The sequence below is a fragment of the Lepisosteus platostomus genome, chromosome 5, assembly GCF_059453375.1.
Source record: "Lepisosteus platostomus isolate fLepPlt1 chromosome 5, fLepPlt1.hap1, whole genome shotgun sequence".
Lineage (NCBI taxonomy): Eukaryota > Metazoa > Chordata > Actinopteri > Semionotiformes > Lepisosteidae > Lepisosteus > Lepisosteus platostomus.
In genome coordinates, this window is record NC_142615.1 from 11673915 (window position 1) to 11745286 (window position 71372).

The following is a 71372-nucleotide window of genomic DNA, read 5'->3' on the forward strand; positions in this document are numbered from 1 at the left end:
AATATGTTTTCTACACTTTTGTCTGTTTAAAAATATGAAGACAAAGGGTTTGTGTGTGGGGCTAAAATTCTGCTTCATTTTGAATGCAAATAAAAACAATTTTCTTCCAATAAATCATACATTTTGTTCCATCCTTCTTACTATACTTCTCTCTTGTAGTAGTAAAACATTTTGATTGAAACCGAACAATACATTAAAGTTTTCATCTATATACTTATGCTGCTACACGTCCAGACCCCCGCTGAACGATCACCAATCAATAACATTTGAACTCTGCGATATAGGCTCCTGCGCTCCGGATCATGTGTGAGAGAAGACACTGAAATAGTCGTGTTGAAGTGGATTTTGCACCTGCGCCAATGCTGTAGTGGTATCATACAGACGCCCATACAAATCCACCACATGTTGGAAGCTCTGGAAGGCAACGTAAAATATTACAAGTAATAGGTTTATTCCATGCTGAAAAAAAGAAGAAGAAAGAGAACACAACGTTTCGGCCGTGGAGCCTTCTTCAGGTGTGAGAGAGACAGGGCAGTAGGCAAAGAGAGAGACAGGGCAGTTTTGCCTACTGCCCTGTCTCTCTCACACCTGAAGAAGGCTCCACGGCCGAAACGTTGAGTTCTCTTTCTTCTTCTTTTTTTCAGCATGGAATAAACCTATTACTTGTTCCTTTGCAGCCTACGCATGCTGACGCAGCTACCCACCTGAACTACAACGTAAAATATTGTTCTGCCCGTTGGTTGATGAGGTATGCACGCTATATTTCAATTTAAATATACATTGAACCTATCAAAAAATCGATTTTGAGTCAATGTAAAAACTGATAAAGGTAATGCTTTTTTCAGGGCTATAGCTACTGTTTTTAAGAAGTCTATCGCGATTATGAAAATTAGATAAGGTGTACCAGAGGGTCTTCATATCGCCAGCTTCAGTCTTGCCTGTAGCTTGCCTGTAGCTGCGAGAAGGTTAGAAGCGCACGTGTGAGCTGTCTTTCGTCAAAATAATTGCTGGAGCAGCAGGACGTAGAGCACCATCCAGCAGCTGTAGACGGTGCTCGTGGAAGAGCTAATTCCGTTTTCAGCACAGGGAGTGAGAATGAGCTCAGTTCGGCTCCCAGCAGAATCCGTTCTGGTTTGGTCACTGTCAGACTGTTTGGATCGCAATGTGAAAAAACAATCGTTCTCATCGTGTGACTTCAACTAGAGGAAGGGAAGATCTCATGTTTAAAAAAAATCAGGACTGAAGATAACGGGAACTGAATCCGGGGCTTCACACTTATCAAATTATAAAATAATAATTATTAAAATATCAGGTTGTTTTATGCGGCATTTTGTGCAAAGTACGTCGTATTTATCTAACAAAAGAACAACAGCCTACCTCAAGGAGGGCTTTACACACAGTCTGGGGTATTTTCCCCTTTTACATTTATGCGATTTTATATCGAACCTGTTATACTCCCAAAAGTGCACAGTAGCTTGTACTGTGTGTCCTGTTTGCCTTTGCAAGCATTTGTTTAAAAAATAAGTTCACAATACGATAAAAATAGAGAAAGCACAAACTTAATAATATAACGATTCAAAATCAAAACCAAATCATAAAGTCAATTAAGTACCTAACTTTTGAAAACACTTTTTATCTACAAAAAACTTGACATTTGCATCTATTTTTGAATTACAAAGCAGACAGAGCAGTCCCTGAATTCAAAGAACAGATTTGTTAAAATCCTTTGTACCACTTTAGATTGATCTCAGTCAGAACAAGACCATCAGACGTGAGGGGAATTCGGAACAGGAGCCTCTGCTTCGTCGTTTATTGAGCTTCTGATCAACGTCTGAGTGAACATTATTTATTGTCTTTGATTAAAGTACACAAAAGGCACCTTCCTACAAGCCGGAGTCAAACCAGCAACCTAAGGATTCAACACTGTTTCCACAACAGTTCTCCGCTCTATCAACTGAGCTATCGAAGGGATGACAGGAGTTGTTTCCTCACACATACTGCCCAATGTAGTGTTATGTTCCGGGTGATTTAAATCCCACTTTAACATCAAGTTTCCAACTTGTTTCCTTAGTCTTGTTTACCTTGAATTTAAGACACGAACCAGGATTCTACTGTATAAACGTCCAGGAATATTACACAATGTTTGATGGGGCATCAATCACTCCAGCCGGAAATTGACTTATTTTTTTCAAAAGGGATCATATTAAACCTTTCATTTGGATCGAGAAGAGGATCACCATGAGACACAAAACATACCTGTCTTTTTTCAAAATCGAAGAATTCTTGAATTTAAGACTACAACGAACTCAGCCCGCAGCTCCTTAATTAACCTGTTCTTAACTTCAAGGAACCCAATCCTGCGCCCTCTAGAGGTTACTGAAATAGAGGACTGACTGAAATGAAGAAATTCAGAAGCAAACTAAGCGGAACACTGGATCAAATTAGAATATTACCCTTTATAGTGGGAATAAAACTGTCATGACATAATTAATTTACGCATCAGTTGCTTGGAATATCATATTTAATATTGTAATATTTTCCTGTCACACCACTTTTATTAATTATGAAGTTTATCAATACACATTTATTTAAAACAATGTCATTTATTATTAATACAGTTTCATTCCGTCTTTATTAGAAGCTGTATCACAGATAATGTACGTAAAGCCTTCAGTATGCGATTGTGAGTTCAGTTATCCCAGGGAGTGAAGAGAACTGAAATTAAGTAAAATGACATTTAAATAGAGTGTAAATCTTCAAAGTTATCTCTCACTTCAAAATACTTACAAGACCCGATCAGGAGTGGGGCTTGAACCCACGTGAAGATTTGTCCATTGGATCTTGTCCAACGCCTTAACTACTCGGCCATCCTGGTCAGCACCTTTGTCTCCGTTGTTTAACATTTCAATATGATTCAACTATTCTAAAAAATAAACCAGGGCCCTGTAACAAAAACGTACCCCGTTCTGCCGCACAACAAACAGGGGTACTTAGCACTGTTCTAAAGAGGAGCTGTGTTTAATGTCAGCAGACATTTCCTCATTTCGAAATACATTTTCGCCTTCTCTCAGCATTTTAAAGATGCTCATAAATGATCAAGAAGTAATTAATTTCAGTTTGAAGTCTTTTTCTTTTGTCTCCGCTTTTGATGAAGAAAAGCTGTGCGTGGGAGACTCCCTCTCTGAAGAAGATTGCCTTGCTGGTCACATTCCTAGGCTCATGACAGCATTTACAAACACTCACCACTGTGTTGGCAGGGAAATGAACCCGGGTCAACTGCTTGGAAGGAAGCTATACTCACCACTATACCACCCACCGTCACCCTGCAAGAGAGAAGATCCATCATTCACCGAGGCAACCACTGAGGCAATTAACAGTAATTAACGTGAAATGCAAGATGCTTTCTACCTAGGGATTTTATCATTTCTACTTTGTCAGAAGTGGGATTTAAACAAAGGTCTCCAGGAAAAGCTGCAACCTAAACGCAACGCCTTAGACCACCAACCATCCATCCTGTGTTTCTTATATGGAATTATATTTTATTTCTTTCTACTTGTTGAAAAGAAAAAAAAGTGAAATCATGTAACGAGGGAAATGTCTTTTTTCATGGGAAAAACTAGTACGAGCAAATGTAAAGTTTAGAGCAGCGCTCAATAAAAACGATCAGAAACCGAAAGCGCTTCTTATGCGGATCAGTATATTCCGATACCAGTGGTTCTGCAGAAGAAATAAGAATAGCTGGACTTCAAGCACTGTGTTGCCATTACGGCTACTCTGGCTGCAGCTGTTTTAAGATTTACTCAGCGGGCACAGAAAGTTGTAGGGGGTCAGACTGGTTGCGCTCTCTGAATAACAGTATGCGAATTTAAGCTTATTTAAATAAGAGTATTAACAATATAGTACATGCTCCAAAACCGTTAATCCTACAACGGTGGAATTTGTCAGGATGGCCGAGTGGTCTAAGGCACCACATGCAAAGACTCATACTCCCTGTTGCTTGGGTGTTCTGGTCTCTGAATAGAGGTGTGTTTTCAAATCCCACTCCTGACAGCTAATAGCTTTTCTCTGTCTTTCATTTTCCCGTCTTGTTGTGCTCGCTGACAATGACAGGAGAGGAAAACGGATAAACCGGTTTGCTGGCACATGATGGGCAGGGAAATGCTTCGTGAACACTTCAATGTGATTAGCAGAAAGTCAAATAGGCTTTGATTCTGCCTTAAGTTTGGGTTGCCTGTAATCGAGGAAAGATTTACTGCAAAGTATGTATTCAAATGTGAAAGACCGAAATATAAAACCAGAAGAAGATTTATTAAAACATATCTGTTGTCCCTGCGGTTTCTCCTTTATTTAATTAAACGTGGCATTGTGAAATCAACCTGTAGCTCTACGGAATGCAGTCACTCTCCCAGTGACAGCGGCAGGAGCAGAGAGATTATATCAGAGCTCGAACAGAGAGTTCGGAAATCGAGGGAAATTGATTTACAGAACATTTTATAAACTTTCCCATCTGCTAGGCCTTCCTGAAGTATTTTAGCTTTTTTGTCTATTTCTATACTTTACAGTAGAAAACTTAAACTTCTCTGTTTAGCCAGAGAAGAGAGATATAAGCGCTAAACCCCACAGTAACCTTTGATTCCAATAACCTTAACTGAAGCAGGGAGATCAGTTTCTGCTCGAGACAGCCGTTTTCTGAACTGTTAATCTCCAGCAAAGGCTGGGGACGCTGTATGTCCGAGTTCAGCGGTTATACAATTCGCGTGTCCTCCCTCCTTTATTACCTTCATACACTCCTCTTAAACCACAGCAAACTCCAGGAATATTTCGGTGAACAGGTAGTGGGTCTTTCTTTCCGAGATCACAGGCAGAAAAAATAAACACGCTGAAATAAATTTCCTAAAATCCAAAGAAGTCAAGCCACATTCAGGTACGATTCTGATGTATCTCAATAGTTTTGGCACGGATTTGCAATGCTAATCTATTGGGCTCTGCACGCGTGTGTTCGAATCCCAATTCCGTCGGTTTGTGCCTTTGTGTTCTGTTTCTAAGTCGGGTTGGCGGTCTTTTGCTACTGTAGGAGAGCAGCAATATTTCTAGCGTTGGCTGAACATGGCTTAGTAGCTGACAGACAATAGTCTCTTAATATTTTGGCTAAATTTATGTTTTGTACTGCTTTCACCTGATATTAATAGTAGTCCTGATAAACGGTTTTGGGACATGGCGCATCTTGAAAACTGTTCTTGTGAATTTCAGTTTGAAAAAAATGCACTCACCAGAAACCGGAACTGGTCGTGTTTACATAACGCGCAATGCAATAGCAAAGTTTGGGTTTGAAAAAAAAATAATCTTGCTATGAGTCCTTAGCTGTTACAGGAGGCGCTTAAGGACTTTTAGCTCAAAAATTCATCTTACATTTCTACTCCATCAATATTAGTAATGTTATCTTTATCTAGCACTAAATGTAGCTCTAAATAAATGCAAATGTTAAAATACAATTAAAAATAAATGCTATTCCATATATTGTAACTTTGTGGTATTTAGAATTTTTATCTGAGGATGCAGGGGAAAATATTATACAACTGTGAAAGAGGCTCAAATTTTAATACAATTTCGATCAAAAGAAAACCAAAATCAGTAAGATTTTACCGTTAATATCCCTCGATATCGACGTTCAGTTGAAAGATTTGAAGAAACTCTCAAAGAAGCAACTGCAGTATCAGAGAGTCTTGATTTGAACCGATGTTTGCACCTCAATAAGCCATTAGTTCTCGAAAGAAGCAAAGACAGGTGATTTGAGTGTCACCATGATCCTCTTCTCAATACCGGGGTAAAGTTAGCTCGAAGTTCGAAAACGATTTTGGCACGCCTGTAGCGCTTTCACGAAACCTCTTAGAGTTACAAAAACACTTGCTTTGTGTATAAAATACATTGTGGATGATTTCTCAGCCTTTACTTTTTCGGTTTTATGACATTTTTTTGACCAAGCACGAATATTCTTTTGTCCATATCTTCGCAATGGAAGCACAGAACGCCGTCAAACCAAATGCATTTTAAAGACCACGACTTGTGGATATTTCCACACCCTTTTTCCACCTCCGGTTTTTCATCGATGCGTAATTACGCACGAACTGGAACCCGGGGGACCGCTGTGTGCACACGTTCACAACGCGAGAAATACTGTTCAATACGGCTTCATGCGAAAAACCCGTATATGACCATAGGAAGCAGAACAGCGCAGTCTCCCATTACCCAGACTGTAAGCACGGGAATAAAGCTTTGTTTGATTTCTGAAACCCTTCCTTTACATCCTGTTTTCATTCAGGTAAGGGTCAACTATATTCACAATACTACTGACAGCAGGAAGATTAAAATATTCTTTTCTCAGCAGCTTATTAAAAACAGCTCCCATGATGTTCAAACCGACGTTTTACACAGAACACTGACACAGCGAAGTCTGTCGCGATTGTGAAAGTTAGAGAATGTGTTCCAGCGGGTGCCTTCATCTCGTGAGCGTCAGTCTCGCCCGTAGCTGCGAGAAGGTTAAAAGCGCACAAGTGATCTGTCTTTCGTCAAAGTAATTGCCAGAGCAGTAAGACGCAGAGCACCATCCAGCAACTGTAGACGATGTTCGGGGAAGAGCTTATTCTGTTTTTAGCACAGGGAGTGAGAATGAGCTCAGTCCGGCTCCCAGCAGAATCCATCCTGGTTTGGTTACAGTGCGTCTGAGGCTCTTTGGATCGCAACGTAAAAAAAACAATTGCTCACATCGTGTGACTTCCACGACAGGAAGGAAAGATATCACTTAAAAAAATCAGAACTGAAGATTTGGATCCTGGGCCTCAATTTGATCAAATTATTAAAATAATAATTATCAAAATATCAGATTGTGTTTCTGCAACATTTCGTGCACAGTACACCATTTTAATCTAAAAAAGTCACAACGAGGGCTTTACACGCAGTCTGGGGTATTTTCCCCTTTTATATTTTTGCCACTTTATATCGAACCTGTTATACTCCCAGAAGTGCACAGTAGCTTGTACTTAATAAAAATGTACAATTCACCACTGGTATAAACAGATGTGTGCCGTGTTTGCCTTTGTAAGCATTTGTTTAAAAAATAAGTTCACAATACGATATAAACACAGAAAGCACAAACTTTATAATACAACGATACAAAATCAATACCAAATCATTATGCCAATTAAGAACCTATCCTTTGAAAACAGAGAACACCTTTAAATCTACAAAAAAAATTGACATTTGTACAGATGCAGCCATTCAAAATGGGTGAGGTATTTCACGGCATACCGCAACACGCCCACCGGGGTATCACGCGGTATCACGTGTGTCACGTGACTAGCTATCCAGCGTCGCCTTGTAAAACCGCCAGGGGGAGCTTAACCTCTCATGTACAGCATTCGAGCCTTTAATTTTGAACTGTGTATTACAGCATGTTAATCATCAGTCATTCAAATGTTGGTATATTTTATGAAAGCAAGATTGCTCAGTTGGACAAAAGTACACAACCTACCTTTATCAGAAATATTTATGCATCAAAGCCTTTACTGAAGATATTACTAATAGTATTAATAATGGATGACTTTGGACAAGCTGTATACTCAAAGTATAATTTCTTTAGCACATTTGTACAAGCACTTGGAATCTGTCCAAGCCATACTTTGTCAGGCATTTTGTTTTACTTCAACGGGCATAAAAACTTCCTTGCTTTTAACAGGGCGTTTCATAATTTCTAGCTACGAAAATGATTTAAAATGTGACACCTATCATTCAACTAGAGCTTAAAATATCACAAGGAAAAATACACACCGGTATTCCATTTCTCCCTAAACATTGTAAGCTTCGAAGTCTTTAACTAACGTGATACCGGAGTCAACAAGCATACTTTTAGAATTTGATTAAAAGGGAATATAATATGGAATCGCGTATCTAAAGAATTTAATAACGGTATGATTATATCAGTGTACTGCGGCAGAGCTATGTAGGGCTCTTTCGCCTGTCTGTTCATGCGAGCTGTTTTGTAGCCTACTGGTCAAGGTGCGTGACTACCAGCTGGTAGGTTGTGTGTTCGAATCCAGCTGGTGTTGGACTTTTCATTTTTATGTATTTATTTTTTAATCGCGTAACATAAACATATTACCGTATGCAAACTGTACTGTATACAGTATGTATATGTATATTTAATGTCTTAACTGTGCCCGTTTAATTGAATTAAAAAAAATATTTAACACGAACATTAAGCTGCTTACATCTTCCGCCTGAGAACAGTCACCCGTTGCTACCCAACGCAGAATGGTGATTGGCTGACACCATCTGACACCCCTCTGATTGGACAAAAAAGACGTGCTGGTGTGCTATACCAGGAAGAGGATTTCTTTCTATTCAAAACGTGTATTTTAAAAGTTTAAGAAGTAAAAACCTTACAGCGTACACAGATTTCTAAACTGATCAGGATCGTTATCTTTGTCTCATGCATAATAATGTCCACCGCTCTGTCCAGCAAATTAATAATAAACTTTATTTTATATAGCTTTTTAAACGAATAAGTAATTAGATTGCTCATAAACCTAATCACTTGCTTTTTCTTTTTATTTAGGCTCAGATTTCAACTATAGATCGTATTATTAATAACCATAATAACAACCAACCAACAAAAACAACCATATAAACATAATGGTGGTGCTGGACCTTCCAGTTTTATTTATTTATTTTTTAATCGCGTAACATAATTATATTACCGTATGCAAACTGTACTGTATACAATATGTATATGTATATTTAATGTCTTAACTGTGCCCGTTTAAGTATTGAATATTCATATCTAATTTTACCACTGAAGGGAAATCTTAACATAAACATACAGTATATGGCTGGTCTCGGTACTTTAAAGAAAAAAATACACACCGGTATTCCATTTCTCCCTAAACATTGTAAGCTTCGAAGTCTTTAACTAACGTGATACCGGAGTCAACAAGCATACTTTTAGAATTTGATTAAAAGGGAATATAATATGGAATCGCGTATCTCAAGAAATTAATAACGATACAATTATATTCATGTTGCAAAAGAACTGCAACGGACATAAAAACTCCCTTGCATGGTTTCATTACGACCAGAATCGGTCTTGAGATATTTTTAACTTGATTTACAGTATTTGAGAGGTATGTCTTAACACCGATACTACAGTGCTTAAGTACTGCTCACGTATATGTTTCTAGGTTTATATTATGCATTTCATACGGTCAAATTACTTTTGAGCAATAAGAAGCGAGAAACGGTATGCGTTTTACTTTCGTTTTGTGCTGGGACCCGTGGATTGATTAGAGATATCAAGTACATACAAGTCATTTTTTAAATGTTGTAGTTCGTCTTGAAAAAATGTTACGAGTACATCATCTATCAACAATTACACAGGTTCTGTTTCCATATTGCGGATTTTGGTTACGTAATATTATTTTCTAGATTTCACGTTGTGAATATGATGGGATGTCTGATGGGATGTTTCTAAAAATCCACCCTCTGTAAAACGTCTTCTCTAGTTGTCCTGCATATGTATTCGCTAATGAAGCTGTGTGTTCTGAGCCTGGATCTCTACATTTCTGTATGAACCAGCTTAGAGGGCTAAAGACAGCTTGTGTTTAAATTGAGTGTAAGGCAATTTATGCTTCTAAAGTCATGGTCAGCATTTATCTTTGTACTGTGTTGTAAACTTGTTCTGTGCCAAGTCCCATTATTTTATAGCGTTTTTAAAGCGTTATCAAATACGGTGTTACTGTAGTTTACTGAGTCCCATGTCACATGGTCTGTGATTGAAACCTGTAAAACCGGTTTAATTCGTCACAGCCAGCACTCTTCAGGTGTGAGGGTCTTCTGCTCAGAATGAAACGCTAAAATGTTTGTGTATATTCTAATGGTAGTGGGGGCGGGGTGTGTGGAAACAGGTTTGGTTGAAACATTTTCTCTGAAAGCATTTTCTTCTTGTAACCGATCTTGTTACAGCATGTTACAGTTTACTATTATTAACCATATTAATTTTAAGTGCTTAATGTAAAATCTTGTAAAAATATATTTTCATTGTTCAAATATGCATTAAGTCTGACTATCATATAATAAGTTAAATACAAAACTGAAGAAAAAATAGGGTTAAATATAATTCAAAATATTTTGCTCGTGTAAATATTAAACAATGTTAACTGTTTATGAATAATAAAATGTATTAACTAAGGAGTAGGATGGCACAGTTGTTAGTATGTTTTTTGTTTTATTTTAACCCAATCTCCGGGAAACCATTAGTACGATGGTGAATCGGAGATTCTTAACCCTTGCTGCGTACGACTGGAAAAGAATTCGTGATCGGATCAACGAAATGCTTCGTAGGAGGAGGCGGTCTTTTCCTCTTGTCTAACAGTCTGTCCACAAACAAAACATTCCTGTTAGACAAGAGGAATTGAAAAAAAAACAATGTTGTCAATGAAAACCGGTGTGTGTGTCTCTCCCTGCTGGATGTCCCTCTCACAAACTGCTGAATGAATAAAATAATTTTATTGAAAACGAGTTTGCGATTGTCTGGTCTTTAAATTCTGGAGATACGCGATTCCATATTATATTCCCTTTTAATCAAATTCTAAAAGTATGCTTGTTGACTCCGGTATCACGTTAGTTAAAGACTTCGATGCTTAAAATGTTTAGGGAGAAATGGAATACTGGTGTGTATGTTTTCTTTAAAGTACCGAGACCAGCCATATACTGTATGTTTAAGTTCCAAAATTAATATCGTTTATGGGCTTCACACGCGTTGCAGTATGCTCAGGCACTAAGTAAAAGGAGATGCTTCGTATTGCTTGACTAATTTTAAAAACTAAGTTATAAATATAAAAATTGCAGGCGCTGCTCTGGTGCGCCGGCTCCTACACAGTGCCTGTCTGCCGTAAGCGTTACAATATACATACAGTACCCAACACTGCTTGTACCCATCTGTCATGCAAATAAAACACCTTGAATTGAATTGAATTGAATTGAGGGGAGAAGGGGGGGATACTAAAGCCAATACTGGCTCAATGGGCTTTGACGTGCTAATGCGTTGGTTTAACGGTCCGGGTGTGGCAGGCTTCCAATGTCAACTCGACTCGATTAGAAGACAATGAACGTATTTTAGCCCTAAATGAATTAATAGCAAACATGGTTTACATAAAATACATTTTTCCAAGAAAGTTTATAATAATACGATCTATAGTTGAAATCTGAGCCTACTTTAAAAATAAAGGAAAAGCATTTTCAGAGAGCAATCTCGCTGTGTTTATGTAGAAAAAGTGATTAGGTTTATGAGCAATCTAATTACCTATTCGCTTAAAACGCTATATAAAATAAAGTTTTTTTAGAGATGAATGATCAGTGTCGCAGTTTAAGTGAGTCAGGAAACTAACACAGCGCCACCGGATTTAATAACGCAATAAAAACGCTATAAAATACTGTGACACAGTACAGCACAGTACAACAATACTGACCATGACTTTAGAAGCATAAATTACCTTACACTCAATTTAAACACAAGCTGTCTTTCTGTATGAACCTCTAAGCTGGTTCATACAGAAAATGTAGAAATGCATTAGCCTGATCATGATTAAAAAACACATAATTAAACACGCGTTTGCGATTTAAATCAGAACACGATTTAAATCAATATAAATGTTTATATTGTAACGCATACTGTCCAGCCTCCATTTCTCTATAAAAATTTACTGTTGCACACACACACACAATAGAAGCAGGAACCGCTGTCAGAAGGGAAGATATATTCAAAATATCGCAAATATCGATCATGTTGCGATATTTTGAAATATAAAAGTCAATTGATTGTCCATAATATCGCTTACCTATTTTTTCGAAGAAATGTTTGTTAAAAGAAAAGTCCAGCACCAGCTGGATTCAAACACACAACCTGCCAGTTGGTAGTCACGCACCTAGACCAGTAGGCTACAAGACAGCTTGCATGAACAAGCAGGCGAAACAGCCCTACACAGCCCTGTCGCAGTACACGGATATAATCATACTGTTATTAAATTCTTTAGATACGCGATTCCATATTATATTACCTTTTAATCAAATTCTAAAAGTATGCTTGTTGACTCCGGTATCACGTTAGTTAAAGACTTCGAAGCTTACAATGTTTAGGGAGAAATGGAATACCGGTGTGTATTTTTCCTTGTGATATTTTAAGCTCTAGTTGAATGATAGGTGTCGCATTTTAAATCATTTTCGTAGCTAGAAATTATGAAACGCCCTGTTAAAAGCAAGGAAGTTTTTATGCCCCGTTGAAGTAAAACAAAATGCCTGACAAAGTATGGCTTGGACAGATTCCAAGTGCTTGTACAAATGTGCTAAAGAAATTATACTTTGAGTATACAGCTTGTCCAAAGTCATCCATTATCAATACTATTAGTAATATCTTCAGTAAAGGCTTTGATGCATAAATATTTCTGATAAAGGTAGGTTGTGTACTTCTGTCCAACTGAGCAATCTTGCTTTCATAATATATACCAACATTTTAATGACTGATGATTAACATGCTGTAATACACAGTTCAAAATTAAAGGCTCAAATGCTGTACATGAGAGGTTAAACCCTGGCGGTTTTACAAGGCGACGCCGGATAGTTAGTCATGTGACACACGTGACACCGCGTGATACTGCGTGATACCGCGACACGCCCACCGGGGTATGCCGCGAAATACCTCACCCATTTTGAATGGCTGCATCTGTATGATCTGAGATGTTTGTCATGTGATTTGTCACTGCTGGGATCATAGTCAGACAGGTTTCTTATTAATGTCAACTTTGTCAGACTATGTTTGAAGTGCTCCTCAGTGGAAGTTACCTTTACCATTACATACTGTATAGCATCTATCAGTGATATTCAATACATTCACATTGTCATGGACTTGTTATCATACAAATGTTTTATAGAATTGCTATTATGCAGCACAACAATTATTTTGTGGAAAATGATTAATTACATTTTAAACACTCACCTCTAACAGACAGGTCAATAACAGTGTTATCATCCATGACATCAGACAGGACCATACATCTGTACTTTCCGTGATCAGAGCGAGTGATGTTTCTCAGTGTTAAAGACACGTTGCCTCTGGAGAGCTCATTGGAGGAAAGCTTTACCCTTCCCTTGTAGGCTGGGTCTTGTGTGTCAGAGTTACACTTGCGGTTCTGGTACAGACACACTGGGGCTGTATGATCTTCTCTAAACCACCTGATATCAAGGTCCTCTGCGCTGATGCTGGGTAAGAGGTAACAGGGCAGGACAGCATCTTCACCAGGGGACACAACTACAGGAGCAGCTGGACCAACAACCTGTAACACCTCTGAAAGAGAAAGAGCATACAGACTGAGCCTCCCCTTCTACACAGGTGCTCACAGTGTGAGCTGGTACAGCACTGTCTCAGGAGCAGCCTACACTGACCCCAGTAATGGTGAGGATTTAGTGATGTTTTAGTTTTAACTCATTTGGATTGATTGGAAACCCTCCTGTTGTCCTGTCTCATTATGAAGCAAACCTACCAGTCTGGGTTAGCCCTTTGAGTAATGTCACTAAGTTTATATTTAGGGATGTTATCGCTTCATTGGTTTGGCTTTGTTTAAAAGTGTATAAACTGTGTACACTGGAGGTTGCGGCAGTCAGGTATGAATACTAAATTCCTGTCAGTCAAATGTATTAAGTGGTCAGGTTAATAACATTATTATTGTTAGTTGTGAGTCAAAATAAGTATAATTATCATATTAAATAGTAAAATACATGTTATGGTAAATTTGAATCCTTAAACTCTGTGAAGTTGCTCCCTCACAAACAACACAATGAAACCCCCCACATTCATTAGTTCTGCATTTGTACCAGTTTGTGTTGTTGAAGCAGCATTTGTTCGTTCTCAAGATATTGTTTAGCGCCTTGTTTTTTCATGAGTGTGACATCACTCAGCCCCCCTACAGCAGGGCAGGAGAAGCAAACCAGCCTCATTCCTGCTCTCTTTGTGCCAGCTTGTGTGTTGAAAGTAGCTTTCAAGCTGATTTCATTCCCGAGATACAGAGTCTTATTTTTCAAGTCACCTGACTGCCTAGACAACGCCAGCTGTTTGCTTTCTCAGCCTGTCCAGAGGCAGGGGGATGTGAAATGACATCTGTCTGCAGTATCTTAATACACCACAAGAGCTGCCATTTTAGCCTCTTGAGAGGGAACTTTAGCAAACAATTGTACTTTCTAAGAAGAATGTAAGTAGCATGTCCTGATACCTCATAGCTGTGTCGATATTTTTGAAAACTGAAGATGTGAACTAAGGAGCTTCTCATTGTATCCTTATTAAATCATTATTGAATTCAAAAGACCTTTCTGTTAGCTGAGTTTTTAAAACTGAGTTTTTTTTGTCTAGTGCTCACTATTCTATTACTGAGAGACACCACTGAGAGACACAACCTATTCTGCTCTTTGTTAAGAGACCTAAACCAGAATGCTGAATGTAAGGACCGATTCTATAAAACATCTGTAAATGGTTTGCAGTGAATGTTCTTGTAGTGCTATTGGTGATTATGGCTTTAGGGCTGTGAGTGTTCTTGTAGTGCTATTGGTGATTATGGCTTTAGGGCTGTGAGTGTTCTTGTACTGCTATTGACCATTTCTTTTATTTTATTCATATTGGTGAAGGAAATGATCTGAGCACCACAGGCCTAAGCTATCAGCTGTAGACTGGAGTTTAGCCTCTGCCTTAGACGTGTCCACAATCACTGTATCACCAGACTCTGTCCTGGGCTCCTCCAGTCATCTGTCTACAATGTGAGAAGAGCAGGAGGAATGGCTGAGCCTTGAGCAGAGCTAGTGGAGATCAATGTCATTGTGCTGCTCTGCTGGTTGAATCTGACACATTGGGTGGAGCGATGGCTCTGTGGCTCAGGATCTGAGCCTATGGCTGGAAGGTTGCTGGTTTGAATCCTCCGGCTGGCAAAGAAATTCTTCTCTGTATAAATGGCTGACCCTGTGCTCTAACCCCAAACTTCTCTCCCTGTCTGTGTGTTTCATGGAGAGCAAGCTGGGGTACAGTATGTGAAAAGACACATTCCTAATGCAAGAAATTGTATATGGCCAATAAAGTTATCTTACTTTATTGAGGTCTGTCTGTAAGGAAAGAAATAATCCAGAACATAAGCTGTGGTTTAACTCTCATGTTAACAGTTTCCCTACATGTTTTCCCATCATGAGGGGTTAAAACTGAATGATTCTGGTAACACTGCACAAGAATGTTTATTCAGACAGACACTATGTGCTTATTGAACAGTGATGTGTAAATCATACCATCTGTGTTTGGGGTACGTGTGTGTTTAGGTCTCACTGCATGTCTGCAGCACTTAGGAGACTGAATAGGTTTGTTCTCCCTGTGACTCCTTAAAAGTCATAAAGTCTGTTTATGCTGTTAGTTATTGTGAGGATTATCTCACAATGCCAGCACCCATAGCACCCTGCAACTCACAACTCGCAACCCACTGAAGCTCAGCAGGTGTGAGCCTGGTCGGTACCTGAATGAGAGACCTCCTGGGAAAAACTAAGGTTGCTGCTGGAAGAGGTGTTAGTGGGGCCAGCAGGGGGCGCTCACCCTGTGGTCCATGTGGGTCCTAATGCCCCAGTATAGTGATGGGGACACTATACTGTAAATCAAGTGCTGTCCTTTGAATGAGATGTAAAACTGAGGTCCTGACTCTCTGTGGTCATTAGAAACCCGAGGGAATCTCTCAAAAAAAGTAGGGGTGTAACCCCGGCATCCTGGCCAAATTTCTCATTAGCCCTTACCTATCATGGGTACCTAATGATCTCCATCTATGAATTGGTTTCTCTTTCCTCCTCCCCAATGATAGCTGGTGTGTGGGGAGTGTACTGGCGCACTATGGCTGCTGTCGTATCATCCAGGTGGGGCTGCACACTGGTGTGGGTGGAGGGGATCCCCATTACCTGTAAAGCACTTTGAGTGGAGTGTCTAGAAAAGCACTACATAAGTGTAAGCAATTATTACTACCTGTGGACTGTCATCTGTGTGAGCTTAGAGCTTGAAGGGGACAGTGTGGATATTTGAGGCACATGGGAGAGTATTTTGGCTCTATGATCACTGAACAACTGGAGCTAAACCTGCAGACAATCCTGGACATTATCATGAACACAGTGGTTTAAAGAAGGAAACAAGAAGGACATGAGGAAGAAGGGGAGGAGTGTGGCAGAGACTGAAGGGGTTAAAGGGGAAGACATGTCTGATCCCTAAGGAACACCCTTGAACAGCTCCATGCCCATGAGGAATTCCAGTGGGCACACAGGAGGAGAGCCTTACCGAGACATGGTTAAATGTATAAGGAGTGAGAAAAGGCCTTTTAAAAATAAGCTCCAGACTCCCCAGTTTCATCCTGGGTGATTTTAACAATTGTAAGATGAATAAAGACCTGACTTCATATTGTCTGCTTGACCAGGGCACAGAAAACAGCCTCTGTTACAGTAATATAAAAACATGGCTAATGAAATGAGAGAGTCTCTCTTCACTGTACCTGATACTGAAGCAGAGGACTGGAGGAAAAGCAACAGAGTCACAGAGAGCTACTCTGAACTGTCAGACTTCATACTTGCAGTACAGAAACACTGAGATTAGTCAGACAGTATACCTGAAACAATGAAAGACTCTGTCATAATCTCTGATATAAAGAAATAACCTGATTAATCAGAATTCATCTCAGAATTCAGAATTCAGATTAGTCAGAATTCAGGAATTTTCTCTGACTTGTAAGAATAACAATTAATGTTTGGTCACACTTCAACTTAGAAAAACAGAAACTGGAATGGGACTAATCAATTACATTAAAAAATCAGTCAGATATAATCTACAGTAGGAAATAGAAAAAAGTCAAATATCTCAAATTTAGTATTTCAAATAATTAAACAAAAAAACCTTGATGTTGGTTTACATTTAAAAATCAACTCTGATAGGACAATATTCATCTCTAAAATAAACACTGTGGTCAGATTTCGTATCTTAGATAAAGACATATTCTAACTGGCAGCCCTTACCATTAAACTACAGTTGCAACAATTCGAATAGTAAGCTTTCATTGACACAGACACTCATACTGAATGACCCAGCTGTAGTACAACAGTGGGGAGTGTCTCTGCTTCAGTGCTGACCTGACTGTTCACTCACACACTGCTGTAACCAACCTGATCGCACTGTCACTCCAGCACACAGCAGCTTCAGACTTTAAGTTGAATCTTCTTCAGCATATACAGTAGATCAACTCTTGGATCAGTGACTGTGTTGTCTCAGAGCTGGTCTGTAAGTATTATTATGTGCTGTAAGTATTATTATAAGACTTCATTAGGTGAAGTCTTTTATCCTGTTTAATCCTCCATCTTATTTACAGTAACTGCTGTTCACTGCTGCGGGGACCAAGTTCTCTTCCTTCTTTCACTTTACCTGAATATACCTGTTCTTTTAGCACAGACTCACCCAGCCTGCAGAGCAACATTCCCACTGAGCTGAGCCTGTGTCTGAGCAGTGAACAAGGGCAGGAGAGCAGGTGGGAACAGTCAGAGCTTGAATCTTGTTTATTGTTCCATTTCTGTCATTGAGTTTTAATTTGCCCAGAGAGGTATTGATCTATTTAGTATAATTAACGTTGTGTTTTTTATGTAAGTGCAGTTGCAGAAACAGTACAGTGAGCAGGACAGGGACACTCAGAGCTGTGGTCTGAGCTCTTTTCCAGAGACGGTGTGATGAGTCGCAGAGTCTCAGCCGTAATGTTTCCCTCAGACCTTTTCATTTGTGTTGTTTCCTTCTGATGAGACCTGTGTCTTGTGAACAGAGCATGAAGACAGTACAATTATAAGGAGAGAGGGACTGATCAGGGTGGTATTATTCAGTCTAGGTTTGTTGTTTTCATTCTTGACTGAACTCTGTTGATAGTCCTGGATATCTCTCCTGTCTGTCCGGTCAGTTTAAACATTTTTAGATAATGAGACTGAAGAAAAAGGTTTAATTTTACATACCAAAGATATTTTGAATCCAGGTGGGGCTGCATATTGGTGGTGGTGGAGGGGAGTCCCCATTACCTGTAAAGCGCTTTGAGTGGAGTGTCCAGAAAAGCACTATATAAGTGTAAGCAATTGCTGTATTATTATTATATTAATGGTGCTCAATTAATAAACATTGATTTCAAAATTTTTTGCTGGATGTAAGACAAACATGTTTAAGTGGTGAATACTTGCACCTAGACAAATACAGAGTACTCAAGACAACTCTAAATTTATAAAATACAATTCTGAATCATGTTTAAAAAGGGAATGTTTTAAAAACCACATAACCTTCTTACTGGTAAGACCAAGCAGTCATGTCATTTCTGATGAAGTCTGGAGCCAAGAGGATTTTCTTCTTGTCACACCGTGTACAGTCCTGAAGGGTCTCCTGTGTCTCTCTCTTGGACATTTGCATTGTTTTGAAGTTTCACTCTTCCCAAGAGGGTGGCACACTGATCACAGATGGTTTGAAAGCACACCATGACCTGCCCCAGATGGGCTAAATACAGTTCAAAGCCAGAGAAGAAGCACTCATTCATGTCAGTGGGTCAGCAGTGGAGAGAGTCAACAGTTTCACATCACAGACAATCTAACCTGGCCCCACCACACCAACCATGTTGCCAAGACAGCACGGCAGCGCCTATTCTTTCTCCGCAGACTAAAGAAGTTCAGCTTGCTGTCACGCATGCTTTTCAACTTCTACAGGTACACCACTGAAAACATCCTAATTAGCTCTATCACTGCCTGGTATGGTAACTGCCCCCCCCTACACCCCCCCAGAGAGCGCAAGGTCTAGAGGGTGGTGAAACTGTCTCAAAACACTACTGGCTGCTCGCTACCAAACCTCGAGGATATCTACTCTGTTTGATGCCTCAAGAAGGCCAGGTCTATCCTCAGGGACCCCAGTCACCCTAACCACAACATGTTCTCTCTACTACCATCCAGAAAACGATGCCAGTATATAGACCAAGACCAACAGTTTTTGTAACAGCTTCTTCTCCCAGGCAACCACAGCAAATACCTGCAATTACCCAAACAGCTGCTGGCTCAGAACACACATGAAGAGTGCTAAATATCTCCTATCCTTTGTGTCACCTTCGCACAATCTGTAAACTGTACTTTAAATAGCAATTGAGTTGCTGTATCGTTCTTAATCTAATCCCTATACATTTATGTCCTTCTTCACTTCTAATTAAACCTTGATTGATTGATGGTGGTATTTTTCTTTTAATTGTTTAATCATTAACTTCTTGAGCTCTTTTCCAGAGACAGTACAGATAGCAGGACAGGGACACTCAGAGCTGTGGTCTGAGCTCTTTTCCAGAGACTGGTCTGGATCTGGAACGGCTTCATTTCCAAAAAGAAACATTCCAAATTTCTAACTGATATGTAAATATTGTGTAATGCCATGAAGAGAGTCCTTCAATTTGAGACAATTTCATGCACTGATAGATGTGATGACATTCTGTGCACAACCGAGATCTTGCAACAACCAAATGAGCTTATTTTATAAAATCAAACTGTCCCTCCTGTTACGACCATGGCACCTAATTAATCTTATCATCTAATTAATCCCTCGCACCTGTCCTCTTCACTGCCCGACGCTTGGTATCGGAGTCACTCACCCTGCTGAGCACTTTGCTATGGCAAACTCTTTCCGCGCACTTTATCCTGATTTTTTTTACTTTTGGATTTGTTTCTCAAAACCGTACTAAGCATTGCATAGGGTTCGGCTTACTTGACAGCACCGGCCCATAAGAGCTCCAGGTTCTACTTCTGAAGGCAAACCACACTCTGATGGTCTTATAATCAAGGAGCTCTCTATTTATTCTGTACCTTCTTTGAGTACCTTACTTAAGCTCTGTGGCCCCAGTCTGTTAATTTTGCTTGCTTGTCATCCTTCTAAGTCCTGCCTGTCTTTATATTCAACTGTCTGAACTACAGACAACACTAAGCACTATGGCCTGTCCAGTGCTGTTGCTTGGTGATTTTAACATTCATATTGACTCCTTGCACTGTAAATTTGCTTTTGGTTTTTCTCCACTGTGGACTGCTTTTATTTCTCTTAATTGGTGAATTTTCCCACTCATGCCTTTGGTCAAACACGTGATCCTGTTTGCAGTTCTGGCCAGAATGCCTCTAAAATTTTGATATTCTTGAAAATGACCTACAAATTTCTGATTACAAATCTGTATTATTTTTGTCTGTATCCCTCATTCTTTAGTGAGATATAAATGCACAATCTGATCTAGAAATCTAAAATCTCTGAACCACACTGATTTCTTTAATGCTGTAATTTGTTCTCCTCTTTTACAAGACTGGTTATCAGGACAGCTGACCTAGTCAATAATCTAAACACTGCATTGACTGGTACTTTGGATTAACTCACTCAGATCAGTTTCCTTCAAATGCTGCTGTCCATGGTACACACCTCAGCTTTGCAATCTGAAACTAAATGGATGGCACCTGGAATGCTTAAGCAAACAATCTGGCCTAGTGTTTACTCAGAAATCCTTCACTGTTATGCAGATGATACTCAGATCTACTCTATGTTGAAATGTCTTCCCATTCTGGTCTCCCCCTTCCATCCCTTATCTTTTATTTGCATGACTCAGCTTCTGGTTGACATCAAATTCCCTGAAGCTAAATAGTGACAAAACACTAGCTGGACATTTACTGCTGGGTAGCACATCTCAGCTGGATAAACTAAAGGGTTTTGCAGGAATGCAAACAGTAACTACAGGATCTGGCAGCAGCTGTGCTTCCTGCAGCAGTCTGTATAAGCTGAGCCAGGAGAAGAGAAGTGTAAGCAACAAGTTTCCCGTGTATGAAAGGACACTTTACAGTGAAAAGAAACCACTGCTTGAGAAGCCACTAACTGAGCTGGCAAAGAGGGAGAAGCTTTTCAGAATACCTGGACAGAAGACGGATGTCTCCCACCACTCAAATATGGAGAAAAAAATATGGAAATGATGATTCTTCCTGTCTCCCTTCTCCTTCCTTCCTCTCTCTTTCTTCCACTTGCACTTAATTCCCTTCTTTGGGAATTTGGCCTGGACACCTGGGTTACACCCCTACTCTTTTTGAGAAACGCCCTGGGATTTTAAATTACCAGAGAGTCAGGACCTCGGTTTTACGTCTAAGAAGTTAATGATTAAACAGTTAAAAGAAAAATACCACCATCAATCAATCAAGGTTTAATTAGATAGAAGTGAAGAAGGACATAAATGTATAGGGATTAGATTAAGAATGATACAGCAACTCAATTGCTATTTAAAGTACAGTTTACAGATTGTGCGAAGGTGACACAAAGGATAGGAGATATTTAGCACTCTTCATGTGTGTTCTGAGCCAGCAGCTGTTTGGGTAATTGCAGGTATCTGCTGTGGTTGCCTGGGAGAAGAAGCTGTTACAAAAACTGTTGGTCTTGGTCTGTATACTGGCATCGTTTTCTGGATGGTAGTAGAGAGAACATATTGTGGTTAGGGTGACTGGGGTCCCTGAGGATAGACCTGGCCTTCTTGAGGCATCAAACAGAGTAGATATCCTCGAGGTTTGGTAGAATTGTATTTTATAAATTTAGAGTTGTCTTGAGTACTGTGTTTTTGTCTAGGTGCAAGTATTCACCACTTAAACATGTTTGTCTTACATCCAGCAAAAAATTTTGAAATCAATGTTTATTAATTGTGCACCATTAATATAATAATAATACAGCAATTGCTTACACTTATATAGTGCTTTTCTGGACACTCCACTCAAAGTGCTTTATAGGTAATGGGGACTCCCCTCCACCACCACCAATATGCAGCCCCACCTGGATTCAAAATATCTTTGGTATGTAAAATTAAACCTTTTTCTTCAGTCTCATTATCTAAAAATGTTTAAACTGACCGGACAGACAGGAGAGATATTCAGGACTATCAACAGAGTTCAGTAAAGAATGAAAACAACACACCTAGACTGAATAATACCACCCTGATCAGTCCCTCTCTCCTTATAATTGTACTGTCTTCATGCTCTGTTCACAAGACACAGGTCTCATCAGAAGGAAACAACACAAATGAAAAGGTCTGAGGGAAACATTACGGCTGAGACTCTGCGACTCATCACACCGTCTCTGGAAAAGAGCTCAGACCACAGCTCTGAGTGTCTCTGTCCTGCTCGCTGTACTGCCTCTGGAAAAGAGCTCAGACCACAGCTCTGAGTGTCCCTGTCCTGCTCGCTGTACTGTCTCTGGAAAAGAGCTCAGACCACAGCTCTGAGTGTCCCTGTCCTGCTCACTGTACTGTTTCTGCAACTGCAACTGTTTACAAAATAAACACAACGTTAATTATACTAAATAGATCAATACCTCTCTGGGCAAATTAAAACTCAATGACAGAAATGGAACAATAAACAAGATTCAAGCTCTGACTGTTTCCACCTGCTCTCCTGCCCTTGTTCACTGCTCAGACACAGGCTCAGCTCAATGGGAATGTTGCTCTGCAGGCTGGGTGAGTCTGTGCTGAAAGAACAGGTATGTTCAGGTAAAGTGAAAGAAGGAAGAGAACTTTGTCCCAGCAGCAGTGAACAGCAGTTACTGTAAATAAGATGGAGGATTAAACAGGATAAAAGACTTCACCTAATGAAGTCTTATAATAATACTTACAGCACATAATAATACTTACAGACCAGCTCTGAGACAACACAGTCACTGATCCAAGAGTTGATCTACTGTATATGCTGAAGAAGATTCAACTTAAAGTCTGAAGCTGCTGTGTGCTGGAGTGACAGTGCGATCAGGTTGGTTACAGCAGTGTGTGAGTGAACAGTCAGGTCAGCACTGAAGCTGCTGTGTGCTGGAGTGACAGTGAGATCAGTCAGGTACAGCAGTGTGTGAGTGAACAGTCAGGTCAGGACTGAAGCTGCTGTGTGCTGGAGTGACAGTGAGATCAAACAGATCCAGCAGTGTGTGAGTGAACAGTCAGGTCAGCACTGAAGCAGAGACACTCCCCACTGTTGTACTACAGCTGGATCATTCAGTATGAGTGTCTGTGTCAATGAAAGCTTACTATTTGAATTGTTACAACAGTGTTTATTTTAGAGATGAATATTGTCCTATCAGAGTTGATTTTTAAATGTAAACCAACATCAAGGTTTTTTTGTTTAATTATTTGAAATACTAAATTTGAGATATTTGACTTTTTTCTTTTTCCTACTGTAGATTATATCTGACTGATTTTTTAATGTAATTGATTAGGCCCATTCCAGTTTCTGTTTTTCTAAGTTGAAGTGTGACCAAACATTAATTGTTATTCTTACAAGTCAGAGAAAATTCCTGAATTCTGACTAATCTGAATTCTGAATTCTGAGATGAATTCTGATTAATCAGGTTATTTCTTTACAGATGCAGCCATTCAAAGTGAGCGGTACAGACACGTACCGCAGGTAAGATGACACGGGGTACCGCGGTGCGTGATTGGTTGACCGACAGGTGCACTCGTGGTCCGTTGGTCTGTTGTAGAAAGACTTACTGTAAACGTCTTTACTGTGCCCGTTGTAGATATTGAATTTTACCACTGAAGGGAAATCTTAGTAGCTGAGCATAAAAAGAATAGGAGCATACTGTAACGCGTGTGAAGGCCATAAATGATATTAATTTTGGAACGTAAACATACAGTATATAGCTGGTCTTGGTACTTTAAAGAAAACATACACGAAACATGGTTTCTTTATGACCAGAATCGGTCTTGAGATATTTTTAACTTGATTTACAGTATTTGAGAGGTATGTCTTAACACCGAACACAGTACAAAAATAAATGCTGACTATGACTTTAGAAGCATAAATTGCCTTACACTCAATTTAAACACAAGCTGTCTTTAGCCCTCCAAGCTGGTTCATACAGAAATGTAGAGATCCAGGCTCAGAACACACAGCTTCATTAGCGAATACATATGCAGGACAACTAGAGAAGACTTTTTACAGAGGATGGATTTTTAGAAACATCCCATCAGACATCCCATCATATTCACAACGTGAAATCTAGAAAATAATATTACGTAACCAAAATCCGCAATATGGAAACAGAACCTGTGTAATTGTTGATAGATGATGTACTCGTAACATTTTTTCAAGACGAACTACAACATTTAAAAAATGACTTGTATGTACTTGATATCTCTAATCAATCCACGGGTCCCAGCACAAAACGAAACTAAAACGCATACCGTTTCGCGCTTCTTATTAGTTGCTCAAAAGTAATTTGACCGTATGAAATGCATAATATAAATCTTGAAACATATACGTGAGCAGTACTTAAGCACTGTAGTATCGGTGTTAAGACATACCTCTCAAATACTGTAAATCAAGTTAAAAATATCTCAAGACCGATTCTGGTCATAAAGAAACCATGTTTCGTGTATGTTTCCTTTAAAGTACCGAGACCAGCCATATACTGTATGTTTATGTTCCAAAATTAATATTGTTTATGGCCTTCACACGCGTTACAGTATGCTCCTATTTTTTTATGCTCAGCTACTAAGATTTCCCTTCAGTGGTAAAATTAGATATGAATATTCAATACTTAAACGGGCACAGTTAAGACATTAAATATACATATACATACTGTATACAGTACAGTTTGCATACGGTAATATGTTTATGTTACGCGATTAAAAAATAAATAAATAAAAATGAAAAGTCCAGCACCAGCTGGATTCAAACACACAACCTGCCAGTTGGTAGTCACGCACCTAGACCAGTAGGCTACAAGACAGCTCACATGAACAGGAAGGCGAAACAGCCCTATACAGCCCTGCCGCAGTACACGGATATAATCATACCGTTATTAAATTCTTGAGATACGCGATTCCATATTATATTCCCTTTTAATCAAATTCTAAAAGTATGCTTGTTGACTCCGGTATCACGTTAGTTAAAGACTTCGAAGCTTACAATGTTTAGGGAGAAATGGAATACCGGTGTGTATTTTTCCAAGTATACAGCTTGTCCAAAGTCATCCATTATTAATACTATTAGTAATATCTTCAGTAAAGGCTTTGATGCATAAATATTTCTGATAAAGGTAGGTTGTGTACTTTTGTCCAACTGAGCAATCTTGCTTTCATAAAATATACCAACATTTTAATGACTGATGATTAGCATGCTGTAATACACAGTTCAAAATTAAAGGCTCAAATGCTGTAAATGAGAGGTTAAGCTCCCCCTGGCGGTTTTACAAGGTGACGCCGGATAGTTTCCGGCAGAGCGTCAAATGATACGTGACACCACGTGATACCGCGTGACACCGCGACACGCCCACCGGGGTATGCCGCGAAATACCTCACCCATTTTGAATGGCTGCATCTGTATATCAGAGATTATGACAGAGTCTTTCATTGTTTCAGGTATACTGTCTGACTAATCTCAGTGTTTCTGTACTGCAAGTATGAAGTCTGACAGTTCAGAGTGGCTCTCTGTGACTCTGTTGCTTTTCCTCCAGTCCTCTGCTTCAGTATCAGGTACAGTGAAGAGAGACTCTCTCATTTCATTAGCCATGTTTTTATATTACTGTAACAGAGGCTGTTTTCTGTGCCCTGGTCAAGCAGACAATATGAAGTCAGGTCTTTATTCATCTTACAATTGTTAAAATCACCCAGGATGAAACAGGGGAGTCTGGAGCTTACTTTTAAAAGGCCTTTTCTCACTCCTTAGACATTTAACCATGTCTCGGTAAGGCTCTCCTCCTGTGTGCCCACAGGAATTCCTCATGGGCATGGAGCTGTTCAAGGGTGTTCCTTAGGGATCAGACATGTCTTCCCCTTTAACCCCTTCAGTCTCTGCCACACTCCTCCCCTTCTTCCTCATGTCCTTCTTGTTTCCTTCTTTAAACCACTGTGTTCATGATAATGTCCAGGATTGTCTGCAGGTTTAGCTCCAGTTGTTCAGTGATCATAGAGCCAAAATACTCTCCCATGTGCCTCAAATATCCACACTGTCCCCTTCAAGCTCTAAGCTCACACAGATGACAGTCCACAGGTAGTAATAATTGCTTACACTTATGTAGTGCTTTTCTGGACACTCCACTCAAAGTGCTTTACAGGTAATGGGGATCCCCTCCACCCACACCAGTGTGCAGCCCCACCTGGATGATACGACAGCAGCCATAGTGCGCCAGTACACTCCCCACACACCAGCTATCATTGGGGAGGAGAAAAGAGAAACCAATTCATAGATGGAGATTATTAGGAGGCCATGATAGGTAAGGGCTAATGAGAAATTTGGCCAGGATGCCGGGGTTACATCCCTACTTTTTTTGAGAGATTCCCTCAGGTTTCTAATGACCACAGAGAGTCAGGACCTCAGTTTTACATCTCATTCAAAGGACAGCACTTGATTTACAGTATAGTGTCCCCATCACTATACTGGGGCATCAGGACCCACATGGACCACAGGGTGAGTGCCCCCTGCTGGCCCCACTAACACCTCTTCCAGCAGCAACCTTAGTTTTTCCCAGGAGGTCTCTCATCCAGGTACCGACCAGGCTCACACCTGCTGAGCTTCAGTGGGTTGCCAGTCATGAGTTGCAGGGTGCTATGGGTGCTGGCATTGTGAGATAATCCTCACAATAACTAACAGCATAAACAGACTTTATGACTTTTAAGGAGTCACAGGGAGAACAAACCTATTCAGTCTCCTAAGTGCTGCAGACATGCAGTGAGACCTAAACACACACGTACCCCAAACACAGATGGTATGATTTACACATCACTGTTCAATAAGCACATAGTGTCTGTCTGAATAAACATTCTTGTGCAGTGTTACCAGAATCATTCAGTTTTAACCCCTCATGATGGGAAAACATGTAGGGAAACTGTTAACATGAGAGTTAAACCACAGCTTATGTTCTGGATTATTTCTTTCCTTACAGACAGACCTCAATAAAGTAAGATAACTTTATTGGCCATATACAATTTCTTGCATTAGGAATGTGTCTTTTCACATACTGTACCCCAACTTGCTCTCCATGAAACACACAGACAGGGAGAGAAGTTTGGGGTCAGAGCACAGGGTCAGCCATTTATACAGAGAAGAATTTCTTTGCCAGCCGGAGGATTCAAACCAGCAACCTTCCAGCCACAGGCTCAGATCCTGAGCCACAGAGCCATCGCTCCACCCAATGTGTCAGATTCAACCAGCAGAGCAGCACAATGACATTGATCTCCACTAGCTCTGCTCAAGGCTCAGCCATTCGTCCTGCTCTTCTCACATTGTAGACAGATGACTGGAGGAGCCCAGGACAGAGTCTGGTGATACAGTGATTGTGGACACGTCTAAGGCAGAGGCTAAACTCCAGTCTACAGCTGATAGCTTAGGCCTGTGGTGCTCAGATCATTTCCTTCACCAATATGAATAAAATAAAAGAAATGGTCAATAGCAGTACAAGAACACTCACAGCCCTAAAGCCATAATCACCAATAGCACTACAAGAACACTCACAGCCCTAAAGCCATAATCACCAATAGCACTACAAGAACATTCACTGCAAACCATTTACAGATGTTTTATAGAATCGGTCCTTACATTCAGCATTCTGGTTTAGGTCTCTTAACAAAGAGCAGAATAGGTTGTGTCTCTCAGTGGTGTCTCTCAGTAATAGAATAGTGAGCACTAGACAAAAAAAACTCAGTTTTAAAAACTCAGCTAACAGAAAGGTCTTTTGAATTCAATAATGATTTAATAAGGATACAATGAGAAGCTCCTTAGTTCACATCTTCAGTTTTCAAAAATATCGACACAGCTATGAGGTATCAGGACATGCTACTTACATTCTTCTTAGAAAGTACAATTGTTTGCTAAAGTTCCCTCTCAAGAGGCTAAAATGGCAGCTCTTGTGGTGTATTAAGATACTGCAGACAGATGTCATTTCACATCCCCCTGCCTCTGGACAGGCTGAGAAAGCAAACAGCTGGCGTTGTCTAGGCAGTCAGGTGACTTGAAAAATAAGACTCTGTATCTCGGGAATGAAATCAGCTTGAAAGCTACTTTCAACACACAAGCTGGCACAAAGAGAGCAGGAATGAGGCTGGTTTGCTTCTCCTGCCCTGCTGTAGGGGGGCTGAGTGATGTCACACTCATGAAAAAACAAGGCGCTAAACAATATCTTGAGAACGAACAAATGCTGCTTCAACAACACAAACTGGTACAAATGCAGAACTAATGAATGTGGGGGGTTTCATTGTGTTGTTTGTGAGGGAGCAACTTCACAGAGTTTAAGGATTCAAATTTACCATAACATGTATTTTACTATTTAATATGATAATTATACTTATTTTGACTCACAACTAACAATAATAATGTTATTAACCTGACCACTTAATACATTTGACTGACAGGAATTTAGTATTCATACCTGACTGCCGCAACCTCCAGTGTACACAGTTTATACACTTTTAAACAAAGCCAAACCAATGAAGCGATAACATCCCTAAATATAAACTTAGTGACATTACTCAAAGGGCTAACCCAGACTGGTAGGTTTGCTTCATAATGAGACAGGACAACAGGAGGGTTTCCAATCAATCCAAATGAGTTAAAACTAAAACATCACTAAATCCTCACCATTACTGGGGTCAGTGTAGGCTGCTCCTGAGACAGTGCTGTACCAGCTCACACTGTGAGCACCTGTGTAGAAGGGGAGGCTCAGTCTGTATGCTCTTTCTCTTTCAGAGGTGTTACAGGTTGTTGGTCCAGCTGCTCCTGTAGTTGTGTCCCCTGGTGAAGATGCTGTCCTGCCCTGTTACCTCTTACCCAGCATCAGCGCAGAGGACCTTGATATCAGGTGGTTTAGAGAAGATCATACAGCCCCAGTGTGTCTGTACCAGAACCGCAAGTGTAACTCTGACACACAGGACCCAGCCTACAAGGGAAGGGTAAAGCTTTCCTCCAATGAGCTCTCCAGAGGCAACGTGTCTTTAACACTGAGAAACATCACTCGCTCTGATCACGGAAAGTACAGATGTATGGTCCTGTCTGATGTCATGGATGATAACACTGTTATTGACCTGTCTGTTAGAGGTGAGTGTTTAAAATGTAATTAATCATTTTCCACAAAATAATTGTTGTGCTGCATAATAGCAATTCTATAAAACATTTGTATGATAACAAGTCCATGACAATGTGAATGTATTGAATATCACTGATAGATGCTATACAGTATGTAATGGTAAAGGTAACTTCCACTGAGGAGCACTTCAAACATAGTCTGACAAAGTTGACATTAATAAGAAACCTGTCTGACTATGATCCCAGCAGTGACAAATCACATGACAAACATCTCAGATCATAGTGATGGTTGAAAGTGACACTTTCTAAAAGTAAAAGTGGAAAACCAAAACCTTCTCTTGAATTGTGTTCACTCTGAAACTCAGAACATTGTCATGTTTTCCCAAAAAGAATAAATTCACCTTTACTTGTTGAGTCACTCTAGAACACAGATTATATTATTATATCTCACTCCAGTTTGCAGAATGTGACTTTTATTTCAATATTGGCAGCTGTGTCAGTGTCTCTCCACTCCCCTGGAGGAGATCAGGCCCAGCTGCTGTGCAGATCAGAGGGCTGGTTCCCTCAACCTGCAGTGATCTGGACAGACAGGGATGGAAACGGGGTGACATCACAGCCCCCCACAGTGGACACAGACAGTCAGGGGCTCCTCATTGTCAGCAGCTACATCTCAGTCAAACAGGAGTCCAACATCTTCTCCTGCCTGGTGAGAAGTGCTCTTCCTGAGCCAGACTGGGGATCTCAGCTCCACATAGCCAGTGAGTATTAAACATGAATACTGGAGCTCACCTGCAACACAGCTGAGGTATAGCTCATAACACACACCCAGGATTTAACACACCTGGGACACTGAGCACAACCTGCACTAGGAGCTTATTATCATCGCTCAAGGCTTCATATTTACTCTGTTCTGTAATGCTCAGGGTGGGAGCAGCGAGGACACAAGCCCTAGAACCGGAATCCATTACAATAACAAAAGGACAGACAATGAAATGTGGGCTATTTCGAAGTCACAAATGTGAGATTAAAAGTTGAAATTGTGAGATATAAAGTCATAATTCTGAGAAACTAAGTCTTAATTCTGAGATACTAAGTCCCAATTGCGAGATACCATAGCGTGTTTTTTTTTTACTCCCTGGTGGAAACGGGCTTCCATACACCACTGATAAGACTTTTTATATAATTTTAATTATTGCTCTTAAAACAGTGGGGTAAATACTGGCATCTAGATTATCTATTCTAGGCAATTTAGATGAAAGGAAGCAACATTGTAGATGATGTGGACATCTGTGGATATTCACATACTAATTTTCCATTAATATTTTTTTTTCCAAAACAAAGTCTGTAAGCCACATTACATTTTAAATGGTAGTTAGGCTATGTATTTTATATGTTTTTGTAACATATAAGATCTAATATATTTCCTGAAATACGATAATCAAATCATATTAGATTGATGCAATTGTTTTGGGACCTGACAGATTGCAAATTTATTAGATTCAATAATGTTTTCTTACAATTTTTGTCTGCACTGCACTGTCCAGGCAGCCAACAGTCTCTGAAAAGAACTTGGAGAAAGCTGACTTAGGTCCCAAAATCCAGCGCTGAGCGTAATAATAATCTAAGTAGTATGGGAATGCTAACCCTGACCCTACTGTACCTGGCGTGTCAACCGAGCAATTCAGCAATCTGTCTCTGAAGCCCTTCCGTCTTCAGATTTTAAAAATGTTTCACAAACCAAACCAAAAAGTATGAGTGTGAAACATTTAAAACTGTTGATAAAGGCCTTTGCAAATTCAATAGATATAGATTGAAATTCAAATTCAAATCCAAATGATTTTTTCTTTCACTTACTGTATGTTAGATTTCATTAACACCTAACACATTAATGCTTCTTTGGGATAATATTCCTGTCCTGTTTTCCAGGAGACTTTTTCCCTGCTCCCTCTGGATGGATGGTGACTCTCTTCCTAACAGCAGCTGTTACTGTAGCAGCATCAGTACTTCTGGTGATCCAATGGAGAAGAATGGACAGTATGTGCTCATTATAGATACTGTATGTGTGTGCTAGGTTCGGTTTTAAATCCCACTATTTGACAATGTATGAGCAGCACAAGACACCAAACTCTTGATAAGAGGAGTCAGTGTACAGACACCATGTCTAGAACTGAAGACCCCAGGAGATCATCTTCTCAGAAAGTGCTGTGCTGGGAGATCTATAGTATTCCTATCAGTCAGAGCCAGTGCCGGCCCACAACAGCCATCCTAGCAGTTACAGAACCAGCCTCTCTAGTGTTAAAGCAGCTCTCTCTCTTCAGGTGAGTCTCACTGTGAGCTTTTATCCAGTGGGGGTGAGTCAGTCTTAACGCTGTCAGGAGTTGTTTCATCAGCATATATGGACAACAGTGAACATCTGAACTTTTCAGCTGTGATAGAAACCCACAGCAGCCCAGCACATCCAGAATCTTCCTGCTGGGCTCCATAATTTCTCTTACCCCTTGGAGAAGAGTGGGTTAGTGGTTATGTTGATTTCAGAACAGAATGTGTTCAGTGTTCCTGTGGAAACACTCAAACACTTGGCCAAATCCACACTATATTTCAGTAGTTATATTGAGCACTTTGTGGAACTCAGCCACTGTTAATGCAACTGATGTTCTCTTAGATACTATCCTTAAGAAACAACCTTTACTTGTAATGCATTGTAAATGTATTAATTCTCTAAAGCCAAATACAAACATCTCATGAGCTGCACACATGTTCATCCCTACCAGTGAGCCCAGTAGAGAAGATCCCTGCTGTGGTTTGTTCTGTCTCAGTGAGCCCACTCTGGAAGCTCTAGAGAACCTCACTCAGCTTGTGCCAGAGAGAGAGAGAGAGAGAGAGAAAGAGAGAGAGAGAGAGACAGTGTGAGCTGAGGAGAGAAGCTGTTCCTCAGGACTGGGGCTCTTTCTGTTCAGTGACCTGTGTTGTACTGATCAGCTCTGAAGAGCTGTTTAGAGTGTGGCAGTGTTTCTGTTCCACACACTGAAGACAGAACTCTAGACTGCAGTCAATACAGGACCTCTGCTGTCTGGTTTTCAGAATGGAGAGACACTACGGGAATCTGAATCATGTCTCATTATATTATATTATATTATATTATATTATATTATATTATATTATATTATATTATATTATATTATATTATATTATATTATATTATAGAGGGAGTCTTTAAATACCTGTGCCAGTGCAAAGGCCTGTATCAGCGTTACTGATTGTCTTTTTCTTACAGAGCAGGAGACACTATTGGCATCACAAGGTAAGTAAATTGTGCAATTTTAAGACTTTACTGTATGCACTGTAATTTGAAATAACAGACTCTTTAAAGCCCACTACGTCTAAGATTCAAGACAAGTCCACATTCAAAATGCAGTTTTGATTTTCTTTTAATGTTTTTTCATATATTTTTTTGTCAATTTACAGAAGCATTTTTCTTTCAGTCCTTGGACTATTTTGTATTTTGGGATTGTGTGAAATATTAGATTATTTTTCAATCTTGTTCCACATGCTAAACTATCCATTGAATGTCTTTATTATTTGCAGTGAACCCCTTACTTAAGAGAGAACTGGGTAAGTGTTCTATGGTCTGTGTGATGTACCCTTAAAGCCAACAAGTGATCAATGTAGTTCTTAAACTCTCTGGTGTATCATGTTTTCTAAAGCTCTAGGCTGATAATATGCAAAAAAAACTGTTCCCAGCCAAAATCTATTGTGTATAACTTTCCCAAGTACACCAAATACAGATGTACTGGAGCTGGAATTCAGGTACATTAGAAGGTTTTCTGAATATTCATCCCCTTAAACACAACATTAAGAAATGAATAACATTGAAATTCAGTCACAGTCAAAACAGACACTGAGGATAAGGAGTTTTGTGGGTACAGGTCATTCAGTCAGAAATACTGGTCACTGTGGGTACAGGTCACTCAGTCAGTGATACTGGTCACTGTGGGTACAGGTCACTCAGTCAGTGATACTGGTCACTGTGGGTACAGGTCATTCAGTGAGTGATACTGGTCACTGTGGGTACAGGACACTCAGTCAGTGATTCTGGTCACTGTGGGTACAGGTCACTCAGTCAGTGATACTGGTCACTGTGGGTACAGGTCACTAAGTCAGTGATAATGGTCACTGTGGGTAAAGGTCACTTAGTCAGTGATACTGGTCACTGTGGGTACAGGTCACTCAGTCAGTGTGAGACCTGTCAATACTCAGTGCTATGGACAGCAGACTGTGTTTATTTCTCATCTCTCAATGGCACAAGGATCAGACTCCAGGGTGTCCTGTGATGTGTCTGTGTCTCTTATTGCCTTGTGCTGCTCAGTCTTATTGAGTGAGACTCCAGTCTTACAGCCACTGCTGCTCACACTCACTGACACTTTGATCCACACTGCAGTGGAGACTGGTGTAAGAAAACCGGCTCAGGGACGCCAAATATGTAATCATAGCCAAAATGTAATGTAGTGGCTCTCTGAAGGCATCAGTTCTGTAGGGTTTGGGCATTTACTGAGACAATTATTAATTGTAGCAGTAAATCACAAAGTTGATTCTTTGATGGCTTTAGAGTCCAACCATGCGACATAACTCAAACAACGCGCACACACAGGTACTAATACACGAGGATACATTTATTAATACATAGAATATGCATATAAACCTAACAGATCTTATCGAGAGGGTTATCAGAATACAAAAGGTATATATTCAATCAGTTACAAAGTGTTACACATATCAAGAGGACATACGTTCAGTATATCATTCATTTATACCATTTCGTAAATGAACTTGGTTATAACTTCTACATTAGATACTCAAAACAAGTACATAACTCTTAGGAATAAAATTGATATCAACTGGTTGGGACAACAATTGAATTCTCAAGCTGTAATGCATTGAAGTTGAATACTCATCCAATTTCTGGGGATTCAGATCTCCTGTGGGCACAAAGAAACAGTTACTCTCTGGCAACCTCCACTCTAGACTCTTAGAACAAAGGAAAGTTCTGGCACTCGGACACACTGGCCGTTCCGTGGTTGTCCGGGCTGAGTCTCAGGATGGTCAGGAGGTGCGCTGCGAGAATGTCCTGCCCTTGGGAGCCTTCTGCTCCTGGGCTGTCCTGCCCTGGAATTCTCCTTTGAATTCCCTTTAGAACAGTCCACAGAATCCTCTCCAGAATCTTACTGAATCTTAAGTTCCATGGGCATCAGAGTCCCACGTGGGTTACTCGGCCCTACCAGTCCCTGATTGGTTGATCAAGGTGAGATATGAGTCACTTACTCCTGACACTTAGTAATGCAGTCCAGATGTCCAACTGGCACTCCCTAGACAGATAGGCGCCAATGGATGACCATTGATCATGATAGCCAGGCTTAGCTAAGTGCATCCCCCTTTGGGAGCTTGTTTCTTATCAAAAGAAAACATCTTAAATCAGCCTGCATGAATAGTTTCTCTGTGGCTGCACCACAGAGATGAACAGAGAAATGGGGCCTCATTTGGGAAGGCTCAGAACACTTAATTCTTTCTTATTAATAAGCCTCGCCGCTACACTGGGGATCCTGAAATGAACTGACTGCAGACTGTAGTATAAACTCTGCTATAATAACAGGTAAGAAGCTATAAAGGTTTTTAATACAATAAAGATCTACTCTCTCTGCAGATGCTGTGAAGCGAGCTCCTATCCCTAAATCACGTATGTACACTGTGTGAAACTCTGCTGACTGACAGACATATTATTACCAGTGTGTGACTGTGATTAACAGTGTCTGTATCTCTGTGTTCCAGTGTGTGTCTGTGATTAACAGTGTCTGTATCTCTGTGTTCCAGTGTATGTCTGTGATTAACAGTGTCTGAATCTCTGTGTTCCAGTGTATGTCTGTGATTAACAGTGTCTGAATCTCTGTGTTCCAGTGTGTGACTGTGATTAACAGTGTCTGTGTCTCTGTGTTCAGGTGTGTGGCTGTGATTAACAGTGATGTGTCTCTGTGTTTCAGAATGGAGGTGGATCTGCAGTGCTGCAGGTAGGGCTGTCTGCTCTTGATAACAGAGGGGCCTGTGGTATGAAGATATTAAGCTTGCTTTCCTTCGTTATTGCATTTAGTCTCAGAATCTCTTTGTAGTTTGAGATTGTTGTTCTGGGTGTGTACACTGAAGTGGATGTATTTCAGTCTTGTGTTTCTGCAACATCCTACACGAAATCTAAATGGGATTCTGTGAAGATCAATCCAAGCTTCAATGTGGGTATTTCTGTCTCCACACTGTGTTTCAGTCTAATGGCCAGTAGTTATCTCTTCCTCTGAGCTGAAAGTGTGAGGAACATTTTTCCCAATGTGTTTCAGTTTAATGTTCAGTATGAGTCTCTCCTGATGAAGGGGCTGACAGTGAAGAAAACTAATTTTCCCTGAAGGCCATGTGCTCTGGTCTCTGCTCACTCCTGACTGAGGGTCTACAGGCTGAATGTGGCAGAGCCAGTGACACTGGATTTAGGAATAACTGTGGAATATCAGGAGGAATGAGGAATTGAGCCACTCATAACAAAAAAGCTGTCCAAATTCTATGAAACAACACTGTTACAGACTAGATAAAAATGATGTTGCAAGACTCTCTTCACATAAATATATTTGGGCTCTCCTGCAGCTTGTTGTCCTCTGTCTGTCTCTCTCTTTCTCTGGGCTCTCCTGCAGCTTGTTGTCCTCTGTCTCTCTCTCTCTTACTCTGGGCTTAAAAAATATCCTCCCACTCCAGGTTTAAAAATGAATTTCCTATGTGAAAATGACATAAACTAGATCGGAATCCCTGTAAAGCATCCCTGGTACCTGGGGGCAATTTCTGCTGCATGTACCTGTTTAACTACCATATGTCTCCTAACAGCAGTGACCTTTTTCCTGATTACCGTAAGTCTTGTAAGACTGGGCCAAAAAGCAGAACATACAACAAACCCTATTTTTCTGTTTTTATATATCCAGATTTACAGGAGGATGTATCAAATAAGAAAAGTTTATTTTCATCTGGGCATGAATGTTTTTCCCCATATGCTCCCCAATCTCAGTATGTGTAACAGTCTATACAGCCCTGCAGTGTATAAAAGGGGAGTGAAGGCAGGTCTGGTCAGGATTGAATGAAGGCACAAGAGAAGCACTATCTCTCTTAAAGGGCTTTAAAGCTGTTGCTAAGTCCTTGGAAGTCAGTTGAGGGTTTTTTTGCAATATAAGGATTATTTTTATGTTTTTCTCCATTGTTAGGATTGTTTTTCTTTTTGTACAGTTAGTGGCCTTATTCATCTTGTTTGGTGTTCTTCCCTCTTTTGCTTTGCTTTTCCAGAGCAATACATACAGAGTGAGTGTGTATTGGGGTGTTCGCCTGTGATATTGGGGTCCTCATTTCAAACAGGTCTAGAGGTTGTCTGTGTTTCCAGACTGATAGACTCTCCTGTGGAATAAGTCAGTGTTTGACACTGTGTCCTCTTCTACACAGAACAAGTGTGAAATATCAGTGGAAGGTGTTGTTATGATGGCAACAGGGATCAGGCTGCAGTTTCCACTCTTGTCCAGGAGAGGGCATCACAGGGCATCACAGATCTAATGGGGGTCTGTCTAGAAATGAGTCAGGTGTTTTTATAAGTTTATGCAGGTATCTGTGTCATTCTTTCTAGGCTACAGTAGTAAAAAAATAACAGCTGATAAAAGTCTCTTTCATCGTCACTTGATTGACTGGCAGATCAGCGAAAGAGCGATTAAAACCCCACATTCACACTGAACATGTATAAGCCTCACCCCCCATCTCGCAGTGGTCAGAGCTCACTGATTGACAGCTGGTGTGTCCTATCAGAGAGGCAAACAGCTGAGCACGACTCAGCAGTCAGGGTGAGCGCCTCTGTTTTTCTCCGGGTTTCTGGATATGTTATTTCTGGTTAAACATTGAATATTTTGGATATTTCTTGACATTTTCAAAGTAAGTGTGGTGGGTTTTCTTCTATTTCACAAGGTTTTGTTCTTTCCATTATGTTTTTTTTCTGTAACAAATTAGCATTTTGCAGGTTTTTATAAATTCATGTGGGTAGCTGCGTCAGCCTTTCTAGACTCCAGGAGTAAAAAAAGAAAATAAGACCTGAGTGGAATCTCTTTGATTTTCACTAAATTGACAGACAGACAAAGGGAGAGTATTTATTCAGTATTAAGTATTAAGAATTAATACTGCTCCTACTGTCTCCTATCAGATATAATTATTATTGTTATTTCTAGTTTAATTTGAATTATATTCATAATTACTTTGGATATTTCTTCACATGTTCAAAGTAAGTGTGAAGTCCTTTATTTCAGCAAGGTTTTGCTTTTTCCATTGAATTTTTTTTCTGTAACAAACAAGTATTATGCAGTCTTTGAATTTAGCACTTTTTTATTCTGCGTCATCAGAAAAATGGTCTTAGAGAAGATGAACGAGCTGCTGAACTGGGATTTGAAATAACCCGGTTTAACAGACAGGCTGTCCAGTTTCTTGCAGTATACAGGTCGTTGTGGTGGGTTTTGAAGTGTTTGAAAGCAAGTGGTCATGCTGTAATTTCTCCTGCAGTCCGGTTGGTCCTGTGTTTATTAATAATGTCGTTTAAAAAAATAACGTTTCATCGCTATGAAAACAAATGTTTAATGTTTGTATTTAGAAGATATTGGGGATCACTCCCATGTGTAATACTTAGTGAAACAATGTCAGAATATGTCGTTTCTCTGGCAGGGAAGAGAAGTCATTAGTAATTGACTTGTTTTTCTCTCTCTGTGTATTTGGGGACAAAGACATTTCACAGTCTAATGGAGTTGAGTTGGACTGTAATCGGCAGGAGCCTTTTGTGATGTTTGCTGTTTTTTTCCCCAGCTGCTGTGACTCTGAACCCTGATACAGCTCAGTGTCAGCTCGGCCTGTCTGAGGATGGGAAGAGAGTGAGATGGGGACAGTGGAAGAGTCTCTCTGACAATCCTCACAGATTTGATTACAGGCGCTGTGTTGTGAGCAGGGAGGCCTTCACCTCAGGGAGACACTACTGGGAGGTGGAGGTGAATGACTGGTGGAGAATAGGAGTGACCAGAGAGTCTGCAGAAAGGAAAGGGGGGTTCAGGTTTTCTCCCCAGCAGGGCTACTGGTGTCTGGGCTCTCACCCTTTCTCTGCTCTCACTGACCCTGAGACCCCTCTCCCCCTCGGTCTGCGGCCCAGGAAGCTGGGGGTGTGTGTGGATATTGAGGAGAGGAAGGTCTCATTTTACACAGTGGAGTCCAGAGCTCATCTCTACACTTTCACTGACATGGTCTTCACTCAGGGGGAGAAGATATATCCTGTCTTCTGGACTGGGGATTCAGATAAAGACCTTGAGCTGCTGCCTGCTGTCAGTGTGGAGATTAAACCCGTCACTGACTCATGATCACAGGCTGACTCTCTCCCAGCTCTCTGTCCCACTGCTCATACTGGGAGACGGGTTTAATGGCAGTTAGTGAGATGATGTCATAAATATAATTGTAATATTAGAAACGATGATGTTGTGTCGTGTTTAAATGCGTTATAATAAAAAAAAAATTTAAATGGAAAAATAACATATACGAGAGAGGGAGATATACTTCGCTACTGGTCTGCTGTATTCCTGACTTGTAAATATCTCTGGAAACCCTCCCATGTTTTTTTTTGGAGAAAATAAACTTTTAAAAAAGAAATCCCGTGTGAGTCTCTCTTGCGCGCCGGTGACTGTGAAGCTGTCAGAATGGGGAGGGACCTTATGACGTCACCACAGCCAGGAAGAATAGGGACTGTGACACAGTCAGGAAGTGACTCAAGGTGTTTATGGGAGTTGTAGTTTGTAGGTAACGCTGTGTCTGTGAGCAGCTACAGCCAGTCTAATACCTGGCTCCCCTAGACAGGGATACATTACTATATTCATATTTAATGTTCGTATGGGGTTTATTTTTACTGTGGTGGTTTGTTTAATGTGAGAGAAGTTTTATTTGATCTCTGATCGTGATCCAGGGAAAAGTGTGGTGTGGACACACTGTGTCCACTCTTCTTTTCTAGCTTTTTCTTTATTTTATTTCCCAATAAACTTCGGTAATGGGCCAGTGAAAGCTCTGCTTTCCTTCATATGAAAGCCCAAAATCCTAAACAGAACCCAGGGGCAGTATTTTTTTTCTTCACGGACAGAAACCTGGGCTCCGTGTCAGTCTTGTCTTCTGTCCTGCAGTTTTGACATTTCATGTGGACAATTCTCTGTCCTCAGAGGGACTGTGTCATGAGAGGTAGTTTTAACACACTCCCTTGCGCACTTTTTAGTATGGTAATTGTGAGGCACTCCCCAGAGCAATAAAGCTAGAAGAAGGCGACAGACCTGCTCTTCAAGTAAAAAGTGAAGTTAAACTCATTCCTGGTGTTGTGTTCAACTGTGTTTAATATTGTAGCTCCCTCTCCCGGTGGTGAGGAGGAAGCGCACCTAGACACTCAGGGTACCACGAGGCAGGCTGGGAGTTGTAGCCGGGGAGAGTCTGAGGGTCAGCACGATGACCAGCCACTGACCCTGCTCATGTAAATACAGATGCAGCCATTCAAAATGTGCGGGCGATACCAGATTATTTTCCGGTACGCTGTACACAGTCTACCGCAAGTTACCGGTAAATACCGCGAGTTACCGGTAAATACCACTAGTTACCGTAAATTCTCCTATAATACGACAAGCAAAATAATAGTATCCGGAATTTCCGCAAGGTGGAGCTAATAAAGCTCAACCTCTCATGTTTGAGCTGTCGCCATCAAAGTCTTTAACGAAGATATTACTAATAGTATTAATAATGAATGACCTTGGACAAGCTGTAAGTGTAAACTCAAAGTATTGCCCTGGTCAACATTCTTTTTTTCATTGACCGTCTTTGTAAAAGTAACACCACAGCATTTCGCAATCACGCATTTGTTTCCAATCATGCAAAGTACAGTAATTTTTGACAATCGATTCACCATGCCTTTCACATGCTCATAAAAGAGATTGATTTAGGAACATAAACATATTACCGTATGCAAACTGTACTGTATACAGTATGTACAGATGCAGCCATTCAAAATGGGTGAGGTATTTCGCGGCATACCCCGGTAGGCGTGTCACGTAGTTCACGTGTGTCACGTGGCTAACTATCCGGCGTCGCCTTGTAAAACTGCCAGGGGGAGCTTAACCTCTCATGTACAGCATTTGAGCCTTTAATTTTGAACTGTGTATTACACCATGTTAATCATTAGTCATTAAAATGTTGGTATATTTTATGAAAGCAAGATTGCTCAGTTGGAAAAAAGTACACAACCTACCTTTATCAGAAATATTTATGCATCAAAGCCTTTACTGAAGATATTACTAATAGTATTATTAATGGATGACTTTGGACAAGCTGTATACTCAAAGTATAATTTCTTTAGCACATTTGTACAAGCACTTGGAATCTGTCCAAGTCATACTTTGTCAGGCATTTTGTTTTACTTCAACGGCCATAAAAACTTCCTTGCTTTTAACAGGGCGTTTCATAATTTCTAACTACGAAAATGATTTAAAATGCGACACCTATCATTCAACTAGAGCTTAAAATATCACAAGGATCCTCAAGAGCACAGCAAAGAGTGTATTAAAAGACACTTGTATTTATCAACGCTTTCTTTTCCGTATACCAGATTTTATGGAACCACTTCAGAGGGGTATCAGCCAGTCAGATTCCAGGAATCGGCACTTTAAAGGAAACATACACACCGGTATTCCATTTATCCCTAACGATTTTAAGCATCGAAGTATTTAACTAGCATGTGAAATAGCGTGTGAAAAAGTGGTAGTTTTAAGCTTTTCTGCTAATATAATATGGAATTGCGTATCTAAAGAATTCGTGTGCTGCGACAGGGCTGTGTAGGGCTGTTTCCCCTGCCTGTTCATGCGAGCTTTCTTGTAGCCTACTGGTCTAGGTGCGTGACTACTAACTGGCAGGTTGTGTGTTTGAATCCAGCTGGTGTTGGACTTTTCATTTTTATTTATTTATTTTTTAATCGCGTAACATAAACATATTACCGTATGCAAACTGTACTGTATACAGTATGTATATGTATTTTAATGTCTTAACTGTGCCCGTTTAAGTATTGAATATTCATATCTAATTTTACCACTGAAGGGAAATCTTAGTAGCTGAGCATAAAAAGAATAGGAGCATACTGCAACGCGTGTGAAGGCCATAAACGATATTAATTTTGGAACATAAACATACAGTATATGGCTGGTCTCGGTACTTTAAAGAAAACATACACAAAACATGGTTTCATTATGACCAGAATCGGTCTTGAGATATTTTTAACTTGATTTACAGTATTTGAGAGGTATGTCTTAACACCGATACTACAGTGCTTAAGTACTACTCACGTATATGTTTCTAGGTTTATATTATGCATTTCATCCGGTCAAATTACTTTTGAGCAACTAATAAGAAGCGCGAAACGGTACGCGTTTTAGTTTCGTTTTGTGCTGGGACCCGTGGATTGATTAGAGATATCAAGTACATACAAGTCATTTTTTAAATGTTGTAGTTCGTCTTGAAAAAATGTTACAAGTACATCATCTATCAACAATTACACAGGTTCTGTTTCCATATTGCAGATTTTGGTTACGTAATATTATTTTCTAGATTTCACATTGTGAATATATGATTTGGGCAAACAGAGCTGCAAAGAAGTACATTATAGGTTGTTGTTTTTTTTTTGCAGTTTTATCTAGAACAAGCGATGCTTAAACCTTTGTCTGATTCTTGTGAAACTATCCACACGACAGTTACAGTACCTAGGAGTTGACTTCAGTGATGTCACTGATGGGATGTTTCTAAAAATCCATCCTCTGTAAAACGTCTTCTCTAGTTGTCCTGCATATGTATTCGCTAAAGAAGCTGTGTGTTCTGAGCCTGGATCTCTACATTTCTGTATGAACCAGCTTAGAGGGCTAAAGACAGCTTGTGTTTAAATTGAGTGTAAGGCAATTTATGCTTCTAAAGTCATGGTCAGCATTTATTATTGTACTGTGCTGTAAACTTGTTCTGTGCCAAGTCACATTATTTTATAGTGTTTTTATAGCATTATCGAATCCGGTGGCACTGTGTGTTAGTTTCCTGACTCCCATGTCACATGGTCTGTGATTGAAACCTGTAAAACCGGTTTAATTCGTCACAGCCAGCACTCCGGTTGTAAAGTAGAAGCAGGCGAGATTTCTAACTTCTTCAGGTGTGAGGGTCTTCTGCTCAGAATGAAACGCTAAAATGTAATGTAGGCTCTGAATGGGTTCAATTATGATTTGGGCTTGATTAAGGTCGCTGCCTTTCATCTAAAACCCTACTTGAATCCTTCTAAACTAAAAATCAGTGTTAGTGAGTTCTAAATAAAGAGGTATCCAGGTAACAGTGAAACAGGCGGACAGTCTGGGGAGATCACCCGTTTTCCATGTAAATAGTTCCGCACCCCTTGGTGTTTCTCTCGCTCTCTCTCGGGTCACCTGATCATTAGCTCGAAAGATTTGAGTGCTTTGTGTTTATTCTAATGGTAGTGGGGGCAGGGTGTGTGGGAACAGGTTTGGTTGAAATTGCATTGGAGATCTATGTTCTTCACACCTGAAACATTTTCTCTGAAAGCATTTTCTTCGCAGTTTAACCAATCTTGTTACAGCATGTTACAGTTTACTATTATTAACCATATTAATTTTAAGTGCTTAATGTAAAATCTTGTAAAAATATATTTTCATTGTTCAAATATACATTAAGTCTGACTATCATATAATAAGTTAAATACAAAACTAAAGAAAAAATAGGGTTAAATATAATTCAAAATATTTTGCTAACAATGTTAACTGTTTATGAATAATAAAATGTATTAACTAAGGAGTAGGATGGCACAGTTGTTAGTATGTTTTTTGTTTTGTTTCTTTTTCATAAATACAACAGTAGTACCTGATGTCTCAGTGGCTTTCAAAATTAAATTATGCATGCAAACCTGTGAACTAGAAAGATAACTAAGCTATCCATCCATTTATAATGGTGGCAAAGTGGTTAGCATTGCTATCTTGCAGCACTGGGGTTCTAGGTTCAATTCCTGCCATCCTGTGTGTGTGGGGTTTACATGTTCTCTCTGGGTTACATGGTTTTTCTCCATGTGTGATATGACTCCCTCTCACACTCCAAAACATACTGGTAAGTTAATTGGTTTATGGGAAAACTGGCCCTGGTGTGTGTGTGTTTGTGTCTGTCTGTCCTGTGATGGACTGGCGCTATGTCCAGGGTGTATTCTGCCTTGTGTCCCTTGCTTACTGGGATAGGCTCCAAATCCTCTGTACTGGATAAAGAGATTAGAAATGGAAGTAAAGGCACTGTGTGCATGGAACCATACACAGTGTTAGAAACCCACTATGAAATGCCAGCATCTCACTGAGAATAAAACATTTTATAGTGCTGGCTTAAGGAAACAGCCTTTCCACCTCTCTTGCACATCAGTATCCATACCTAGTTATTTAAACAAATTGCCTCTAATTATAAACATCTTAATATGCTGGCTCTGTGGATCCGCATCAGCTATGTTTGCCCATTCCTTCAATTCATGTGCATCCAACACACAGTTCAATGCCAGCAACTACACATAATCTAAAATACAATCCTTATTTCAGTATCTATGTAAACATATAGTCTGTTAACTTCATCATCTTCATCAAAAGTATGCCTAACCCCATTAGGAAGTGTTCTTGTTATAAGTGTATTCCTCAGCTTTCCCCAAATTATCTTCTTCTTGCCAACATCTCTAGTCTTTTATCCTGCAATAACTCAGCCAACACTTAAATCTCCAAAAGCTGCTTGCGTTAATTTCTTTAAATCACAAATATCATGTGTAAATACTGGCCATGTAATACTCTGCATTGTGGAATAATAGTTTATTTTAAAGGGAACTAGAGAAACTAAGAACTAGAGAAATCAAAGAAAGGCTTTTTTTCTAGAATTAATAAATGCACATCCTGTTCACTGGGGAAATTAAATCCACACTGAGCAATCTTCAATATGTTCAGAATATGACAGCAAGAATCCTATCAGGGATGCATTACACCTGTTTTCAAGTCCTTGCACTGGTTACCTATCAGATTTCGAGTCAACTTCAAAATCCTTATCCTCCTTATATACTGTCCTACAACTGTTATTATTGATCTCCGAATTATTGTACTTGACATGACTTCATTCAGCCCTTCCTGAACGTCTATGACAGGCAGAGAGAGTGCTGTTTCTGGTGCGATCTTTTGCAGCTGACATTTCACTGTTTTAAACGAACAAGAAATTAGATTGCTCATAAATCACTTATTCTTAATAAACACAGCGTAGTTGCCCTCCGAAAATCCTCTTTTTCTTGTTCGTTTTAGAGACCTTGATCGAAACTGATTTTAGATGTCAGAAAGGATTTATTTTCTCTGTATTTCCTACATTGCTTTGTCGAGATTTTAACTTTATATCTAACTTTCTATCTAGGCTCAGATTTCAACTATAAATCGTTCAGTAATTAATAGCAGTAAATACTGATGTTTATACATAAAAAAGTCATGCCTTGGAGTATAGACCCCCAAAGGAATGCCATAGACTCAAACTGCAAAATAAACACATACAGAAAGAAAGTATTTGTATTGTAATTGCAAATCCTGGTACTGTATGAGTGATTGGTATGACTTTCCTCATTACAAATCTCTTATTAGAATTTAAATTTCTCTGTAACTCCAGGTCAGAACAGAGAAAATGTAACTGCCTTAAGGAGTTTACGATTATGAAAAATAGAAGGATAAGCATGATACGTATGTCTTCTGTCATTTTCTAAGTCATGTTACTGAGCACCAAATCTTATTGAGAATATGAATCCATTTAAGGTTTATACCATTAAAGTAACGGTTTATTCCATGCTGAAAATGTTTGTACCAGACTTTTTTGAGGCCTGTTTAATTGTGTCTGAAGTCTGATGTTGTAAATTTTATTGTTAAAGAGATCCATGAAAATGTCACTACTAAAGTTAGCTGGTACTGTTGGTATAGTAAGTGGCAAGTAGAGCTCATATTTTAGATTTTGTGTAGTTGCTAGCGTTGAACTGTGTGTTGGATGCACATGAATTGAAGGAATGGGCAAACATAGCTGATGCGGATCCACAGAGCCAGCATATTAAGATGTTTATAATTAGAGGCAATTTGTTTAAATAACTAGGTATGGATACTGATGTGCAAGAGAGGTGGAAAGGCTGTTTCCTTAAGCCAGCACTATAAAATGTTTTATTCTCAGTGAGATGCTGCTATTTCATAGTGGGTTTCTGGGTTTCTTCAGTGCCTTTACTTCCATCCATTTCTAATCTCTTTATCCAGTACAGAGGATTTGGAGCCTATCCCAGTAAGCGACGGACACAAGGCAGAATACACCCTGGACATAGCGCCAGTCCATCACAGGACAGACAGACACAAACACACACACACCAGGGCCAGTTTAAATCTAACCTCAGAACCTTTCTTTTCAGAAGACTTAGTGTCTGTATCTGCTTCATTTTCTAATTTTGGTAGCACCTCTAACTGCTTGTCTTTCTTATATGCATTTACTTTGTAATCTGTGGTCCTTTTATCTGTTTTTACATCTACTGTATTGCTTTGAGATGCCACCTTTAATGGTGATATATCAAATAAAGTTTTTTTTATTATTGTTATAGGGAAACATGATCAGATTTTCCCTGGTTCAGAAAAAAAGATCTAAAGTATACTAGTTTGTCACTCTTCTCATTCCCTTTGCTAAATGTCTTTCATACTAATCTGATCAATCTAACTGCCAGTTTTCTGTGCTTTCTCTATCCTGCTAGATTTGCAATTATTCTGAAAATTTTCATCTTGAAATAACTCATTTCTAAATACCTTTTTCACTGTTAACATCTTGCAGCAACTCTGCGACAAAATATACACTCTGACAGTTCATCCTGCTACCAACATTAAATAAAACAAATCTTAAGATTTCTATATTTATGTCTTTATTTAGTGGTTTCATTAGTGACAAAGGCTAAACTTTCTTGGAAAAATGTCTTTTATGTGTTGCAGAAAAAACTGACTTGCTTTAACAAAATATGTTTACAAATCCTTTCACCTGGCATTTTCGTAGTTAGAAATTATGGAACGCTCTGTTAAAAGCAAGGGAGTTTTTATGTCAGTTGCAGTTCTTTTGCAACATGAATATAATTATATCGTTATTAATTTCTTGAGATACGCGATTCCATATTATATTCCCTTTTAATCAAATTCTAAAAGTATGCTTGTTGACTCCGGTATCGCGTTAGTTAAAGACTTCGATGCTTAAAATGTTTAGGGAGAAATGGAATACTGGTGTGTATGTTTTCTTTAAAGTACCGAGACCAGCCATATACTGTACGTTTAAGTTCCAAAATTAATATCGTTTATGGCCTTCACACGCATTGCAGTATGCTCCTATTCTTTTTATGCTCAGGCACTAAGATTTCCCTTCAGTGGTAAAATTCCATATAAATATTCAATACTTAAAGGGCACAGTTAAGACATTAAATATACATATATATACTGTATACAGTACAGTTTGCATACGGTAATATGTTTATGTTCCTAAATCAATCTCTTTTATGAGCATGTGAAAGGCATGGTGAATTGATTCTCAAAAATTACTGTACTTTGCATGATTGGAAACAAATGCATGATTGCGAAATGCTGTGGTGTTACTTTTACAAAGACGGTCAATGAAAAAAAGAATGTTGACCAGGGCAATACTTTGAGTTTACACTTATAGCTCGTCCAAGGTCATTCATTATTACTACTATTAGTAATATCTTTGTTAAAGACTTTGATGGCGACAGCTCAAACATGAGAGGTTGAGCTTTTAAGTTCCAAAATTAATATCGTTTATGGACTTCACACGCGTTGCAGTATGCTCCTATTCTTTTTATGCTCAGGCACTAAGATCTCTTCTGCTTTGTGTAAGAATGGTATCAAAAGCAATCTTAAGTGGTGAGAAAGCTGTGCTCAATGTATTTAAGGGACTTAAAAGTAAAAGGAGATGCTTAATATTGCTTGACTAATTTTAAAAACTAAGTTATAAATGCAGACGCTCCCACGGTGCGCTGCTCTGGTGCGCCGGCTCTTACACAGTGCCTGTCTGCCGTAAGCGTTACAATATACATACCCAACACTGCTTGTACCCATCTGTCATGCAAATAAAACACCTTGAATTGAATTGAGGGGAGAGGGGGGGAATACTAAAGCCAATACTGGCTCAATACCCTCAATGGGCTTTGACGTGCTAAAGCGTTGGTTTAACAGTCTGGGTGTTGCAGGCTTCCAATGTCAACTCGACTCGATTGGAAGACAATGAACGTATTTTAGCCCTAAATGAATTAATAGCAAACATGGTTTACATAAAATACATTTTTCCAAGAAAGTTTATAATAATACGATCTATAGTTGAAATCTGAGCCTACTGTAAAAATAAAGGAAAAGCATTTTCAGAGAGCAATCACGCTGTGTTTATGTAGAAAAAGCGATTAGGTTTATGAGCAATCTAATTACCTATTCGCTTAAAACGCTATATAAAATAACGTTTATTTAGAGATGAATGATCAGTGTCGCAGTTTAAATAATTTTTGTAGGAGGGCTTGGACAGATTCCAAGTGCATTTTTGCAATTTACGTTGCATTGTCCAATGTTCTGTTGTAATACAGGCTAGAATACAGTTACAGTAGTCTAAGCTCTATCAGCCAATTGAAAATAATTTTTTTGAATCCCCGGCAGGACACACTCCATAGGAAGCAGCACTTTTATATAGTATATCGCCTTTAAACACATATATTTAAACACGCGTTTACGATTTAAATCAAAACACGATTCAAATCAATATAAATGTATATTTTGTAACGCATAGGTGACTATTCATTGTTATTAAAAAGACTTAAATTCGATCATGTCGTGATATTTAGAAACATAAATTTGTTTGGTGCGAGTGAGGTTTTATTTAATCTCTGACCAAGGGAAACGTTTCATTTTTTTAAAGAAATGTTTGTTAAGAAATAAAGTCATAGTTCCATGGGATTCAATCACAGACCATGTGACATGGGAGTCAGGAAACTAACACACAGCGCCACCAGATTTAATAACGCAGTAAAAACGCTATAAAATAATGTGACTAGGCACAGAAAAAGTTTACAGCACAGTACAATAATAAATGCTGACCATGACTTTAGAAGCATAAATTACCTTACACTCAATTTAAACACAAGCTGTCTTTCTGTATGAACCTCTAAGCTGGTTCATACAGAAAATGTAGAAATGCATTAGCCTGATTATGATTAAAAAACACATAATTAAACACGCGTTTGCGATTTAAATCAGAACACGATTTAAATCAATATAAATGTTTATATTGTAACGCATACTGTCCAGCCTCCATTTCTCTATAAAAATTTACCCTGTTGCACACACACACACAATAGAAGCAGGAACCGCTGTCAGAAGGGAAGAAGGTGACTATTCATTGTTATCAAAAATGACTTAGAATCGATCATGTTGCGATATTTTGAAATATAAAAGTCAATTGATTGTCCATAATATCGCTATTCTATTTTTTCGAAGAAATGTTTGTTAAAGGAAACGTCCAGCACCAGCTGGATTCAAACACACAACCTGTGCATTGTTAGTCACACACCTAGACCAGTAGGCTACAAGACAGCACGCATAAACAGGCAGGCGAAACAGCCCTACACAGCCCTGTCGCAGCACACAAATATAATCTTACCGTTAATAAATTATTTAGATACGCGATTCCATATTATATTCCCTTTTAATCAAATTCTAAAAGTATGCTTGTTGACTCCGGTATCACGGTAGTTAAAGACTTCGAAGCTTAAAATGTTTAGGGAGAAATGGAATACTGGTGTGTATTTTTTTCTTTAAAGTACCAAGACCAGCTATATACTGTATGTTTATGTTCCAAAATTAATATCGTTTATGACCTTCAGATGCGTTATGCTCCTCTTCTTTTTATGCTCAGCTACTAAAATTTCCCTTTAGTGGTAAAATTCCATATAAATATTCAAAACTAAGCGGATTGAAATGTGCACAGTAAAGACATTAAATGATTAAATCTTTTCACTACCAACCAATGCACCATGAGTGCCCCTGTCGGTCATTTTGGCCAGCCAATCACTTACCGCAGTGCCCTGCGGGTTGGTTACTGTACCGTGGGATTTTACCGCTCATTTTGAATGGCTGCATCTGTATATTCACATTCCCGGTGATATTGACTTAGGTACTCAACTATTTACTTGTAGTTTGACTCGTGTCAAAAGTTGAAATTCTTTGCAAACATCAAGATGGCTAAGGACGTGCAAAGAAACTCATTCACATTTAGAGAAGGTAATGTTTAGATCGGATTAATTCAAAGTGTGTCTCTGGGTGCGTTTGATCTACCAACGTTGTGTTTAACTGAAGCATACCCTGACTGAGTGTGCCATAGAAACTGACACATGTCGTATTTTTCTACATTCACAGATTTTTGTCTAAAGTAAAAAAAAATCGTCATTTTCTTGCCAGCTGGCAGTAATTCTTTTGCACTGATAAGAAAGGTGAGCATTTTATCTTTCGCAATGTGTGGATTTCTTGAAAAACAAGTTGTGCCAAAAACGAAATGAACACCTCCATTAAACTTAACGCAGAAGCATGTTGTCTATAACAATAAACAGTGCAAGAAGACAGGAAGAAAGGCACCGCTGAGATTTAAACCCAGGACCTCCTGTTTACTGAACACGCGCTTTAACCATCTAAGCCAAGACACCGGCAGAACTCTCTTCTTTTACTGCCACTTGGACACACCGCTCTGAGACACCTGCGTTCTGTAAGCGCTGAGTCGGCTGGCTGAGCATGTTGCCTCCTTTACATTCAATAGGAGCCCCGACACTAAGAGAAACATACAGAAATGGCTTTTGTTGGGCACTTTTCATGTCCAATGTGCTTGACATCTCCCAAGGGCGACAGAGTTCATTTACGACACTTTTCCTTTCTGTACTCTTTGATGAAACAAAACGAGAAAGCATGTAAGGGAAAATGTATTTTTTCATGGAAAACATGCACCAGGAAATGTTGTGTTTAGAAGAAGTGAGTTAACATGAAAAGTGACCTAATTTACCGGAGCAAATGCTCACCTAGCAAGATCTGCTTTACTACAAGAGTAGAGTGAAAGACGTGATCATTTCACGCTGTTGTGGAACAAAACGCTTTTTTCTTGGAATTCTAAATCAATTAGAAATTCAGAGCGACACATAAAGCCTTTGTCTGTTTAAAAGTGATGATTTTTAAAAACTGATAAAAATATAGAAAACACGTTTCTCACGTAGAAATTTAAGATGGGGGTGGGGTATTACTAGTAGCGGCGCTAAACTCACCATGGTGCAATTCATTTACATGATGGGCTAGTGGTTTAATGGATAATGCGTCTGATTTCAGTTTATTAGATTGTCAATTTGACTTCTACCAGGGTTGTGTGATTTAAATCAGGCTCCTCAGAAAAAGATGTCCGTTATGTAAATGAACCGCACCTGAAAGCAAACGTTGGGTCTGGGTTCCTTTCTTTCCTGCATGAAATAGCAAATCGTTACAAAAAAAACACCAACTAATGTCCAATAGCGTTAGTCATTGAAGTAATCATGAATGTACTGTAAGGTCTTGGTACATGGGAGTGGATTTCAACCACAATTAAAAAAGGGCAAATTATAATTACAGGCTTCGGACACTTTTTCATACAAAAGTGACCAAACACTCCCTAACTTTCAGGTTTGCTTGAACCTGTAACAAGAAGGAGGTCTGAAACTTCCATTCTCTGATGTCACTGTCTCTAAAGTCGGACGTGATGTTTCGCGGATGTGCAGTGTGCCTTTTCTCTTGTCGTGTTCAAGATGATTCGCTACATAAGCTCCTGACTGTTCTCTACTGCGCTTTTATTTCGTTCAGATTACCTATTTGGTGTACAGATAAAACCCAACCGCGTGGTGTAATTTCCAGGTTCAGCACCAGTAGCACCTGCAAACTCATCAGCTGACTTCGACATGATTTGAACACACAACCTTCTCATCTGGAGTCAGACACGCTACCGTTGCACCACAAGGTCACTGGCCACCAATGCTTTTAATTCCCCCAAAGAGAACAATCAGCATCCCTGAAAAAGATTTTTTTCATTCTCTCCTGTGAGGAGCGCCGCTCTTCCAACGAGGGTCTCTTCTTCCCAGACCACAGATTATTCTTCCCGCCCGGCTCTCTCACGGAGAGCAGACACACCGTCTCCACTGATGTGTTTACTACATCTATAGATCTGACCCCCTACAGCCCCGATATTCCTGGACAGGATATTTACCACCAGCCTCGTGAACTTCTCATCTTGACCTCTCCCAGGAGGAGCACAATTAAAAGAGAACCCTCTCTCCATTTAGCAAATAACACAAAACACTGTTTACCTGTCAAGACAGAAAACCAGACTGCTCCAGGTGAGGCTTGAACTCACAACCTCAGCATGATTCCACTGATCATGTCATTTGACATGGCCTGAACCAGGAAAGAGATTGGAAGTTGAGAAGTTATGGCATTGTTTTAATACTTGCCTACTCTAATTTTCAGTCAAATGTTTTATTTGGGAGTACTTTCAATTGATGTTAATCCTTGTCGCGATGCACGATTCTGGACCATGGTGCATCTTGAATAATGTTCTTATAGACTTCAGTTTGGAAAAGTGCGCTCTTCAGAAGCTACCGAAACTCTCAGTTCCATAGGTAGTCTGAGTATTTAAATTAACTGTATAACTGTTACAATAATTCATCTAATTGTTAATTTATAAGACTGTGAGACACCTGTGAGAGACATATGAGAGCTGGTGATTCCCCGGGCTGGTGTGGAATCACACACAGACAGGTCTTCTTCTGTGTGATCTGAGTCCCACTGCTGCAGACTGGTCAACTACTGTAGACATGGCCATCGGCCCATCGGCTACTAATAATCAATATACAGTGTACTGACCAGAGTGTCACTACTTGTGTTTATTACATAAAAAGATAATTCCACACTCACGTGTGTTATAGAACATTTATAAAACATGTTTGGAGACTGACATACAGTAAAGAAAGTAATACTGAAGGGCTGGAGATCCTGGAAAGGGTTAATAGAAGCTTCTTGCTTCTGACCTGGAACAGAGTCCACAGCTGACAGATCAGTGAGTCTTGAGCCCAGTTCACAGAGAGGAGAACCAGGAGCTCTTCTCTGTCTCTAAGTGGCTGTGAGGAAGGAGAAAATGGGGAGATGTGACCTGAGTCCAGGCTGTTCCAGGATTGTCTGAACGTCCTCTGGTTCTGGATTGACGGATAAAAAGAAGTATGGAGCTTCTGTCCGATTGTCTCTGAGCTGTGAATCTGACTGAGAAGAGAATAATGATTTATTATTCTGCCTCTGATAATTTTTCTCTTTGCCAAGTGGTGTTACATCCCCTTCAGAAACTCTGCACAGACTGTCAGAGTGAGAGAAAAGTAGAGAGATGGACAGATAAGAGCACACGTGGCGAGAGATACATATGTCTTGATTTACCTTGAACCAAGTGTTCATTTCCTTTGTGGAACAAGTTGTTTCTGAACTTCAAGAAATTCATACAACTTCTGAAAGATAAAATATAAGTCTTGCTAATCAGGACAGAAGAAATACCGCAAGAAAATGTCAGTGATTTTTCTCCTTTTAACGAAAAGTGGAGAAAAACAACGGCAATGCATCTCCGTCGGCTTGATTTAGCTTAATACAAGTATTCACTTCCTTTTCTGTGGATTACAGACTGCGAAAGATGAAATAAAGTTATTGGTTATTCATGGTCAGTGCAGAAGAAATACTGCCGGCTGGCAGGAAAATGTCAGTATTTTATAGTTCTTTAACTCCGAACGTGTGAATGGCGAAAAGCAACGGTAGTGTGTCTCTGTGCAGCTGTTAGATGAAGGGCTGGTGGTTCAAACCCACTAAGGGACGAGCTTCAGACTGTTCCTCTGTAACCATAATCTCTGTTAAAGCTTGATGGGATTTCTTCGCAAGCCCTCTTGAAATTTGCAGGAAATATCTATTTTACTCGTGTGGAACTACAAGTAAACAATTAAGTACCTGTCAAAGTCCAAGAAAACCATTTTCACATGTGGAATTTTATCTTCAACTGGCTGTCAGGAGAATTCATTTATACACCCGTTGTATCCTTAGCAAAAATATTTTAAAATTAGAACACAGATTTGTTGGAGAACTTGACAATCCTTGCCAATCATTATTAAATGAGCATTATACAAATGTGCGTTGATATTTTGTAAAGGAACAAGTAATAGGTTTATTCCAGGCTGAAAAAAAGAAGAAAGAGAACACAACGTTTCGGCCGTGGAGCCTTCTTCAGGTGTGAGAGAGACAGGGCAGTAGGCAAAGGTAAAGTAGCGGGAGAACAAAGGTTGGGAGGGAGGAGGAGTGAGAGGTGGGAGCAGGGGACAGAAAGAGAGGCCAATCAAGAGGTGTGAAGTCAGAATGGGTGCAGAGAGGTGTGAAATGAAACTTCCAATGAATGGAGAAAATTTAAAAGAACAGTAATCTGTCGTTAAGGGAAGGGAGAATGTGTGATCCTAACTGCAGAATAATTTTAGTTTCGGTGGTCTTTCTGATGTATGAGTTCGGAAAACCGTCTTTGAGAACACAGATGGAGAGATTAGAGTGGTCGTGGCCGTCAGTGGTGAAATGAGAAACAATGGGCTTGGAGAGATCTTTAATCTTCACAGCCCTGACGTGTTCTCTGAAGCAGTCTCCGAGTCTCCTTCCTGTTTCTCCAATGTAGATGGCTGGGTATTTACTGCAAGAGATACAGTAAATAAGGTTGCTGGAGGTACAAGATGCTGTCTGGGTGATCCGGAATTGTCCTGAGGGGCCTTGAATGAGTGTGGTGGTGGCTGTGTACTTGCAGGTGATACAGCGAGCTCTGTTGCAAGGGAAAGTGCCTGGTGTGGATGGTTGTTGAGGGCGGTCAAGGGAGCTGTGAACAAGGAGGTTATGCAGATTAGGTGGTCGGCGATATGAGATGATAGGGCGATCAGAAAAGAGGGCCCCAATGGAGGGATCATCCTGTAGGATGGAAAAGTTCTGGTTAATGGTCCTGGGGATAGGAAGTGTGTTAGGGTGGTAAGGAAGCACCAAGGGAATGCGGTTGTTACGGCGGGAGTTCCTGATCGGGTTGATGGTCCGGGGGGTGTTTTTGGCTCGGGCAAGGGCCCTGTCAATCACACTGCTGGGATATCCTCTGTTGATAAAAAATGAGTACATTTCGAGGGCTTGGTTCTCGAAGTCGATGTCGTCGCTGCATAGTCGTCGTAACCTAAGGAACTGTGAAAAAGGAAGAGAGTTTTTAGTGTGGTTGGGGTGAAATGAGCTGTACAGGAGGTAGCTGTGTGAATCCGTGGGTTTGTAATAAACTGAAGTGGACAGTCGGGGGTAGTTGATAGACAAGTGGATGTCTAGAAACGGAAGAGTGGTGGAAGATATGTTAACCGTATATTTGAGGGACGGGTGGAAGTTGGTGAAATGGTGCAGGAAGAACTCAAGCTGATCGTTGGAGCATGTGGCGGCACCGACGCAGTCATCAATATATCGTTTGTAGAGGTCAGGGACATAGCCAGTGTAGGAGGCGAAGAAGCGTTCTTCTACCCAGCCGACAAAAATGTTGGCATAGCTGGGTCCCATTCTGGTGCCCATGGCAACTCCACTGACCTGTTGGTAAAAAAGATTATTGAAAGAGAATGCGTTCAGTGTGAGAACCAATTCTGCAAGGTGTACCAGGGTGTGGGTGGGTGGATCAAGCACTGTGCGTTTGTCCAGCGTGTGCTTGAGGGCTGTAAGGCCGTCATTATGTGGAATGACGGTGTACAGAGATGTGATGTCCATGGTAAAAATGTGGCATTCGGTACCCTGAAATTGGAAATCATTGAAAAGTTGGAGCGCGTGGTTGGTGTCTTTGATATATGAGGGAAGATCTTCAACCAGCGGTCTCATGAGGCTGTCGAGAAAGGCTGAGATGTAAGTAGTTGGACAGTTACATGCTGATACGATGGGGTGTCCAGGGGTGTCCGGTTTGTGGATTTTGGGGAGGAGGTAAAATTGAGATACCTGTGGATGTTCCATGATGAGCCGGTTTGCCTCCTGGGGGAGCTCATTACTGCTGATAAGAAGGGAAATGGTTGATACCTTTTTGGTAGTCTTGATATTTTGTATATGTACCTTAATTGTAATAAAATTAAACATAATTGCTTTGATATGGATGTTCATTTGAAGGATTTGAGGAAACTATCAAGGATCTCAGAACAACCAAAGTTACATTTGGGCATCTGCTATTGGTAAAGATTAAAGAGTTCTGTAAGTGTGAAGCTTGCACACACACGAGAGAAAAATCAGTTTTAATGTACTTCATTAAACTGATGGTGTGCTTATCAATCGTGCATAAAATGTGCATAGCTAAGGATGGTTTCAATCAGTCGATCTCTGGATTAAGGGCCCAGCACGGTTCCGCTGCGCCACTCTGCTAACAGATGTCTTAGTGTGATTCGACACAACTACTCTATCTTTGCTTTCTAAAAGTGCGCCAGAGATGGAAAAGTCTAAACGGTAAACGCAGACTTCACTTTGAGCACTTGGTCTTTTATAGTACAAATCATCACACGCTGCTCTACATGGGCGTGTCTTCAAGATCGTTGTGAACCAAACCTTCTGCCAAACTGAATCTTTTGTCATTAATTCCCGAAGCTTCAATGAGAATCAGTGAAATGAAAACCAAGCCCATGTACACACTCGCGTCCTAGCGTGAAAGAAAAATGATGTAAGCATTTGAGAAATAACGAGAGTAGTCTGAACAGCTCCAGTCTATCAACTGCTCTACAAAGAGATCGCTCCCTCTACACCCACTTTATAACGCTGAAAATGATTCAGGAAGCACAGCAAAGTTCTAAAACCAGCGAATGCATCTCCATACATAAAATGTCAATTTTTCTAAAGTAAAATCTTCAGCTTTGAAAGATTGTCATCTATATATTTTCGTTTTTCTCTTTTTTACATAACACGCTTTCGAGAAACAAACTGTCTTGTAATGAAGGCTGCATTATAAAAAGTGTATCTAGCTTTGTTAAATTAAAATCGGCACATCCCAGTGGACAAAAGATGTAGAATATACGACTATTAAACGCATACTTTAGACGTATAAATGTGCTCCGTAACTGGTCTAGAATGAAATTCTAATATACGTATATCTTTATACGTCAATTAGACATCTATGATTATATGTTTATTATACATAAATGGTTGGAGTTCTATTATACGGATAAATTTAGAGGACTAATATACATATATAGTTAAAGGTCTATTATACATCAAATAAATATTTTATAGGTGTAGAAACTAGTAAATAAAGCCAATGATTTGTTTTAGAAATTTATTCTTAAAATATACAATTATTCACACCTGAAAAATATGTAGTTCAAATTATACATTATACACAATATTGTAATCAACAAATGGCTAATCATCATAAAAACACAACTAGTAAACTTCAGTTACAAATTCTAGTAACATGGCAATATATATAGTAATGACAAACAAACTAATCACATGATCCCGCTAATATTTAACTCAAAACCACATTTCGATTCAAATATAAATTTTAACATTTACAACTTCTATATTTCCACGAAAATATAATTAATGTAGCACAAACTCTACTTTCTAATAAAGACAGAAAGAAACTGTTTTGTGTCTCATGGTGATCCTCCTCTCGACACCAATGAAATGTTTAATATGATCCCTCGAGAAAAAAAAGGAGTCAATTTCCGCCTGGAATGATTAATGCCCCATCAAACATTTTGTAATATCCCCGGAAGTTTATACAGTAGAATCCTGGTTCGTGGCTTAAATTCAAGGTAAACAAGACTAAGGAAACGAGTTGGAAACTTGATGTCGAGCTGGGATTTAAGTCACCCGGAACATTTCACTACATTGGGCAGTATGTGCCAGGGAGCATTGTATCACATGCCTTCGATAACTCAGTTGGTAGAGTGGAGGACTGTAGGGGAGTCAGTAGGGAATCCTTAGGTCGCTGGTTCGATTCTGGCTCGAAGGAAGGTGCTTTTTGTGTACTTTAATCAAAGAGTTAAAATAGCGAATCTTTTTCACTCAGACATTGATCAAAAGCTCAATAAACGACGAAGCAGAGGTTCCTGTTCCAAAGTCAGCCCACGTCTGATTGTCTTGTTTTGGCCAATATCTGATCTTTGAATTAAGGGAATACTCTGTTTGCTTTGTAATTAAAAAAAAAAACATACAGTACAAATGTCAATTTCATTTTGGTTTCAAGATCGCAATTTAGTGTGAAACATAAAAGCCAGCTGGATAAGCTTTATTAATTTCCCTCACGGGATCAATAAAGTTTTTATCTATAAATCTCTTATACGTCATTTACAATGGCCTTTCAACTAATAGCCCGTGCAGGGATCAAACCATAGCTGTTGGTACACTACGAGTTGCGTAAGGCTCTGTAACGCGCAGATGAGAAACTAACCTCTGCTTCTTCATTATATACACAGTGAGCTATATATGCGAGCTTACTGCCTCCTACGGGCTCTGTATTTGATTGCGGTACAAGACCGGCCGTGGAGATAAAGTGAGACGGGTGTGTACATTAAAAGGCTCATGGCGTCCCTGGAAGGGCTCAAACCACCACCCTTTTGGTTAACAACTGAGCCACAAAGACGCATGTACAGCTTAACACTTCTCGGTCTCAGTGAAAGTGATACACTCCATAAAATTTCCAGAGATTCATTTATTTTAAAAGGAAAATCACCAACAGCGGCCGAGATCTACTGGAGTTTTTTCATTCTATACTGTGATTTCTGAAGGGTACCCTGTGAAAATACGAGTTTTGACGAGAAGGGATGGACATATAAGGTCAAAAGGCTTGGGGAATTGAACTTTAAGGTGAAGACTGCGGGTTCAGTAGCAGCAGAACCTGATCAGTATCAGTTGACTCCGATATACTTTGAAAATTAACTTGGGGATTTAGAGTCAGACGTGCTACCGTTGCACCATGCGGTACTTAATTTAAAAAAATAGAAAAAACAATCAGTGTTCCTGGATCTGTAATTGAGAACAACACCTGAACAAGAGCTGCGCAGGAAGAATAAAATGTGGTCTGGGAAGAAGAGACTCTCTTCGGAAGAGCTGCGCTCTTCACAGATTTTTTTTGTGAAGTTGATTTGTCTCCTTTGGGGAATTCAAAGGCACGGACAGCTGTGACTTCATGGCGCAATGGTAGCGCGTCTGACTCCCGATCAGATGGCTGCGTGCTCAAATCACGTCGAGGTCAGCTGTTACTTTTTCAGGTTCTGCTGGTCCTGAACACGGAATTCACACCATGCAGTTGAGTTCTATCTGTACACCACATAGATAATCTAAACAAAATAGAGCAGTACAGGACACGCAGTGTGGAGCCCACACAGGCTTACAGTCTCCAGCATTGGAGTGAAGGGAAAAAAAGAACTTTGTTTTTTTTTAAGAGAAAAGGCACAGTTCACATCTGCTTAACATCACGTCCACCTTTAGAGACAGCTACATCAGATAATGGAATCCCGGAAGTTTCAGATAACTTTTTTTTAATACAGGTTCAAGCAAACCTGAAAGTTAATGAGTTTCCGGACACTTTTGTTTTATTAAAAAGTGTCTGAAGCCTGAAAATGTAATTTGAAAACAAAACCCGCTATTGGACATTAGCAGGTGCTTTTTGTAACGATTTGCTATTTCATGCTGGAAAACAAAGGAAACAGACCCAACGTTTGCTTTCAGGTGCGGTTCATTACATAATATACATCTATTACTGAGGAGCTTGAATAAAATTTACACGAGCCAGGTAGAAGTCAAACCTAGAATCTTATGATCCGAAATCAGACGCGTTGTTTATTAAACCGCTGGCATTTCACATGACCTGAATTCCCCCATAGTGTGCTCAGCGCCGCTACTAGTAATGCACCGCTCCGTCTAAAATTTCAAAGTGAGAAACATGTGTTTTCTGATTTTTTATGAGTTTTAAAATATAATCTCTTTAAATACAGACAAGGGGTTTATGTTTCGCACTGAAATTCCGATTGACTGAGAATTCAAAGAAAGACTGTTTTCTTCCACAACACCGTATAATTATCACATCCACCAGACTCTCCAACCTCTCCAGATCTTGCTGGTCGAGCAATTGCTCCGATAAATTAGGTCACGTATCATGTTAAATCATTTCTTCTCAACACAACATTTCCTGGTGCACGTTTTCTCTATGAAAAAAAGACATTTTTCCGTTGCACGATTTCTCCTTTTTTATCAAAGCGTACAGAAATAAAAAAGAAGAAGAAATAGTGTCGCAAAAGAACTCTGTCGCCCTTGGGAGATGTCAAACGCATTGGACATGAAAATGGCAGATAAAAGCCAGTTCTCTTCGTTTCTCAGTGTCGGGGCTGCTATGTAAAAGAGGCAATTTGCTCTGAGCGCAGGTTCAGCGCTTACTGAACGCAGATGTCTCAGATCGGTGTGTCCAAGCGGCTGTAAAAGGTGAAGGCTGTCCTGTCACCGTAGCCTAGTTGGTTAAAGCGCTTCTCTATTAAACAAAAGAACCGAGATTCAAATCCCAGCCGTGTCTTTCTTCCTATCTTGTAGTACAGAACGTATCATTTCGGGCAATCACAAAGGGCTTGATTTCGTTAAATGCATGTGTTCATTTCCTTTCTGGAAAACTTGTTTTTGATGAAATTCACACAGCTTGCGAAAAATGAAATTCAATTCTTGGTTATCAGTGCAGAAGAAATATTACAGGAGGCAATCGGTTAGCGCGTTCGGCTGTTAACCGAAAGGTTGGTGGTTCGAGTCCACCCAGGGACGGGGTTCTTTTGCAATATAAACATTGTCTTCAGTCGATTGGATTTCTCAGCGAAACCTTAACCATTTTAATATTTGCAGGAAATGCGAGTGTTTAACACGTGTCAGGGTCACCGGGAAATGTCCAATAATGCCCAACATTGCAACTCCCCAGAAAACCATATTCACTCAAAACAAATTATCGTCGAATCTTCATTTATACTCCAGTTGAATCCTCTGCTGAAATATTTTAAAAATACAATGCAGGTTTGTTTGAGAACTTGACAAGCATTCTTACAATAGCACTGTGCAGTTGGATTTTGATATTTTGACATATTTACCTTAATTTTAAACATAAATACTATACAGTCTATTGTAATTTTAAAATATGTTAGCTGAGGATGCAAAGGGGTGAAAGGGAAAGGTCAGAGGGTATAGTAAAAACAAGGTTAGGATTGGTGGAGGTGGTAGGGGTGTTGTTGGTTTTTCTCTTGTCATGGAAATATAACTATTAATTTTAAAGGATCACTTACTGACGTCAGACAGCTGCCAATTCTCCAGACGCGTCTCTGGAAGGATAAACAGTTTATCCTCCGAAGTTCGTCCAATTTGCTAAAATTGTCCGGGTCCGGATGGAGTTTCAGCAGCCGTTCGCGCTCAGGTTTGTGATCCCGGACGAGCCCCCAAATTGTCATGGAAATATAACTATCAAGGAAGCCACAAGAGAGAGTTCTCACCTGAGTAAGGTCTTTATTTCAATATTGCAATATTGGGAGCCCTGCAAAGTGCAACCAGAGACTCAATTTGTTACAAGCAGTACAGGGTTTTTATAAGACGTTGCGCTGTAAAAAAGTTCAGCACTTGGTCCCTTCTAAAACTTCCCCTTTCTCTGCACGCACTGTAGCACAGCAGTTACATCCTTGAAATATATTATCTAAAAGCACCAATATATTTTTTCAAAGCTCTCTACATTTTTAAGAATCAATTTACTTATTAGATTTCCACTTCACCGGCATCATGCAAGCAAACTACATAAATATGAGAAAACACGCAAGAGAGTTGTCACTCAGAGTGTCGAAGGGTCGATGTATACTGGGGCTCAGTTGAAATGCAATGTCAGGACTTTTCCGAATTATGTCACACGAGGAGAGCACAGCCCTTTCCGCCCTGCCGCGTGTGTCTCGGTAACTCGCTGTGATCGTATAGTGGTCAGTACTTTGCGTTGTGGCCGCAACAACCCTGGTTCGAATCCGGGTCACGGCAGAATAGGGGCGTCTGCTTTTACTACTCGCACGAATGAAGGCAAAAAAAAGCCAATCGATGTGAACGAACGGCGCTTTACAGAGGAGTACTGCCTGACTGGATCGTTGATGAACGACAGAGGCCACTCCGACCTCTTCTCGGTTTTCTTCAATGACTTACTAAGGATCTTCTTCACATTCGCCCATGCAGGGGAAGCCAGTTACACCAAAGCAAACGCAGGAAAGTGCATTTCAAGCAGAGACCAGGAGGGACTTGTTTACACCGAGAGTGGGCGGAGAATGGAACAATGCGCCCAGCCCTGTTGCTGGAGCCGATTCTTGATGAGCTCTTGGGCTCACTAAGAGGCCCCCGCTGGATGCTAATCTTTCTGTTGTTCTTGCAGGTCCTGCGCTGCTTTTGAGCCGACAGAGCTCGACCTGGTCTGTCGGCACAGCCCAATTGCAAATGATCGGCTCCGCGTACAGAAGGAACGTGCATTTGGTACAAGAGTGCACGAAGGCACCGGAAATACATTGGGAACAAATGACCGGTCGCTCAAGACCTCTGTGAAGTACAGGAGCGTGCAAAACGAGGCTGTTTCCGCCCGGTCTCGAACCAGGGACCTTTCGCGTGTTAGGCGAACGTGATAGCCGCTACACTACGGAAACCTGTAGGGACTGCTGCTGGTGTCTCGCTTGCGTTTCGGGCTGAGAAAGGGACGCGTCACTTTAGGCAGGTGGCGCTGGAGAGAGGAACAAAGGGCGCGATGAAACAAAATGCCGAAACCCGGGATCGAACCAGGGACCTTTAGATCTTCAGTCTAACGCTCTCCCAACTGAGCTATTTCGGCGGTGCGCAAAGCCCACAGCCACCTGCTCCAGCCTTCCTGTGTTGTGGCATGAGCGCACCAAGAGGAGAGGGAGAGTGTTGCAGGAACGTCACTCAGAAGGAAAGCCACCCAGCTGCGCCCTCTGAGCTCTGTCCAGCGCATCTTCCTCGCATGGACTCCTGCCTGCGACGGGCAGGAAACAATTAGCAAGAACAGAACGACACCCCATGGGTGTCTCATGACCGCACCTTAGGTTGTGACACGTGCAGGTGTGAGGGGTTGCCGGGCTACTTTGGAGCAGAGCTTGGGCGGAGGGGGGGCGGGAAAGCAGACAAAGAGGTGACACCTCAAGGTCTGCACGATCACAGCTCTCCGCCGCCCCAGGCTTCCGCTCGATAAGCTACTGGACACACCCGCCCCTCCTCACACAGACCGTGGAAAAGCCCCCGAGTGGGAGGGCTCGCTCTTCCTCCCAGGAGCTCTTGGACACGACGCACAGACAGGGCGCGGGGAGCCGCCGCCTGCAAACACGGCTCCAGGCAGGACTCCGCTCCGCAGGAGCCGCAGAGCAGAGGAGATGGGGGCAGCTTAGCTCCTGTGCAGAGACCTGAGCTGTTGTTGCTGTGGATGCTGTCTTTTCTGCACTCGGGGTAGGAGTGAATGTTGAGTTGCCCTTAGAAATGAAGCAGAGCACTTCAACGGCACGGGTGTGTGTGTGTGTGCGCCCTGGTGATTCTGGGAGACAGATCGAACCTGGGCTAAAAGAGAGGGGGCTTAGCCCTCTTCCATTTGCTAGTTCAAAGTTGTACAACCCATTTGTATCTGCTAGGCGGCGCAGTCGTCGTGCACAAAGAACGCTTTGAGAAGCGTCAAAGGCAAGTCATTCCGAGTTGGTCGTTTGTGTTTTCCGTTCAGACGCGAAATGCTGAAATGATCTCTCGGCTCCTCGGTTGTCATTTCTGCTCCGTAAAGGGATCACAGCACGCGTCGGCTTCCAGCATGCTGGGTCGGGACACGATGCCGGGGGTTGGAGAGAGCGATGTCTTCCTCGTTAGTATAGTGGCAAGTATCCCGCCTGTCACGCGGGAGACCGGGGTTCGATTCCCCGACGGGGAGTAGCTTTTCTTTCACCTCCTTAGAGAAATGACTGCCTTTCACTTCTCTGTTTTCTTTCACAGCGTCGTGCACCTTTTCATTGCTCTCGCTTTCAGAGCCTCCGCACGGCAGTCGACTCGACATCAGGAAGCACATTGAAGTGAAAGCAGGAAGCGCTGCGACATGCACTGTGCAGATCCCGCCACACTAAGAGGTGAGTGGGTCTGTTCGATGCACAAAGAACGCTTTGAGAAGCGTCAAAGGCAAGTCATTCCGAGTTGGTCGTTTGTGTTTTCCGTTCAGACGCGAAATGCTGACATGATCTCTCGGCTCCTCGGTTGTCATTTCTGCTCCGTAAAGGAATCACAGCACGCGTCGGCTTCCAGCACGGTGGGTCGGGACACGATGCCGGGGGTCGGAGAGAGCGATGTCTTCCTCGTTAGTATAGGACCTGTCACCTGTCCCCACCTGTCACGCGGGAGACTGGGGTGCATCAGAACGCGCCTTGAAGTGAAAGCAGGATGCGCTGTGACATGCACTGTGCAGATCCCGCCACACTAAGAGGTGGGTCCAGTGGGTCTGTTCGATCACAGCGCTAGGCGAATCCCCAATCCCCTTTTGTGCCTGGCGACAAAAGATGTCTGTTTCCGCCCGGTTTCGAACCGGGGACCTTTCGCGTGTGAGGCAAACGTGATAACCACTACACTACGGAAACGGTGGTAAGACGGGCCCAGCGGCCCAGCCCTGAGCTTCGCCAATGCGATTCAGCTGCTTCCAGTGCCTTTATTGGAGTGCGCTGATGGACCGTGCTCTCTCTCCAGAGACCAGCACGCCTGTCATGGACGGAGCAGGAAAGGCGGCGCCACATTCTACAGCCCTCTCCACGCAATCGACGAAATCGGGCTACTGAAGTGGAGAAAATCGCCTCTCCAGAAAGTGCAAATATCATCTTGGAGACTATAAATCCTATTGCCGAAGGTCAGCCCTGTCTACCAGAGTAACCCTCCCACAGCGATGATCAGCTCGTCTCACACGCGAGAAGTTTCGGTTGGAAACAAGCGCCCCCTCTTCTCGCACGTTTTGCGCGTTCGAGTAGTTTTAATGCGGCTCTTTCGTACACGGTGCTGATCTTTTGGAAAGCAGGAGGCAAAACCGAGTCGAACCGCCTGGGTGAAAACCAGGAACCCTAACCGCTAGACTATATGGCAGCGAACAACCATGCTGTTCCCGGCATCATGCAAGCAAACTACATAAATATGAGAAAACACGCAAGAGAGTTGTCACTCAGAGTGTCGAAGGGTCGATGTATACTGGGGCTCAGTTGAAATGCAACGTCAGGACTTTTCCGAATTATGTCACACGAAGAGAGCACAGCCCTTTCCGCCCTGCTGCGTGTGTCTCGGTAACTCGCTGTGATCGTATAGTGGTCAGTACTTTGCGTTGTGGCCGCAACAACCCCGGTTCGAATCCGGGTCACGGCAGAATAGGGGCGTCTGCTTTTACTACTCGCACGAATGAAGGCAAAAAAAAAGCCAATCGATGTGAACGAACGGCGCTTTACAGAGGAGTACTGCCTGACTGGATCGTTGATGAACGACAGAGGCCACTCCGACCTCTTCTCGGTTTTCTTTAATGACTTACTAAGGATCTTCTTCACATTCGCCCATGCAGGGGAAGCCAGTTACACCAAAGCAAACGCAGGAAAGTGCATTTCAAGCAGAGACCAGGTGGGACTTGTTTACACCGAGAGTGGGCGGAGAATGGAACAATGCGCCCAGCCCTGTTGCTGGAGCCGATTCTTGATGAGCTCTTGGGCTCACTAAGAGGCCCCCGCTGGATGCTAATCTTTCTGTTGTTCTTGCAGGTCCTGCGCTGCTTTTGAGCCGACAGAGCTCGTCCTGGTCTGTCGGCACAGCCCAATTGCAAATGATCGGCTCCGCGTACAGAAGGAACGTGCGTTTGGTACAAGAGTGCACGAAGGCACCGGAAATACATTGGGAACAAATGACCGGTCGCTCAAGACCTCTGTGAAGTACAGGAGCGTGTAAAATGAAGCTGTTTCTGCCCGGTCTCGAACCGGGAACCTGTCGCGTGTTAGGCGAATGTGATAGCCGCTACACTACAGAAACCTGCAGGGACCGCTGCTGGTTTCTCGCTTGCGTTTCGGGCTGAGAAAGGGACGCTTCACTTTAGGCAGGGGGCGCTGGAGAGAGGAACAAAGGGCGCGATGAAACAAGATGCCGAAACCCAGGATCGAACCAGGGACCTTTAGATCTTCAGTCTAACGCTCTCCCAACTGAGCTATTTCGGCGGTGCCCAAGGCCCACAGCCACCTGCTCCAGCCTTCCTGTGTTGTGGCATGAGCGCACCAAGAGTAGCGGGAGAGTGTTGCAGGAACGTCACTCAGAAGGAAAGCCACCCAGCTGCGCCCTCTGAGCTCTGTCCAGCGCATCTTCCTCGCATGGACTCCTGCCTGCGACGGGCAGGAAACAATTAGCAAGAACAGAACGGCACCCCATGGGTGTCTCATGACCGCACCTTAGGTTGTGACACGTGCAGGTGTGAGGGGTTGCCGGGCTACTTTGGAGCAGAGCTTGGGCGGAGGGGGGGCGGGAAAGCAGACAAAGAGGTGACACCTCAAGGTCTGCACGATCACAGCTCTCCGCCGCCCCAGGCTTCCGCTCGATAAGCTACTGAACACACCCGCCCCTCCTCACACAGACCGTGGAAAAGCCCCCGAGTGGGAGGGCTCTCTCTTCCTCCCAGGAGCTCTTGGACACGACGCCCAGACAGGGCGCGGGGAGCCGCCGCCTGCAAACACGGCTCCAGGCAGGACTCCACTCCGCAGGAGCCGCAGAGCAGAGGAGATGAGGGCAGCTTAGCTCCTGTGCAGAGACCTGAGCTGTTGTTGCTGTGGATGCTGTCTTTTCTGCACTCGGGGTAGGAGTGAATGTTGAGTTGCCCTTAGAAATGAAGCAGAGCACTTCAACGGCACTGGTGTGTGTGTGTGTGCGCCCTGGTGATTCTGGGAGACAGATCGAACCTGGGCTAAAAGAGAGGGGGCTTAGCCCTCTTCCATTTTCTAGTTCAAAGTTGTACAACCCCTTTGTATCTGCTAGGCGGCGCAGTCGTCGTGCACAAAGAACGCTTTGAAAAGCGTCAAAGGCAAGTCATTCCGAGTTGGTCGTTTGTGTTTTCCGTTCAGACGCGAAATGCTGAAATGATCTCTCGGCTCTTTGGTTGTCATTTCTGCTCCGTAAAGGGATCACAGCACACGTCGGCTTCCAGCATGCTGGGTCGGGACACGATGCCGGGGGTTGGAGAGAGCGATGTCTTCCTCGTTAGTATAGTGGCAAGTATCCCCGCCTGTCACGCGGGAGACTGGGGTTCGATTCCCCGACGGGGAGTAGCTTTTCTTTCACCTCCTTAGAGAAATGACTGCCTTTCACTTCTCAGTTTTCTTTCACAGCGTCGTGCACCTTTTCATTGCTCTCGCTTTCAGAGCCTCCGCACGGCACACGACTCGACATCAGGAAGCACATTGAAGTGAAAGCAGGAAGCGCTGCGACATGCACTGTGCAGATCCCGCCACACTAAGAGGTGAGTGGGTCTGTTCGATGCACAAAGAACGCTTTGAGAAGCGTCAAAGGCAAGTCATTCCGAGTTGGTCGTTTGTGTTTTCCGTTCAGACGCGAAATGCTGAAATGATCTCTCGGCTCCTCGGTTGTCATTTCTGCTCCGTAAAGGAATCACAGCACGCGTCGGCTTCCAGCACGGTGGGTCGGGACACGATGCCGGGGGTCGGAGAGAGCGATGTCTTCCTCGTTAGTATAGGACCTGTCACCTGTCCCCACCTGTCACGCGGGAGACTGGGGTACATCAGGACGCGCATTGAAGTAAAAGCAGGATGCGCTGTGACATGCACTGTGCAGATCCCACCACACTAAGAGGTGAGTGGGTCTGTTCGATCACAGCGCTAGACGAATCCCCAATCCCCTTTTGTGCCTGGTGACAAAAGATGTCTGTTTCCGCCCGGTTTCGAACCGGGGACCTTTCGCGTGTGAGGCGAACGTGATAACCACTACACTACGGAAACGATGGGAAGACGTGCCCAGCAGCACAGCGCTGAGCTTCGCCAATGCGATTCAGCTGCTTCCAGTGCCTTTATTGGAGTGCGCTGATGGACCGTGCTCTCTCTCCAGAGACCAGCACGCCTGTCATGGACGGAGCAGGTTAGGCGGCGCCACATTCTACAGCCCTCTCCACGCAATCGACGAAATCGGGCTACTGAAGTGGAGAAAATCGCCTCTCCAGAAAGTGCAAATATCATCTTGGAGACTATAAATCCTATTGCCGAAGGTCAGCCCTGTCTACCAGAGTAACCCTCCCACAGCGATGATCAGCTCGTCTCACACGCGAGAAGTTTCGGTTGGAAACAAGCGCCCCCTCTTCTCGCACGTTTTGCGCGTTCGAGTAGTTTTAATGCGGCTCTTACACGGTGCTGATCTTTTGGAAAGCAGGAGGCAAAACCGAGTCGAACCGCCTGGGTGAAAACCAGGAACCCTAACCGCTAGACTATATGGCAGCGAACAACCATGCTGTTCACGGCATCATGCAAGCAAACTACATAAATATGAGAAAACACGCAAGAGAGTTGTCACTCAGAGTGTCGAAGGGTCGATGTATACTGGGGCTCAGTTGAAATGCAACGTCAGGACTTTTCCGAATTATGTCACACGAAGAGAGCACAGCCCTTTCCGCCCTGCCGCGTGTGTCTTGGTAACTCGCTGTGATCGTATAGTGGTCAGTACTTTGCGTTATGGCCGCAACAACCCCGGTTCGAATCCGGGTGACGGCAGAATAGGGGCGTCTGCTTTTACTACTCGCACGAATGAAGGCAAAAAAAAGCCAATCGATTGTGAACGAACGGCGCTTTACAGAGGAGTACTGCCTGACTGGATCGTTGATGAACGACAGAGGCCACTCCGACCTCTTCTCGGTTTTCTTCAATGACTTACTAAGGATCTTCTTCACATTCGCCCATGCAGGGGAAGCCAGTTACACCAAAGCAAACGCAGGAAAGTGCATTTCAAGCAGAGACCAGGAGGGACTTGTTTACACCGAGAGTGGGCGGAGAATGGAACAATGCGCCCAGCCCTGTTGCTGGAGCCGATTCTTGATGAGCTCTTGGGCTCACTAAGAGGTCCCCGCTGGATGCTAATCTTTCTGTTGTTCTTGCAGGTCCTGCGCTGCTTTTGAGCCGACAGAGCTCGTCCTGGTCTGTCGGCACAGCCCAATTGCAAATGATCGGCTCCGCGTACAGAAGGAACGTGCATTTGGTACAAGAGTGCACGAAGGCACCGGAAATACATTGGGAACAAATGACCGGTCGCTCAAGACCTCTGTGAAGTGCAGGAGCGTGCAAAACGAGGCTGTTTCCGCCCGGTCTCGAACCGGGGACCTTTCGCGTGTTAAGCGAACGTGATAGCCGCTACACAGCGGAAACCTGCAGGGACCGCTGCTGGTGTCTCGCTTGCGTTTCGGGCTGAGAAAGGGACACGTCACTTTAGGCAGGTGGCGCTGGAGAGAGGAACAAAGGGCGCGATGAAACAAGATGCCGAAACCCGGGATCGAACCAGGGACCTTTAGATCTTCAGTCTAACGCTCTCCCAACTGAGCTATTTCGGCGGTGCGCAAAGCCCACAGCCACCTGCTCCAGCCTTCCTGTGTTGTGGCATGAGCGCACCAAGAGTAGCGGGAGACTGTTGCAGGAACGTCACTCAGAAGGAAAGCCACCCAGCTGCGCTCTCTGAGCTCTGTCCAGTGCATCTTCCTCGCATGGACTCCTGCCTGCGACGGGCGGGAAACAATTAGCAAGAACAGAACGACACCCCATGGGTGTCTCATGACCGCACCTTAGGTTGTGACACGTGCAGGTGTGAGGGGTTGCCGGGCTACTTTGGAGCAGAGCTTGGGCGGAGGGGGGGCGGGAAAGCAGACAAAGAGGTGACACCTCAAGGTCTGCACGATCACAGCTCTCCGCCGCCCCAGGCTTCCGCTCGATAAGCTACTGGACACACCCGCCCCTCCTCACACAGACCGTGGAAAAGCCCCCGACTGGGAGGGCTCTCTCTTCCTCCCAGGAGCTCTTGGACACGACGCCCAGACAGGGCGCGGGGAGCCGCCGCCTGCAAACACGGCTCCAGGCAGGACTCCACTCCGCAGGAGCCGCAGAGCAGAGGAGATGAGGGCAGCTTAGCTCCTGTGCAGAGACCTGAGCTGTTGTTGCTGTGGATGCTGTCTTTTCTGCACTCGGGGTAGGAGTGAATGTTGAGTTGCCCTTAGAAATGAAGCAGAGCACTTCAACGGCACTGGTGTGTGTGTGTGTGCGCCCTGGTGATTCTGGGAGACAGATCGAACCTGGGCTGAAAGAGAGGGGGCTTAGCCCTCTTCCATTTTCTAGTTCAAAGTTGTACAACCCCTTTGTATCTGCTAGGCGGCGCAGTCGTCGTGCACAAAGAACGCTTTGAAAAGCGTCAAAGGCAAGTCATTCCGAGTTGGTCGTTTGTGTTTTCCGTTCAGACGCGAAATGCTGAAATGATCTCTCGGCTCCTCGGTTGTCATTTCTGCTCCGTAAAGGAATCACAGCACGCGTCGGCTTCCAGCACGGTGGGTCGGGACACGATGCCGGGGGTCGGAGAGAGCGATGTCTTCCTCGTTAGTATAGGACCTGTCACCTGTCCCCACCTGTTACGCGGGAGACTGGGGTACATCAGGACGCGCCTTGAAGTGAAAGCAGGATGCGCTGTGACATGCACTGTGCAGATCCCGCCACACTAAGAGGTGGGTCCAGTGGGTCTGTTCGATCACAGCGCTAGACGAATCCCCAATCCCCTTTTGTGCCTTGCGACAAAAGACGTTCTTTTGTTTCCGCCCGGTTTCGAACCGGGGACCTTTCGCGTGTGAGGCGAACATGATAACCACTACACTACGGAAACGGTGGTAAGACGTGCCCAGCCGCCCAGCGCTGAGCTTGGCCAATGCGATTCAGCTGCTTCCAGTGCCTTTATTGGAGTGCGCTGATGGACTGTGCTCTCTCTCCAGTGACCAGCACGCCTGTCATGGACGGAGCAGGAAAGGCGGCGCCACATTCTACAGCCCTCTCCACGCAATCGACGAAATCGGGCTACTGAAGTGGAGAAAATCGCCTCTCCAGAAAGTGCAAATATCATCTTGGAGACTATAAATCCTATTGCCGAAGGTCAGCCCTGTCTACCAGAGTAAGCCTCCCACAGCGATGATCAGCTCGTCTCACACGCGAGAAGTTTCGGTTGGAAACAAGCGCCCCCTCTTCTCGCACGTTTTTCACGTTCGAGTAGTTTTAATGCGGCTCTTTCGTACACGGTGCTGATCTTTTAGAAAGCAGGAGGCAAAACCGAGTCGAACCACCTGGGTGAAAACCGGGAACCCTAACCGCTAGACTATATGGCAGCGAACAACCATGCTGTTCCCGGCATCATGCAAGTAAACGTGGGAATAAGGTTGTTCAAATTATTTTTTTTCTGAATCTGGTTTACATCGCCAAATGTAAACCGGAGGCAGCAACAACAATAAAAGGGATACTTGTCCTTAAACTCGGACGTGATGTTCTGCAGACATGTGCAAAATGTCCTGTTTTCTTGCAGTGTAGACATTTTGCTGTTCACGCTCCGCATTCATCTGCTTTGTGCGTTATTAGTCCGCACCTGTAACATGTAATGTCAGCCGTCCCCTGTTCTTCTATATCTCTAGCATGACTGCGTCCGGCTGCTCGGCTTTTGTTTGTAAAGTTTGAGCGAGCGCCCCGTTCAGTGTCACTTTGTCACTGTGGTCAGAAAGCATTCTTGATTCTGCTTGAGCTGCTTCATGAATTCTAGCGGCTGTAAGAGCTCTTTTTAAAGTCAGCCCTTCTTCCTGCAGCAATTTATAGTCTCTTATGTGCACATTTTTCCACAAGT

The 71372-nt window shown here is 41.8% G+C and overlaps 1 protein-coding gene, 1 long non-coding RNA gene and 10 other non-coding genes across 15 annotated transcripts; 4 read left to right on the top strand and 8 right to left on the bottom strand.

Annotated features, from left to right (window-relative positions):
• Window positions 1–12951: 12951 nt before the first annotated feature.
• On the bottom strand, window positions 12952–16931 carry LOC148663539 (uncharacterized). Its single transcript, XR_015936430.1, has 2 exons — window positions 16599–16931; window positions 12952–13390 (listed from the first exon to the last, which is right to left on the bottom strand). It is a non-coding gene; the product is annotated as an uncharacterized LOC148663539 (long non-coding RNA).
• A 5612-nt stretch (window positions 16932–22543) lies between these two features.
• Window positions 22544–38895, top strand: LOC148663540 (butyrophilin subfamily 1 member A1-like). 4 transcript variants are annotated; one of them, XM_088631385.1, is made up of 11 exons: window positions 22547–22899; window positions 23504–23544; window positions 25506–25619; window positions 28828–29175; window positions 29655–29921; window positions 31090–31197; window positions 32438–32464; window positions 32749–32775; window positions 34862–34894; window positions 35196–35222; window positions 38068–38895. In XM_088631385.1, the coding sequence occupies exons 3-11, from the start codon at window positions 25547–25549 to the stop codon at window positions 38607–38609; spliced, it is 1452 nt and encodes a 483-aa protein (XP_088487511.1). In that variant the 5' UTR covers window positions 22547–22899; window positions 23504–23544; window positions 25506–25546; the 3' UTR covers window positions 38610–38895. The 4 variants fall into 4 exon arrangements, with proteins under 4 accessions (XP_088487513.1, XP_088487514.1, XP_088487512.1 ...); XM_088631387.1 differs by lacking the exon at window positions 32749–32775 and having other exon boundaries at window positions 22544–22899; XM_088631386.1 differs by lacking the exon at window positions 23504–23544 and having other exon boundaries at window positions 22546–22899.
• Window positions 38896–57350: 18455 nt separating this feature from the next.
• Window positions 57351–57438, top strand: trnay-gua (transfer RNA tyrosine (anticodon GUA)). The gene is given in 2 exon segments: window positions 57351–57387; window positions 57403–57438. It is a non-coding gene; the product is annotated as a tRNA-Tyr (tRNA).
• A 1170-nt stretch (window positions 57439–58608) lies between these two features.
• Window positions 58609–58680, top strand: trnag-ccc (transfer RNA glycine (anticodon CCC)). The gene has a single exon. It is a non-coding gene; the product is annotated as a tRNA-Gly (tRNA).
• A 3366-nt stretch (window positions 58681–62046) lies between these two features.
• Window positions 62047–62119, bottom strand: trnav-aac (transfer RNA valine (anticodon AAC)). Its single transcript has one exon. It is a non-coding gene; the product is annotated as a tRNA-Val (tRNA).
• Window positions 62120–62228: 109 nt separating this feature from the next.
• Window positions 62229–62301, bottom strand: trnaf-gaa (transfer RNA phenylalanine (anticodon GAA)). Its single transcript has one exon. It is a non-coding gene; the product is annotated as a tRNA-Phe (tRNA).
• A 1716-nt stretch (window positions 62302–64017) lies between these two features.
• Window positions 64018–64090, bottom strand: trnav-cac (transfer RNA valine (anticodon CAC)). Its single transcript has one exon. It is a non-coding gene; the product is annotated as a tRNA-Val (tRNA).
• A 694-nt stretch (window positions 64091–64784) lies between these two features.
• On the top strand, window positions 64785–64856 carry trnah-gug (transfer RNA histidin (anticodon GUG)). Its single transcript has one exon. It is a non-coding gene; the product is annotated as a tRNA-His (tRNA).
• Window positions 64857–65613: 757 nt separating this feature from the next.
• On the bottom strand, window positions 65614–65686 carry trnaf-gaa (transfer RNA phenylalanine (anticodon GAA)). Its single transcript has one exon. It is a non-coding gene; the product is annotated as a tRNA-Phe (tRNA).
• A 1712-nt stretch (window positions 65687–67398) lies between these two features.
• On the bottom strand, window positions 67399–67471 carry trnav-cac (transfer RNA valine (anticodon CAC)). Its single transcript has one exon. It is a non-coding gene; the product is annotated as a tRNA-Val (tRNA).
• Window positions 67472–68990: 1519 nt separating this feature from the next.
• Window positions 68991–69063, bottom strand: trnaf-gaa (transfer RNA phenylalanine (anticodon GAA)). The gene has a single exon. It is a non-coding gene; the product is annotated as a tRNA-Phe (tRNA).
• A 1237-nt stretch (window positions 69064–70300) lies between these two features.
• Window positions 70301–70373, bottom strand: trnav-cac (transfer RNA valine (anticodon CAC)). The gene has a single exon. It is a non-coding gene; the product is annotated as a tRNA-Val (tRNA).
• Window positions 70374–71372: the final 999 nt, after the last annotated feature.

Bases quoted from the DNA above. Each gene is read 5' to 3' on its own strand.
- LOC148663540 (XM_088631386.1), top strand. From the start codon at position 25,547: ATGAAGTCTGACAGTTCAGAGTGGCTCTCTGTGACTCTGTTGCTTTTC. The intron at 29,176-29,654 runs GTGAGTGTTTAA...CAATATTGGCAG, and splicing joins TATTGACCTGTCTGTTAGAG to CTGTGTCAGTGTCTCTCCAC. The intron at 34,895-35,195 runs GTATGTACACTG...TCTGTGTTTCAG, and splicing joins AGCTCCTATCCCTAAATCAC to AATGGAGGTGGATCTGCAGT.